This window comes from Tetrao urogallus, assembly GCF_951394365.1.
Source record: "Tetrao urogallus genome assembly, chromosome: 6".
Classification (NCBI taxonomy): Eukaryota; Metazoa; Chordata; class Aves; order Galliformes; family Phasianidae; genus Tetrao; species Tetrao urogallus.
Genome location: NC_136819.1, coordinates 45,522,673 through 45,594,761, shown reverse-complemented (window position 1 = coordinate 45,594,761; position 72,089 = coordinate 45,522,673). Strand labels below are relative to the sequence as shown.

The window sequence follows — 72,089 nt, the reverse complement described above, 5'->3', positions numbered from 1 at the left end:
TGCCTATTTAGAGGTAGAGAGAAGTAGGATCTTTCACCCGTGCATTTATCTCGCTAATGGGAATTATCTGAAAATGGGCACAAGCAACACTCATTTACCATGAAAAAAAGCAACCTGGAAAGTGTCAGAGACACACAGTGAATGAACTGCTCTTGCTAATAGCTGACTGGCCTTGTTATTAATAAAGATATAATGATGTTAAGCTTCTCTATTAACTCAGCAGACCGTGGCTATTGGTTACATTTCATTTCTAAGAAACAGACTCATTTTTCAATTACGTTGTAATTCACAGTGTCTTTAAGTGCCTGGAAAATGCAAAGAGTCTGAGAGCATCTTATACTGAGGATGCTGTAGAGTTTTATTCAAACAAAAATTCAGTACAGAAAGATATTTGCTGGTTTGTAATTCAGTTCTTTCCTGTGCTCAGATGAAAAGAAGGGTGTATATCCTTGCACACTAGAAACCAAAGTTCATAACAGACAGAACTCCTTTCTTTCCACACCCTTGTATTCATCCATTTGATTTCATGATGTTTTGATATCTGGGAGCTGGGAGTCCCGAGGATGCTGCCTTCTCTCAGCTGGAAGCATCATGCAAATGAGATGGTTAATGGCTGCCCAGAAGGATGAAGCACGAAAGCAGCAGGAGCAGTTGGCTCCAACTACAGCAGCAAAGACAAATGTAACAGTGGTTGGCAAGAGGAGAGGGTTTCCCTTGCCAGCACCCTGCCTCTGCCAGTGCTCAGGGACATTAGACCACACATGATGCCTTGCTGGGCCTCCTCAGTCCTCTGGGAGATGAGCATTACCAGGGCATTGAGGGATGCCTCCTCTCACTGATGGAGGAACCTGTCCCAGACAGTTATTATCTTACTCCTACTTCATTTCAACAGCAGTATCTTTTCACACATTCTTTTCTTTGAGAAAACCACCTGGGTGGCTTTGCTGTTCCCAGCATCTAGGACCATGACCAGAAAAGACTCATGGCTCCTCTGACCCATTTCATACTCATTGCACTCTCCCCTCATGAAGTGATAACCTATTCTGCTGCCTTTTAGCTGTTCCAGAAACTTTCATCTCTGTCCCTGGAGATGTCTAAGACCAGGTTGGAGGGGACCCTGGGCAACCTGGTCTAGTAACAGATCTGGAGGCTGGTGGTCTTGCCTGTGGCAGGGGGGCTGGAACTTAATGATCCTTGGGGTCCCTTCCAAGCCAAGTCATTCTGTGATTCCATGATTCACCTGGCAGAGGTAACTCACTTATAAGAGTGTCCTGGCCACAGATCTACATATTCTCAGGCATGAGATCCATGTTATCTGGTTATCACAAGTTGCCCAGCTCAGGTCAGGCTAAAGAAAGACAAATGAAGTAATTTATTCACAACCTCAAATTACAGCAGCGCCACTGTGAACTGACACATCCACCAGCAGCACATCCAGGGCAGCCACTCTGCAGACCAAGCAGAAGATTTCAGGACACCTTACAGGTTTCCACAGCTTAAGATTTACGTTTTAACATTTACATTTTGACTAAGGTGCATCCCACGCTGGTTGCACAAGCTGTCTTTACCACTGTGCTTTACTTTCATCTCTCCAGAACAACCATGTATTTTCTAAAGTCATAGTCATTCCCCCCCACAGAAAAAGGCAAGAAGTTGAATGAGAAAATATTGGACAAGCCTGAATTTTAAACTTGAAGTTGATCCATTTGGACATCATATCTGCCAAGTACTTATTCTATACAAATATTCATTACAAGTAGAGAATGCTCTGAAACACAAGGGAGACTCAAGTGGAGGTCTTCATCAATGCTTGACTGTGAACAGTTTAACCTCTCTGACTCTTGCTAACTTTGTACTGCTTCATTGAGGCAGCTCCTGTCAGCATAGCAGGAGCAGAAGTGATTACTGCTCAGTGTTGGTAGGGACAGAACTTGAGGTAGGTCCCTTATACCCACCTCTCTTGGATTTTCTTCTCCAGATCTGTACCGCACTGCAGACATGAGCAGGTCTTTGGTGTTCAGCTCATGGGAATTCTTGTATTAGACTAGCCTCACTTTGGGGTATGCATTATGCCACTAAGCATCTTGGATACCTCCAAAGCAAAGCACTAGCTATAGAGAACAGCCTGTGACATTTTGTCTCCCTGATAAGGGGGAAGCAGCCTTTTGAATTTGAATGACTGATATTCATTACCTTTTCCTCCTAGAAATGAAGGACTGTCTTTAAAATGTATATCAGCTGCACCTGTGCAGTGAGCTGAGCTGCTCTTAAAAACAGGACTTGAAAGGACTTTTCAGGAACTTGGTCTGGGAAGAAGAATTTGTCCTGCAAAGGGAGAGAGGTTGGGGGTGTGCACATTCAGTGTCAGAAATTATGTGAGGGATCATGGGAAAGCAGTAGTGCTTTCCATCTTGCTTGGCTGTGAGGAGAGAGAGCTGTATGCCTGAGCAGTAGGGCACCCTGCAGCCCAGGCTGGTATTTGCAGGAAGAATACTGGCTGGAGGAGATCAGCTGGGCCTGCGTGTGGGTCCCACCACACTTCTGAAGCTTGAACATCTCTACCTCTTTGTTTGGTTTTTCACATTGTCTTTCTACCTTGGTGCATGGAGATAGCATACCTTATCTAACTTCTCAGCTATGATAAGGGAGCATACCCAACAAGACTGGGTTCTGATTCTGGTTCCTTTCCAAGATTGTTGCTGGCAGCCTTGTCAAGATCATAGCAAGATAAAACTCTCTTTTAAATGTGATCCAAAAACATATGCAGATATAAAAAGTAAAATAAAACCAAGGAGTCGGACATGATGATCATAGCAATCTTATGATCATAGTGAAACATTTAAACTTCAAAATTATGCTCTATAAAGTTCATTTTCCATGCAACATAAGAATATCTGCAAGAATATAGCATTTTATTATTATAATCCTTATCACCAGTAAGCCCTATGCCATGGTATGGTTTATTTCCTATGTCTATAGAGTGAATGGGAAGCCTTGAGAATTGCAGGCCCGCAGCTGAGAGTTAAATTAGGTTAAGGATATTTTTACAGCTTTTGGTTTCCTTTAACGTACCTCCTTTTTCCTGGCCGAATGCAACAAACTGGAGCTCTGCAGCTCTAAGTAGGCACTGTGCAAAATCCAGAGAAATTTTCTTAAGTACACGCATTAGAAAGCAGTTCTGAGGCACACTCGAGGCTGCAGTACCTACTTAGGCAGTGTTTGAAGAGCTTTCAGATCATAATGAATTCATTCATCCTCTTTCATTTAAATGCATGGAGAAATCATTTTTCTGTGCATAATCCTGAGCTCTCCTGTTTCATTTTGCATATCAGACAGGAGGTGGCTGGGATAGTCTGGTCCTACTAACACTACCCTTATGCAGGGCTTTTCCCCACCAGCCCAACTCCAGCTGGCTCCGCAGCCCCATCCTGGCAACAGGAGGCTGTGAGCTGCATCTAGGACTCTTTGTTCATCCATCCACCAACCTTATACAAACTGAGATATGAAAACAAACAGACAATTTTACATAGATAATGAAGGGCTCTTTTTCAGAAGATTGGGAAAAGCAATAACTTTTTCAAGCCTGAAAGGTTGTATGTATGTTGATAAATGCAAGTTGCCAAGTTTCGCTACATCTCCCCAACCACAGGATGTTTTGTGCGCCCTGCTTGAAGCACAGGGCTCTCTGTGTTATAGAGCTTGTCTCCCTGTTGCAGCCTGTAAAGGCTGAATGGACTTTCCCCATATGTCAGTGGCAGAGTCTCACCATTATTTCATATCTTCTTTGACACTCCAGCACACCTCAGCCCCTTCTCTCCAGGGCCCCATTTCCAACACGCTAGCTCTGCTCCCACCTCAGCTAGTGCTTGCCAGCCACTGCCCTAGGAGCACAAGTTCCCTTCTGGGATGCTTCAGAAAAGAGAAAATCATCCACGCAAGATGTACCTGAGCAGGCCCAGTAGGGCTGATCAGCTCCACTGGCACTTCAACAGCTTTTTTGTGACTGTCTTCACACAGCAACTAATCCAGTGTAGATAATGCTGTTGTGCTCTCTGCTGTGCTGGGGACATCATACTGGGAACTGACAGAAACATCACTAGAGCAGCATCAGCAGGGCCTGTGCACACTGCTGTCAGCAAGGACATTTCCAGTCACGTACAGCTTCCAGCTGTTTTGCTAGAGTAAGCACAATGGATGCAGCATGGAGCATGAATCACAGAACATGCCTTCCTCTCTAATTTTATCAGCTGTAAATTGTGAGTCACAGCCAGGAGTGCTAAGTGTTGAGCTCTGTGCAAGTCCACACCTGGGAGACTCTGACTTCAGAACATTTTGAGCAATCTAAGCCATGTTATCTGTAGCTTGATCTTTTCCCTTAACAACAATCTGCTCAAAAATGTCATTTAAAGAACAGCAGGTCTCCCTCCCCACGTGCCCTACTGATCTTCTTCCAAACCAGCAGTATCCAAGCCTTTACAGCGACTTTTCCAAATCCTTGTCCTATCAGCAATATAGAGGACGGAAAGAAGGGAGTGCTGTTTTTGTGTAAGTTAAAAAGAACATGCACATTTCTCAGCAACAGACAGACTGAAGTTACCATGCACATCAGGCACCACAGTCTACTTCACAGGTGGATGGATCCAGACAATAGCTTTCCTGCATGGCAGAGACTGACACCTGCCCTGTGCTGAAGAGAGTAAGGCTGGGAGGTCTGCAACAGCAGCACCAGGACCTGGAAAAACAGCAGCATAACTGGCTTGCACACACATCCATGCATGCAGGCAGATATTTCTCATATGAGGGTTGAAGTCACCTTGAGTACCCCTACAGAACAAGATAGGCAGTGGGGTGGGTATGCTGGGACTCTTTGCCTCTTCTGGATGATCAGTGACTCCATTTTGACCCTCAGTCCATGCCATGGTTGCCTCGTATTCAAAATAGGAAGTCTCACAACCTGCCTCTCTCCCTGCCACCTCCCCTTTGTTATAATTAAAATGAGGGCTAATGGAATATGGCATGATGGTAAGTGCTTGTAAAATTTATCTTAGTATCTTCATTTAAGACATTTTATTATCCACTGGCACTTTCTAGCCACAACAGTAATTTATTTAGATGATTTATGTGGAAGAACAAGACCTTGCTCAATACCTCTAAGACAGCTCTGGGAGAGTGGCTGTGGCAAGTAACACTGGCTCTGAGAGTCCCAGGTATTCATCTACACCTTGTACTCTGCATCTCTGTGGGAGACTGATTATTCTCCGACAACAAAACCCCTTACCGAGGACTTAAAGCATTTCTGCTTGAACAAGTACAAAGCTGCATGGAATAATTTCCAATGCAAAGTGCACAGAAATGACATGGGAAACAATTATTCCATTGTTTAACTCTGCAAAATGATATCAGGAAAAAAACAAATGTAAAGCCAGGAAAGGATTTTCCCAGACTAAAACCAAAACATACGTAGGAACTTTAGAATAAAATGTGCAGGGGCCCGATTAATCCATAGGAGCAGTGAGACGCTGCCACTGCCACATTACAGATCTCAGAAACATTGACTGAGAACAGCTGCAGTCTGTACATTTTTTGTTCCATAAAACAGCGGAAAGCCACTTCACAAAAACAACCAACCAATTTAGAGGATCGCCATTGCCTCTAGGGCTGCCTGGCTTATGCATTTGCAGAGAAATATGCAAGGTGTTTAATGCTGGCCTGCACTGAACCCGGGTCAATTATTCCATTTTTGAAGCCCTGAAGCTGTGCTGCAAACGTTTGGTATGTGTCTCCCCCCAGGACCTACTTGCATTTCTATGTCTCTCAGAAATTTAAGCAAAACCAGTAGCTGTGGCCTTTCCAGGCCATACCCATTTCTCTAGTATGAATGTTTGAAGGAAACAAAGTTAAACAATCTTCCATACATGCTAGAGACTCTGCCTCCAAAGCACTCAGGCATTTGTTTTCATTACATTCAGTAACATATTCCACCAGTGAAGGTTTCCTCCAAAGCAGTAAATTTTCATCAGATTTCTTGTTTTGATGATGTGTTTTTTCTTGTTAAAAAATTAAGTAAACCAACATAGAAATAGCTATTAGTCATTTAATGGAACAGCAACTACAACTTCAGTGCTGTCTTGTCCCAAGCCAACACTCGAACCAAAGTGGTGGATATGGGGGAGAATAAATAATGAATAAATCAATTTGTTTCCCTCTATGGTTCCACAAATTGCTGAACCTCTGGGCTCACAATGCTGCTTCAGCTCATTGCAAACATCCATTTAGCTCTGTCACTTTTCAATGAAATGATCTGGTGAGTGAGATAAATTTTGTCACCAGAGCAAGTCAGTGCATATTCCTGGTGACTAAAAAAGCCACACCCAGGTAAACCTATTGTAGTCCAACGTGTGTTACCTTTACTTGCTCTTGCAAGAAAGAAAAGCTCTGAACATACTCTAAAATCCTTTACACAGACCTGGAACTGCAGTCAAGCTGCAATGTTATTTGAGACAAGTTAGCAAAGAACTATCAAAGCACATGAGATGAAGCACTAAGATAGCAGAGGGACCTGACATTTCACAGGAGCACTCAGCTGATAATGTCTCAGCGTACACCATAGGCATGAATAAGCAAGAAGCCTCAATAACTTATATCTTAAACCCATCCCAAGTTCAAATTGCAAGATTTATCTGTGATTTATCTGCATGTTATCAAACTATGATAGTAAAAGACAGTATCTACCTCTAGGTACTGATTTTATGTTACTTTCTCTGCATGAATTATTATTCCTGATCTAGAAACGGGGAGGATGAGCAGCATGAGGTGAACAAGTCATCTTAAAAAATGAAAACTACAGTTTTGTTTGCAGAATGTTGTGTTATTCATCAGTACAGGAAGAGGCCCAGAGAACAGAAGATATTTCCCTTTGTGGAGAAGGCTTCCAGTGGAACCATAGGAGAAAACTGCTAGGTTGGTCAGAGATCACACATAAAACTGTACCTGGGCTCATATAGCATTGCAGCAGAGTTGGACAGCCCCTGGTCCCAGTTTCCTTTAGCTTCTAATATTTTAAGAGGTGGGACCAAGATATTGATACACATGGCTGAGAGCCATTAATAAAATAAAAGAAACTATAGAACACACAAATTTTTGTCAACCAAAAATGACACCATCATACTGTATGTAGTACCTTATCCCTCTCAAGAAAATCCACTTAGTGGTCTCTTTCTCTCTGGAGTGCCTTTCTCTCTGGAGACTGATTTTCCTCTCATTCACACAGCTATAAATCCAGATTGATTTTTATCAAGTCATAATAATAATAAGTCAAAAACACATGAAGTAAGAGAAGAATTGGTCTCTGTATGAATATAGACTCCCTATATGGCCAGATTCTGCTCCTGTTGATTTAGTGGGTGCTTCCCATTAACCAATGCAAATCACTAGTAATAAGATATCATTAGGCCTCCGGGTAAAATTTTGAGAGCTGATAGGCAGTTTGGAATATTAATTTATACAATTAAAATGTAAAGCATACTTAGAGGGATTGTTCAAGAGACAACTCTGGTCTGGCCAGGCATAGAACAAAGTCAATAAAGAAGTGCCAGATGGGTACCACTCAGAAAAGGCAATTGGACTCGTTATTAACAAAGTATGTTGGTTCAGATGCAGTAAAAAAAAGTTAATATCAAGAAGCCAGATAAAAATCTTAAGACCTGAAAGAATTATCATAGGTATGAGAAGGGTTTCTTGATTTCTCTAAGCTTCATAGCAACTTATAAAATCTATTACCTTTAAATTGCTATTTTTTAAACAAACACAAAAGCATTTTTATTTCTTTAAAGGGAATTAATCTTTTGTCTTTAAAGACTAATAGCTGATGGAAACCTCAGTGATCTTTTATAAATTTTCTGAAATATGGTGAAGGTGCAGAGTTTAAATCCAAAAAACATGATTTATGGAAGTGAAAATGCTGTGTTTTGTTCTTCTGTGTGACTGCATGGCAGCAAGTGACTTTATCTTACTTTAACACACAACAGCCTTCAAGACATAGCAGAGTGAAAGGAAAAGGCTATCTCCCATGCATACATAATAGAAGAAATGATGGCTCTTCTGACATGACACATTGAGATATTGGCAAAATGGACAGAAAGTTAGTAACAGAACCAGCCAGCGTGTCTGTTCTGGAGTGTAAGGTGACCTGACCACTGAAGGGAAAACCAACTAGAAGTCATCTGGTAATCTGAAACCCACAAAAAAACCATCATAAAATAACAGCAGTACTGCTACGTTGTCCAGTCTGGAAGAAAACCCCACCATCCAGAGATTTGATTGAGCTTCTGCTGGTAAATCACAGTAATCATCACCTTCAGTAAATGGGTCTGTTGTCTGTAAGGCAGAAGTAAATAGCTCAGGCTAGCTTTGAACAGTTCAATTACTCTTGTTTGCAAAGAGTTTTCTGAGGGAGTATTTTATTGTTTTCCTTCCCTTCGTAACAGTTGAGAGAGTGTTTTGACTGTAACAGGTCTTTTGACTTGCTGAGTTCAGGAAGTTGCCCTTTCCAAACAGTGGGTGCAGGGCTTATTGTATCACACATATTTGCAAGGGACTTTGGGAGCACATCAGCAGAGGATCAACCTGAAAAGTGGTGGCAAAGACCTGCAGGGCGTCATTGACTTTAGCTGTTTGGTCATCATATCTTGAACAACGCAGAACTTGCCTTTAATATTCTTTTGTTTTTTCTCATATCAAAGGGCTAAATTATGAACCCTAGTAAGTGTAGGAGGCTTTTCAGTTATCTTTCTGATGCAAATTATGTCATTTTGCATTATCCAGTCATTATCTGCAATTTGAAAAGTACAGCAGATGTTATGAAAAGCTTATACGTCAAATCTCTCCTCCTCTGAGAACAGAATCAAAGTAAGCAAAATTTAAACATCCCCATGGTGACTTCATGTTTAGCTGCAGCTCAAGGGTGAAATCAGTCTGGGCTTTCAGAAATCTGTCAGGTATTTAGGTTCAAATGAAGCTGCGATTAATGGCCCGAGTATGCCAAGCTGAGCACCTGGAAATATATGTGCTCTTTTCTAATGCATACATTCTTTCTCTCTGCTAAATGCCTACATTGAAAGCAGTGTCATTACATTCAACAAGTGTTTCTCATCCATTTAGAAGACAGCCCAGTAGGAGATCTGCCCTCAGCTCTCATTGCATAATATGGAGCAAGTTGGATTTGATTGTGGCAACGAACCGACAATGCCAAAGTTAATGAATTAAAGATGTTTGAAAAAGTATCCTTAATGAAGTTATGAGAGATTGTTTTACAAGGTGGCATTTAGCATTGATAATAATAATTATAAAGTACCTTCTCTACCAACCTCTATCCGGGACTTGTAGAGGTGCGGTGCATCACATTTGGGAACACAGTTGATTTAAGAAAATGCAAACATTCAAAAGACCTGCAAAGCATCATCAGTTAAATGCAGTATTATTTACTGTCTTTAAGGACAGTGATAGAAATGTAAGGAGGGAAAGAAGGAAGAATGTTACGACTTCTTATCTTGTAAATGTTATCCTAAAGAGGGCATACCATCATTCCCTCAATTTTCACCTGTGTTGAATCTTAGCAAACCAGCTCCTTTGCCAGTTCGAGGTTTTCCATGTCTATAGAATAGCCTAGTACTACAGTCCGCAATTATGGACTTTAGTCCATAGTTACTTCTGGACCAAATCCAGAAAGGAATGAGAAGGTCCTTTTCACCTAATCCCATCTATACCTTTGAATGTCTGAAGGCTTGTTCTTAACTCACAGAAGTTAGGGAAGACACAGCTCTACAGACCTCTTGTTCTTCTCCCTACACTGAACAATCTGCAAGATTGTAACGGGATCACAACTTACAATCATAGAATCACCAGGGTTGAAAGAGACCACTAGGATCATCTAGTCCAACCATCACCAGCATCCCACCACACATTGATTTAGAGATAGGCCTTGATCATGCAGATCATGAAAGGTAGCTTTGGCAAACAGACTATTGATTCCCTGTGCTTTCTTTTGTAACTTGGCTGACAGGTTTGTAGGACAGCAAGAATACCAACAGCAGTGCTGCGTCATCCAGTTGTTCTTAACAACCTTGCCAAGGAAGAAACATTCATACACAGGCACTTAAAGCAAGAGGTTTTTGTCTTTTGTGTGCGTCTGTGTGTTGGGGGCATTGTTGCTTTTTTTGTTGTTGTTTTTTGTTGTTGTTTAACATAAGCATATTTCTCAGGGCAATTTGCTCATGCACTGGTAAGACCATTCTTCTCCACAGGATTGCAAGAATACAGTCTGTCTAGAATGTTTGTTAGGTATGAGGTGATAGATGCAGGTGGAGTGAGAGAGGCTATACATAGATCTTGTTGCTTTGCACATTCCATCACGCAGGAGCAGCTGTGCAATAGCTTGGGCTCTTAAATCATGACTTTCTAGGCTGAGGACTAACCCACACCCTTTTGAAGTTAATTATAAAACTCTTATTGAGCTACAGAGGAGTTACATGTTCACTACAGTCAAGGTTTAGCCTTCAGTATGTCCTTGCTCCCTAAAGCCATCAACCTGTTTCATTGTTATTACCCTGTGGACATATTCTTCAAAATTAATAAAAAGGTCCTTCCAAGCAACCTCTGTGCCTTGTTGAGTATTTAAACTTGTGACCTGTTTCATCTACACTACAAAATCTGGCACAGCACAACGGAAAATAAAGGGAATACAATAAAAAAATTAGAATTAAGGTGATAAGACGGATGATAGAATATACAAAGAAAAAATAAGTCGTGCTGAATATGGGATAGTGCTGATTTACTATTCTTTCAAACTGTACCTTAAATACTCTCTGCCTTCAGTAACACTGTAATTTTTTTTATATCTTGCTTTAATGCAATCCCTTATATCCTGTATAAGTGTTCACCCTCCGGCCTCCAGAGAAATACAAATCAACACAAAGCACATCCAGGCTGATAGTTTGGGTTTTAGAAAGCTTTTAGGGAACTGTAAAGAAGGTATCAAGACAAAGTGATCTGATATCTAGATAGTGTTTGTACTTGAGTGTGACAATGCCACAAGACATAGAGGCTCATCAGGATTTGCCCATCAAAAAGAAACAGAGAAGCATGAGTCCTTTCGTTTTGTTCTGTTTTGCTTCTGTTTTTCTGCAACTCACAGTAAAATGCATGGGTTATTTTGATCCTTAAGTCTCAGATATGCAACTTACAAGACTTCTGAGAACCAAAAACCCCTCTCTGCTTCTCTAGAGCATATATCCAATAGTGGAACATTAAGCCACCATCCTTGACACTAAAACATCCTAATCATTGTCAAAAACTTGTTCCCACTTGAATTCTGGAATTGCACTGAGTGGGGAGTGAACTTCTACCTCTAAGACCATAAAGTATGCCCTGTAACTTTAGGTGCCAGCAAAAGGAAGTCTCATGGAGACCCAGAACTGTAAGGAGAACTCAATCACTATGGTGTTTCCAGGCTGAAATACATTCACAGAATGTGCTGACAGGTTTCCCACAAGCAGGAACCAATTAAAAAGAAAGGCCATTTTTTTCCTGCAAGTGCAAATCTTATTTCTCGATATTCTCCTTTATATACAATATAGAAATTATCCTACCTTAAGAGACAGATGTATCCTAAATTGCACCTGAACTTCATAGTACTAAGCAATTATTTTCCCCTTTTTCTTACCCAAAAGCCTTAGGCCAGCATATTAAAAATAACAATATCTTTCTAAAAGATTTGACTGCCACTTTCCTGAACGGTGATTTCTAGCTAATAGGACATAGTTCATAGTCAACCTTAAGAGCCCTTTGGTAGAAGCTATTAAACTTACCAATTAGGAATGAGATGGAGCAGCCACCAGGAGACCTTTGTTCACTGATGTTCTCACTGCCACTGGAAGAATAAATAAGCAGAAAGCCTGTCATCCTAGCTAGTAATTCCCAGAGATAAAGGTTACAATTACGCAATGGGAATTAACCCATTTTTCAAAAACATTTTCATAGTAAATTTACCTCCCTGAAAGTCTTTTTGTGACTGCAAAAGAAGCAGGAGACTCAAAGCATATGGCCCAGTAGGCTGGGTTTCACAAGGGCCAGCACTGATCAACCTCAGAAAAAATGTTTATTTAGACTGGACCAGTACCTTTCCTGAGGTGGGGAATATAAATCACAAACAACCAGCTCATAGGGGTACAGGTGTTCCTAGACCAAGCAATGCCCTGGATAGCACAAGGCTCTCCAAAGGGCCATCAGGCCCCCAGTAACAACAGCAAGGAGAAGCCAGTGCCAGGACAAGGGTTTTGTAGTACTGTGCCCTGTGGTGACAAGCCTCACATGGGGTGCTTGAACCCATCCTCCTTCCACTAGGATGTTCTTTGAGGAAGCCTCGTTCTGTTCCATTTTCAATCACTGCTTTATGAACAATCATATGTGCAAACAAAAATAAATCTCTAGATCACTGTTTTAAAAGAAGCTAGATTTTGTATATATTTTACCAGAAGATAAGGCGTATCAATTTAGCATCAGAGAGACAGAATGCCTTAGGTAGAAATTTTGCTGATGGAAAGTGAAGAAAGGGAATCACAACCAGAGCCTGCAAGGCTGGGAAGGGCAACATTACAAATGTTTAATACTTATACATACAACCCTCAAAAGTATGAATCAAAGTTAATGAAGAAGGCAACCCATGGTAAAGTTCTTAGTGCCAATCACAATTTCGAAGAGTTAAGAAACAGCATCAGAAATGAATGATTTGGAGCCGTTCCAAATATATATATATATATATAAATATGGTAACATGAATGAGCCAGCCACAACAGTGGCAAAAGCAGCCAGCATGTTGGGTATATTGGGAGGTTAGTTTTTGCAGGAATGGAGAAACTCTGGCTTTCTCATATTTAGATTCTCTACCTCCACAATGACTTCTATTAACTTTCAAGTTTAAAAAAAAAAAAAAAAAAAGCTGAATATTTCTGCATGTATCTAGCTGCAGCAGAAATAAACAGGATGGCTACTTTATAGAGTGCAGGAGTCCTCACCAGCTGCCCTTTGTGGGCAGACTTATAATCTCTTCAAAAAACAGAAGCAACCAAGAAACACCAGATCTAGGGACCTGACTTCTGTTAGGAAAGAGATGATAATTAAGAATTATTTAAGTGAAGTTAAAACACTTTTCTGGCACCTTCTCCATTTGCAGGCTTCAAAGCACTTTGCAAACCTTAACTTAAAGCAATACCCAGAAGACCTAAATTACTTTTCCTCTTTTCTCTGCTTTACAGGTGAAAAAACAAGGTGAAATGTCGTCCTCAAGGTCACATAGAGCCTCCCTTGGAACTAGCAGCTTCTATTTTCCTGTTCATGCCAGCAGACTGTACTGCCTAGTTGTGTTTGTTCCAGTGTTAAATGGTCTCCTGGGAATGAAGTGTGTAACCTGTAAAATATACCACCTTCTTACATTTTGCTTACCTTTAAAGTACATCCTTCAATTATATGTTTTCAGTGAGCAACTTAAATTTTTCATAATTTATAACATTAATCATGGCAAGGTGCATTTCTGAAGTCAAATCTAATGCAATGACTTGCTTCAAACAAGAACTTGAACCTGTGATTCACTGAAGGGTTTGATTTGCAGTTATATGTATTAAAAAAATTGATCTACTTACACATGTACTACAGTAGTTGAAGTTTTCAAGGTTATAAATTGAGGTCCCAAGCTTGTGGTAAGTAGCACCGATTTTATGATGACAATATTAAGAGTAATCTTTCTTGCACTGAAATGCATTTCCCCTGAAACCTGCATCTTTTACACAAAGACTTGCCTTTGGTTTAGAGATCATAGAGAAACAGTACAGAGTCTTCTGTTCTTCAGCTACTTATGGCCTTTAAAATCATTTTAAGGGCAAGGCATGTAATGCTTCCTTCTTTGTTTACATATCTCTTCCAGAAGCAGCGGAAATGCCAGCCCAGCATATTCAAAATGGATTGGGTTTCAGGTTATTTCCATCATGAGGTGTCTGAACAGAGACTGATTCAAAAGGTGCATTATTATTAGTTTTACAGAGGATTGTGTATATTCACACATGCAGTGTATTCACTCACGTATCAGGTGCTCTGAGTGTGCAAATCTGGTTTCTGCTGTGAAAGTCCCCCATCACCATTGCATGGAATCAAAGTCCAAGATCCCAAATCCTGTGTTTTGGTGAAGTGAAAGCTCAGGCCTCCCATCTCACCTGGCTGTCACAGTGTCCAGCATCACCAGGTCACCTCCCAGGCCACAGATTCTCCTGCTCAGAAGAATCTGCACCATCCTCTGTGGAAGCTGAAATTTTTCTTTAGCTGTAAAGCCCTCCCAGTCTTTTATCTCCTAACTGTTCATCACAGTTGGATCTATTTTTACAGCGTTTTTTTCCTATGATATATAATCAGCACTCACCTGACAGGAGAGTGTACTCAAGACTTACGAAAAAGCTGCTTTAAGACCACATGATAATAAATTCTCCTTAATTCCAAATATATATGAGACACAGAGCAGGGCCCACAACAAGTTTTATAGAGAGCATTAATGTCAGCAGTTTAAAGAGAATTAAAAGAAAAAAATAACATTTCATCCCTGAGAAAAAAAAAAAAAATCCAAGTAGTGCATAAGGCTAAAAGGAGCATTTCCTTAGGGAACTGCTTATGAAAGAGCTTTCAGTTCAAAATAAGGAAATCACTAGGCACTGCAGAAGGATTATATTGATCAAAAATAGTTTTCTGAAATATCAGGATCCAAAGAAAGTCTCAAGTAAGAAACCCAAATGAAACAAGTCAGCAAGCTGAAACACACAAGTCCCATGTTTCATTTGCAGCAAGGATTTCTTGTGATCTGACTCCTGAATAAGACATGGTACATATGGTTGGGAACGTTTGGAAACTGACTTATAGCTCTGACCCAGACATTAGATTGATTGACCACCTACTGTGGAACCAGACAAGTTCTTTTTTTTTTTTTCCTGCAACATCTCAGCCTGCCTTTTGTGAAGCATCTTCTCTATCCTTTCTGCAGTTTCCTAGATGTGATTAACCAGGAGGCCAGTGCTGCTCCATTGCTGCACACCCACCAATCAGTGCAATGCTAATAAGATGCCAGGTGAGACTGCTGAGCTCCCATTGAGCTACTCAAAATAAAAATATTTAGACAGACTTGTTTGATTTCTCCACATGTTGTCATCTATAATTTATCATTTCAGCTCCTACTTGTTCTGCTCTCTTCTCTGTTTTACTGGGGAGGGAGGGGGGGGGGTTTCTCTTCCAGCTTTTACTGTAAGCACATCAGAGATTTGGATGTATGATGCTTACCAGAGCACTTCAGTCCCTGTGTTTAGTTATTCGTCACGTCTGGTAAAGCAGCAGACTTTTCCGCTGAGCACAGAGAATGAAGTGATATATTCCTCAAATGTGTATGTACTGAGCAATGATGTTACAGTATCCTCTTCTTCGCAAGCATTTTTGATGTCTGTAAATACCCAAAAGATGAGAACAGGTGCTGGGATAAGCAGAGATTAAAATAAAACAACTATCTTCTGCATAAAAGTATGTCACAATCAGTACAGACTGAAAAGCTCAAAAGCCAAATACACACATGAGCACACAGCTAAGGGATGAAGCTGCTACTGTGAATGGGCCTGAAGGCAGCACCAACTGGCTTCTCATGCTATTACCTGTCCTGTGCATGGTTTATTGCGCTTCTATAGCCCAGGAATTAATCTCAGGTAGAGATAAGGGAATTATTTAAGAGTTTAAGCAAACTTAATGAGTTCATAGCAAGATATGGAACATTTTCTTTCAAAAATAGTTCATCTTCCCTATGTGTCTGGAGCAATAAATACCTAGCAAATGAATACCATGCTTGCACAAAATAAGAATTGAGATTAATCTCAACTATCAAAGACAACAATAAATTGAATGGAAGTGCAACAGGGTAAAGCAGATTCGGAATCAGCAGCCCCTTCACAAGTGACACAGCCCTTGGCAGAATACACTGCTGTTTCAGAATTTTGGAGTTACTGTTTTTAATGTATTATGAAATGCAGAACCTAAAGTTTTCTTCACCCAAATAAATACATTCCTTAAGACTCCTTTTTCAAAGGATACCTCTCCATTTGCCTTGCAACACATTGCCTCCTAAGTCCTATAGATGATACACTCATTCCCTGTTGCATATATATGCATTTAGCCACCACTATCAGATTTGCAGCACTCAGATATTCTGTGCTCCAAATTAGCTATGAGCAAATCCCATTCCTGCAGTTCATTCATTTTTCTATTACAGCTAATCCAATTACCCCAGACTCTTATCTTCCTACCAGTGAGCACATATGTCATTTTCTCATGCAAGTCATCCTGTAGAAAAGTTATTGAGCATATTTATGTGAGAGAAGTCATGGACCAAAGTGTTTATGGGCAGAGTTTATTACATTTGTAGTATGCAAGGCAACAGATTGATGGATATGACAGACGAGTGCAATTTAAACAAAGGAAAAAGCAGCATGAATGGGTAGCTGAAAAATGCTAACAGAAGCATTCTTGAAAGCAAATGGTAAGTGCCCTGGGGAAAGCTTTGGGGCACAAATAACCAAACCAAATCTAAAATTTGCCTAAAAATTTGTTCTGCCTGAAACTGGCTCTGAGGTTAGGGGAATAGATTTTTTTGCACTCAAGCTATCTGCAGAAACATGCCTGAACTGAGGCACAGGGAGATGTTGGCAGAGGTGGGAGTGCCCACTACCTCTGCTTGCTGCAGACAGTGCACCTCTAAAATCCACCTAGGGAGCCTGACAGCACTGAGCAAGAAAAACAGTCAGTTGCAATTATTCTCTTTCTGCATCTGTGTGGTTGCTAGTTTTCCAATCTGGCAGCGTGAGTTCAGCTACCAGATTCAAACAGTGAAATAGGATCCAATAAGAACTCATAAAAGGTACATGGGAAGGAGCCTGATGACTGAGTTACATTTGAGAAGATGAGGAGGGTGAGACTTTGATTAGCTGAGACCTAATCCTGTTCCAGTGCTGTAAAATAGGAGAGAAACACTCTGAGTAGTGCATCCAAAGTACACCAGAAACAGTGCAGAAAATGCCCTGTGGCTTCAGAGTCACACCTCAGTGGGTGCCTTGGCACCAAGCAGGGCAGAGGGGATGTCAGCAGGGGGTTATAAGATAGGATGAAGAAGGAGGAAAAAAAGTGAAAGAGAACCAGCCCATTTGCTCTGGGACCCAAAACAGCTCTTAGCAGCTCTAAATAGCTCTGTGTGGGATTGTCATTGTAGCTGATACCGGATTATTCCAGCAAAAATGATCATTATGAGAATAAACCTTAGTGCAAGATAGGGATGGGGCAAACCAGCATCTGATAAAACAGCTTTGTTTTGAGGCAATTCTTTTACTCACTTATAAACATTTGTTCTGTCAAGCAAGAAACCTCTCAAACTGATATTTCCCACAACAGAAGGAACTGAAGGATATACCATCTTCAGGAGTCTGTTTTGTCTCTGTTAGGAGGACTGCTGCAAAGACCTTCTAAAGGACAGAGACTCTGTATTATGGAAAGCAGCATGGAAAAGCACAATGCTTCTCTTGGCCAGGAAGGTTCAATGAAGGCAGCAGGCTCCTGCCTGCAATATCCAGTGTACAACAGCAGAACTTCATTCCTGTACATGTGGGACAGTGTGTAGATCTGTGTCCTGGATCCAGTTCACCAGACAGTGCTTGAGAGCACGCACACGGGTACTTGGGTTCCTCACCCTCACCTGGGATTTTTTTGGGGCTGCCACTCTCCCCTGGCCAGTTTATTGAGGAGAAAACCAAACCATAGTAGCAAAGGAGCTGAACACATAAAGAGCATAGTGCTCCCAAGGAGAATTAAGCTGTCTTTTACAAAAGCAAATACTTCAAAGAAAGAATTGCTTATCACTTCTCCCTCAAGTCTTGCATTTGATACCCAGTACCTGTTTCATTCCATAAGCCCACATAAGAGCACTGGGGCAGCACTGTCTGTCTCCCAGCATTTGCCCATGGGATCATTCAGTGAAGCCCCAACACAAGCACATCCCTCAGTGCTACAGTAATGAACATAAGGAAATAGTATTCAGACTAGACAGATACATAAATAGCTACTATAGCTTTGAGTATAAAGAAAGCAAAATGCTTGCACTTGTTCGTAAACAGAGAAACGCTTCCTCTGATAGGAGTTTCCACCCTACTCGTTACAAACAATTGTCAACTATTGCAGCCTACAGGTGTACCAAGCTTACACATCACCAGCTTTACAGCAAGGTGATCCACAGCAGCTTCTGTAATTCAGGCTAAAAGTTATTACAGCAGCACAAGGCAGAAGGAGAATATGTTGAACGCAGAAGAATATTATATGCAAATTGTGATAATTCATGACTGAGTCACATAAAGTATGTATTCAAAATCTGTCATGATTTACAGTTTTAACAATACAGCGCTTTGCATTTATGTAATGACTTTCAGTGGAGAATCTTGAAGTGCTTGAAGGCACTGAGATGAATACAAAATAAAAGGAGCCTAACAGAGGGACTTCGGATGCATTTCTTTTCAAATTAAGAGCTGCTGGGAGATGATGCAATCTGGAGCCAAAGGACATGGGAAGTGTCATTAGAGTGTCATAACAGTAAAAGGAGACTGGACTTTCAAACAGGAAGAGAGAACAAAGTGGGGGGGGGGCAGAAATCATCAACATAGGAAGCACCATATGTCAGTGTGTTTGATTATATCACAGTGCCTACAAGAAAATATCAAGCAAATATGTTGCAAACAGTAAAACATACTGCAGAATTTCCTCATTAGGTAAGTATCATTAGTGTCAGTGAAAACATCATGGGTCTTGTCATCATAAGAAAAAAAAGTCTCCCCCCAAAAAGTGCACAGTAATCTTACAGCATTTTAATTTATGCCTTTTGATATAGGCTGCACAAAGATGAGGGGAAGCTGTGACTCTTGAAGGTAAAAGTGACTAGACCTTTATTGGACATGAACCATCTCTGGAGTTAGAGCAAGAAAGAGCACAGGCAAGCATGCATGGAGTGGAGTGGAGTGCTGACACCAGTGTTAGGAGATTTGGCAACAGGTGCCTTACCCGCCATCTTCCTGAGACATCCTGAGAGCTCTCACAGTTTAGTGAGCCACAACAGTCCACAAGCAGGCTCTAAAGTGGATACTCTCCAGCTGAAATAGCTACAGACTACCAGACCCCAGAGAGCTTTTGTCTTCTACCTAAGACACACGTGATTTGACTTAGATTCTATCAGAGCAATAAATTGGAGTTATATTGATACCTGTGATGTAAAAGAACTTACAGGCACTGTAATTTGTGTTCAGCTTTATGAAGACAGCCACAACAGGGGCTAAAGATAAAGTATTTCAAAACATATTTCTTTTTCTTAGAGTTGCTATTTTCTAAAGGCCTTTTTCTTTATGTCAAGATAAGGCCCTTCCTTTATGTCAAGATAAGAAAGTTATTTGAAATATTTATGCCACCAGACCTACTGTAATGGTATCATGTGATGAAAAATGTAGCAATGACAGCAGGGTGGCAGAGTCCCAGGTTGCAGCAAGAAAGGATAAGCCCAAGTGCAGCAGCCACAGAAGAAGAAGAAACAAGCAAGCAAAAAACTGCTTACCTTCAAAACAGTCCAGGTAGACAGGGAGCTCCAGTGAGATATCCTCACTTCCACTGCCAACCTTTAAATGAAGTCTGGGAGAGGGTGGATCCTGACTCTACCCCTTCTGGTCACTCAGCTGCATTGCGTGCACCTGAGCTCCCCTGTGTTGGCCCTGCCTTCCCACCAAGTGATCAATTACTGGTTCAAGCCAGGACTCAGCATTTCTGCTACACCTGCAGCTGTAGTGGGCCTTGCTCCCAGGAAAATGTCTTCTCATCCTAGAAAATAGTCAGAGTGGGCAATGGTAACCCACTGGCCACTGTCTGCTTTAGCAACATAAACATGGTTGGTGCTGAGGAAAGTAAAATGCTTCGTACTACCTTAGTTCCTAAAACTTTTATAACATAAACTGATGAACTTCCACAGTAATTTTCATCTGTGGTCTTCAAAGGCCAAGCAAGGATTGCTACAGTAGACAGTTCTGAAAGACCTGTATGTTCGGCTCTCTGCAGCACAGGAAAGTGGCAAGGTCTTTCAGGCAGTGTGTGTGTCTAGCTTTTTGATAGCCAGTCCAGGTCCCAAAGAGCCATGCCCCCAGGCAATTCAGGCCAGCCCAGTCAAAGACATAACAGCATCTGATCAGGCATGCAGGTAATCTATCCCTGTGGACATCACAGATTTCAATATACTTTCTGCATTCCAGAATGCACAGGCACCTGCTCAGGTATCTTTTGTCTCACAGCAGTGGCCAAACGTGCAGTCCTCATGGTGACTTCAGATTCAAGATGTGAAAGACTTGCAGTGGCTTACACCCATAAAAGCTTAGAAACCACTCACAAACTGATGCATCTTCCTCCCCAGATGCAGAAAAAGCAGTTATTTTTCAGGAGAGTACAGATGTACTGGTTTTGAATTAATACCTGTACAAAGACTGGTATTACACACTAAACAGAGACTGGGTGGGAGAAGTGGCTGCTGTCACTGTGACCTGCCAGTTTTTGTCCAAGGGCAGAGGTTTATTCTCAGCATGCAGATGCTGGAGAGAAGCTCTCCTGTTAGCCCTAGTGCTATCCAGCTGCAGCAGGTCTCAGTGGTGAGTTCTGATGCCAGTATTGTCTTTGTGATAGCCCGCTACCAGCTATGACTAATAACCAGATCAATAGCCATTGTTGTGAGACAGATGGGCCCATTACAATCAGAGACATTCAGAGTCTGGCTTTTAACTCCTAACCTTGGTCAGTATAAAATATTCACCAAAATTCTGTGTTAGACATTGGCACAACCCTGTTTTTCTTTCCCTGACATTAACAAATGTCAGGCTGCAGGACTGTACACCACATCAATCTCACAACAATAGATGCCACATTTGCTGGATGTATTACTAAAGGAACAGCATAATTGATCTTTACAAAAATCCACTGTGGAGCTTATGGGTAAGTGAAGAAAAACAAAAATAATGGGATGTGTTTCTATCAGTGTTTTGCTCCTGCCCATGTCCATCCACAGGCCGTTGCTCTTAGACCCCCCTGCACTACCAGTTAATTTACAGGTAAGAGAATTTTCCAGCACAACTGGCATTGGATTTTCACAGTCAGTCTCCTCTCTGACAAGATATGAGCCTGTTGTGCAGTGGCAGGAGAACTCTGGGAGGCAAAGCACCAAGAAAAATTTCCATCCTTTCCTTTACACAGCAACTTGTTGCTCAGCTCCCCACTGAATGCATTTGGTCCCTCCCTCCATCTCCTCATATTAACTGCTTCCTGGTGAAGTCATCTGCTTGGCTTCCTGTAGCAGATTTCTGTTCTTTCTACTCGCTTGTAAAAGAAGTAGAAATTGTCTGACAGTGAATGAATCCCTCATATCCATGTCTCCCTATACAAATACAAGGAGAGATGCTAAATCAAAATGGAGGGACCAATCCCACCAACGAAAATAATAAGCAGAAAGAAAACAATGTTGAGAAACTATTTACAAATGCATTTTTCAGTTGAGTGTTGCTGATGACTTTTATGAATTATTGAATAACGTCATGCATTATTCAAGCTTTTTTGTGCAGTTTATATTATCATGCAGACCCCTTAGGGCCTGGAATCAGCCAGCTAGCACGTTGTGCCCTTGCTTTCTGTGTGAGCAGTATGCTTATAAATAGAGAGAACTGCTGGGCTCCAGGGCTTTACTCTGTTGACTGCTACCTTGTGTCTGGAGCAATCCTGCCCGAGAAGCTCTCCTTGGACTATTTCCAGTTGCACTCCAGATCTCACACAGCAGCACAATTAAGGCACAGCTGGTAGGAACCAGCTCTCCTCAACTGTCTTGCACCTCTTCTGCTCTGAGGATTTTGCACTGTGTTCCTCAGCCTCTCACCTGAGTGCTCAGATCAAGGCATCCTCGTAGTTTGGTATCCAGACATGAATCCAGATGGTTTGAGTGGCCACAGCCACGAAGGCTGGAAGAACCACATCTGAGATGTGAAAGCTCTTCAGAATCTGGCTTGCAATTCTTCAGACTGAGTATCATGTTTGTTAGAAATAGAGTTAAGAGGCGAGAGAGTCGGGGCAGAAGAAAAAACAGTGTTCTGGGAAGTGGAACATCTTTCAAGCACTTTTAGATGAAACATCTCCAGTGTACATACAGATAATAATTTTAATTACCAGAGCAATTCAACCACACTTCTCTACCAAACAGATGGTAGATAAAAACCCTTGGACTTATAGTTTTGGGGAAGATTGGGGGTTCACTCAGACTGTCAAAATAAGTCAAAATAACACTTCGGTTTTCTTTTAATTTAGTCAGTCAGAAATAATAATTAGACAACAATAAAATGATTAGAATGAAAGGTGTGCAGATTTCTACTTACAGGGGCAATTAAAAAAAAAAAAAAGAAAGAAAGAATCTGAGTGAATTGATAGGGATTTTTCCTTAAAAACTGTGATTCGCTGGCTTGATCTTCAGCTGAAACTACTTATACTTTTTTATGCTCTCTCAGTCTCATCGTTGTTCCCCATGCATTTTCACAACAGTCTATGTCATGATGGTGCTCTTTTTATTTCATTCTTTATCCATAACTACCTCATGGATAGTTGAGAAACACATCTGTTGTACTAGCATGGAGTCAACAAAGAGGTGTTTTGCCATGGGTTAGTAAGGTTTGATGACATTTAGCATCCAGCCAGGCATTTTCTAGAGGAGCAGCTACAGACCGCAATGTATTAGGCAGCTACACTGGATTTCTGCAGTATAGTGGATGAGGAATTCCTCCTGGAAATGTCTAACAAATGCTGCCATTTACATTGGATCCACAAAGGAACCAAATGGAGTCCAAAGCTAAATGGGAAGGCAGAGCTTTCATGCTATCTTTTACACATTCAAATAACGAGTATTTAATCTTCTGAAAAAATAGATGAAACCTAAGCTGCAATGAATATTAAGTGTAAATCCGAAATAGCACTTAAATGATTTCTGCAACCTGCAGTTCACTCAGGATGTAGAGATTTCATTATAATAGCCACAATGGACTAAGAATGTAATATCAGTAATAAGAAGTAATGGGACTGATATAGCTGGAAAAAGAACCAGACATGTTTGGGAGCGCACAAGCTCTTCCTCAATCTGAGATTTCCCAGGACACTTCTAATAACTTTTCACACACATTTTACCTTTACATTTATTAACAAAGAACATCTATGCTGCTAAGCACATCTTTTGCTGAAGAGAATAAATTGTGACCAGCTACCAAAAGCGAGGAAGCAAGAGGCTTGTTTAACACCGAATGCAGCACTTCAGAGCTAGAAAACTGAAAAAAGCAAGCTCTTGTAGTATATATATACTTATATATATAGTCATAGCAGGGGGTTTTTTGATCATGGACGCAGTTCTGTGGTACCCTATAATTTAAGGTCTTACAGCATAAGTTGAAGATTACTTGATGCTGTTTTCCATATTGATCTTATTCATCCCTCACTTAAACTGACATGGAAACATTGATTTTGTTGAAGATATTCCTGTACTATACCAACCTGTATTTTTCTAGGAAAAAAAAAGCATGACTTGAAAGTCTGTTACCTTTAACTTTTAAAAACCACTTCTAGTATTTCGTTAACTTTTAATTATATACACCAAAAAATATCTTAAACATTGACTCTAGATGTGCTCAAATTTGGAAATTCATTCTCACAAATAGGAATTGTTGAACAACTGAAATATTTTCTGAAAATCAATTCTGTTATTTGTATGTGTAAATGAAACTAGAGGGCTTCTAATGACTATGTTTTTTTCCTGCATTCTTTAAAATAATTGAGATCATTAGGAACAATCCCCTCTGCTCCCAAAAAGTTGATGGCGGTGCCTGGAGAACTGTGAATCCCTCCACTGTTTTCACCCTTGTGACCTTTCTTAATATGTCAACTCCTAAAAACTTTTCAATCGGTGTGGATTTCTATTTCGAGACTTCAAATCCACAAACAACACATTTGTTTTCCACTGCTAAAAGCACTGCTTTAGATATACGCAGCGATAAAATTTTTCTTAAAAGGAATAGAAACAAAAACATTTTTATTATGATATAGCATTCAAAGTATATTGATGCTGTGCATTTAGTGTCCTGTTCATGGTATTCAAGACTCAAAACTAAGAATTAGTCAGAGAGAGACAGTGCTTTCAGGTAGCAGGAGACCTTGAGATACCAGTGCTGAGATGTTTTCTGATTATGTTCTTGCTAGTGTTTCCCCAGGTCTGAAACTCTTCTTGAGTACATTGATTTGCATCCAGAAATGTCATTAGCAAACAAAACAAAATTAAAACATAAAAGAATTCTTCTCAGCCTGACTGATCACAAAGCCCTGTCTTGAGAAGTGGTCACCTTCACTTCTTCTGCCTCTGGCTCCAGCAAAAATCCATCCCAATGTGTCTGAAGGCATAGGAACAAGTCCTACCAGAACTCAGATAGGTAAATGTCTGTTGATTTTGATGAAGTTTTGATGAGTCAAAAGAGCCTTGTCCTGTGCCCTCTAAACACATGAATACATGTTGTAAACTGAATCTGTACTGACAAAATAAACAGCCTCTTAGAGTCAATTATAACCATTACGGCTACTTAGATGAAAGGAGTGCTATAATGTGTTTGTACAGCTAATCAGTGTTGCAGCCCTTACTAATGTTTCCTGAGTAGCTACCATATTGCAGTGCTAATCATGATTGTTCTGATGATCAGGAATTGTTCTTAAAAAAAAAAATAATAATAAAGCAAACAGGAGAAATACTTTGTTCTAATAATCAAACCAAAGCTGAAAGGACAAAGCATAATGGCAATCATAGTGCCAACTGTTAATGTTTTCCTGAATTTTTTGAGAGATTGCTTGAATCTGTCTGTATGGTCTTTTTTCCTGAAAACAAAATAATATATTTCAAACAGCTGAAATCTGCATTTTGAGCCATGACTCTTGTAAGGTACTTTTCATCTCTCAGACCTGTGCTGATCCCACCAGCAAAGACCTGGCCTTGTTCTTGGTTTCTGTGCTCTGCACATCCCATTCCTGGCTTAGCCAGCAAACGCACCACTGCCTCCATCCAGCTGGATTTGGACATGCTGCTAAGGCAGACAGGGAACCTGGTGTAGATAATGCTAAAAATGTGTTCAAGGTATCAGCAGTCATGGCTAGCAGTAGGATCACAACTCAAGAAATGCAGGTTTTGGCTCTGAGTTTGTACCCACAGCCAATACCCATCTCCACACTAGAGCAGTGTGGCTGCTGCAGGCCAGTCACCATATTTTTCCTTGCACCACACCCAGTGACACAAAACACTTGTTTATTAAGGAAAACATATTTCAAGCCTGTTGTTGATCCAAAGCCTGCAGTCTTACAAGCACTATGTCATTTATATTCCTTCTAAGTGGGAAAAATTCCTGGATGGTATTTTTTCTCCATAGAAACTACAGAAAGGAACTAAATGAAATTAATAAAAAGCACTAGTACGAGTGAGCAAGAACAAGGCACATACTCAGCTCTTTCTTCAGGCATCCAGTCTAATGGGAAATATGCCATGTGGTGATTGCATGATGGGAGCCAAAGCTTGAACTTCACCTAAAGCAGACCAATAGTTCTGATTAAAGAGCTGTTAACTGCTAGCAGAAAGGGGAAAGATGCTGAGTGCCTGGGCCAGAAATTTTTGTGTGGGAACAACCTCTGTGGCAACATCCACTTCTGTGCAAATGAGGGCAGAGCACGGCCCCACGTCCTCAGTCCCCAGAGCTGTCTATGGGCAGAAGGAACACTTAGGGATGGGCACTTGGGCAATTGCTAATGGCAGGAAAATCCACAGTTCTCTGACATTAAGGCATTGTAAACACTGAAAGAAAAGAAATCTGTGTTGTGGTTTTTTTTGGCATACAACGCCTGAAGCCTTATCTCTCATTCTGTCAAGAACCAAGGAGTATGTATACAGATGATGCAATTTATTATGTTCTGTACTGTGACCAAGTGCTGAAATACCTTCAGGAAATCACCAGAAAGCCTGAAAAGCTTTGCTGCCTCTTGTGACTCCAGCTCAGTAAGACTATAATTGAATGAGCACAGTATATTAAGCACTCCATGTTACACAGTAGACTTACAGAAAAAGGATGCCATCTTTTTTCAGAATCATTACAGAAAACATATTTGCCGCACAGTTACTGCATGCACCCAATATCATGTCAGTCTGGCCATACTTGGCCCTTACAAACATATGAGAAGGGGATTTTCAAATAACTGGCCAGCCACGATGGACTGAGTTCAAGTCAGGTATCACTCTGTTGAATTTCATTGTGTTTTTGTCATTTGTAGGATGTTGCTGAGCCCTGGCATTGAAACCGGTGTCTTTTGGGATTGAAATGAATGGGGATTTGCTGGCATGGAGAGACTTTTACCCATATATTAGCATATTTTCATTCTTGCTTTACTGAGCAGATTTTAATGAAATAATTTATGAAACTCTGACCAGTGGGTGCAAGAAATAGAGGGGAAAAAATAAAGTCCAAATCCTAAAGCCCATTCATCTCCAAGTATGAAACATAAACCTTGAGCTCAACACTTTATTTGAGCCCACTTGTTTTAGCTCATAGCACCGAAAACAGGACTGTGCCACCAACCCAATAGCAGACACTTATGAACATCTTAGTGCACGCCAAGCCCAACCAGCTGCCACAACCATCAATCATTGAGGTTTTAATTGCTTCAGTGCAAGCAAAACCTTCTTCATCTTTGATTATGTGGCCTGCTTCCTCCCTGCAGAGCCATGATATCGGGGGGCTCCTTACCCACATCCTCACAAGTGCTGTTATTTCCGCGCGTTGCATTATCGGATAGAAACATCAGCACTGGAAAGAGTCCTCCTTGTGACATCCCACGGACACCAGGCTGGGGACACCAAGCTGACAACAGGACAATCCCTAGCATCGCTCTAGGACAATATAGAAATAAAATGAGAAATAAAGAAAAAAAGAAAAGAAAAAAAAAAGATAATTATTTAAATTTTTTTATTAAAAGAAAGAGAGAGGAAAATAAATAGATTAAAAAACCCCACCACACACGGGTGCAGATGGGTCTGTGGCAGCCCGCGTGCATCCGCTCGCAGACCCGCGGAGCCGCGCGGAGCGGAGCCCGGCCGCCGACGGGAGGAGCGCTGGCGCGGAACAGCGCGGCAGGCGCCGGGCGCACAGGGACCGTTCCGTGGGATTGAAAAATCGCTGCAGCAGCAGCGCCGTCGGGCAGGGGGTCGGTGCCATCCCCGCGCCGCGCCGCTCCCCCGCCTCTCTCCGCCGTCTCCGGCCCCTCCGTCCTGCAAACTTTTTCCTCCCAAGCGGCGGCCACGGAGCGCCCCGGTGGGGGGAGCGGAGGGGGCGGGCACGGAACGGCGGGCGGGGCGGGCGGAGGCCGGGGGGAGCCGCGTCTGGCAGGGCGCCGGGCTTTCCCGACCACCCCTTCCTCTCCCCACCCGCCCACCTCCTGCCTCCCTCCCTCCTTTCCTCCCTCCCTCTTTCCCTCCCTCTCCTCCAGAATTAAAGTTGGGACAGTCGCGCTCCGGGGATGGGTGCGAGCCAACGCCTGTGCCGCCGGCTCGCTCTGCTCCGTCCCCAGAACGCCCGGAGCCCGCGCCTCCGCCCGCCCAGGAGGGATGCTGCTCCGGGAGCTGCTGGGACTGCTCCGCTGCTGCTGGCCCTCCCTGCTGCTGCACTGTGCCCTCCACCCGCTCTGGGGCTCCGTCCAGGTAGGGCCTCGCTCAGGGGGCCGGGTGCGGTGGGCAGAGTTCCGGGCGGCGCCGCGGAGGCTGCGGGCGACGGTCCCCGGGCTGGGGAATCCGCGGCTCTGCTGGGCACGGCACGGCTCGGGCTGCGGGACCGAGCGGGTGAGGGAGCTGCTGGGCCCGCCTCGAGCCCCGGGAGCGCCCAACTTGCTGCGGCCGGAGCGAGGCGGAGAGGAGTTTCTTGAGCGAGAGCGTTTCGGTGGCGACATGCACGGAAGATGCGGTGCTCCGGCGGGCTTATTTTTGGGAGTGTTCCGCCGTGACATTTTGGTGTTGGTAGCGATCTGAAGGCTGTTTGCTTAAACCTCAAAACGGGGTTTTCCAACTCCTCGCCGCGTGTCGGTGGGTGACCTTGGTGGTGGTGTGGGGTGAGCTGGAAGGTGCCCAATGAACAGGAGTGTGTCGGGAGGGAGAGTGCCCGTCCAGCTTGGGGAGGGGAGCAGCGGCACAGCTTGACTCAAATGCGTCACTTGGGTATTTTAAAGTTTATTTATAATATATGTCTTCAGCCGAGTGACTGATGAGGCAGCTGAGTGCTGTTCAAGAACAGCACAATTGCAGTTTCTTGGAGAAAACACGGTGGAGACTCCGCATCTTTCACTCCTTGTTCTAAACTTAGTGACTCCCAAGAGATTAAACAGAGATATTTCAGCATCTCGTGTCTGCCTGTGAGTGACAAAGAAGATCAGTGCATCTTACAGATTAAAATGAGCAGAAACAATGGCAAAAACAACATCTTTCAAACTAATTCCTTCATCATAAAAATCTCAGCCAGCACTACCCTGCTGCTGTCCTGCTCAGGTGTGTAGATGCTGGCTGTAAGGCAAAGCTGTAGGGAAATGCAATTGTGCAAGAAAAGATTGCCTCCCAAAATCCCTCTCCTGTAATCAGTCTATCAGTCAAGCAGACAAAAAATAAATAAATAAAATATCTTGCATAAACATCTTAATGGTAAACTGCTTAAGTGACCTAGGACAATCTTTCAATAGTAGTTACATTTATAACAATTGAAACAGTCTCTGAGAACTGCAAAAACCAAGGGCTCCAGACTTCCCTTGCAAAGCTTTGTTGTTACATTCTTCATCTATGTTTGTGCTATTGCCTGCTGCTCTGTGTAAGGGCAGTCAATAATACTTTTGCTTTTTGCCCAAATGCACATGCAACCCAGGACACTCTGGCAGGTACCAGAGGGAAGGATGGTGCAGAATGCTCACCAATGCGCCAACATGCTGGGATTGGAGCTCACTCCTCTTTGAATCTCTCCCATGGCTTCCTTCTCCATGTCGAGTTGTAACCATTGCTCATATCATCAAAGTCTTCCTCTGAGGATGACTGACCCAGGGGTCCCATTGTATCCCTACTCTATCTACAGCAGCCATTGCAGTTTCTCACTTCTCCCAGCCCTTCTCTACCTATTAGCCGTGCTCTGACCTGTGTGTGGCATGGCCTCCTTCACCACATCTTGGTGCTGCTTCCTTGAGCCTTGCCTTGAGGCACTTAATGGAATCAGTCAGATACAAATCAGAGGAGCAGCATTATTCAAATACTTATGTATGCATATATATGTTTTTCTTAGCCTAATAGCCAACACAACAGGAAAGAAGGCATGATTCTGTCTGAAGTTTTTGACATAATTTAAAAAGTGTATCAGTATGTGCAGTGATAAATGGTAGTGTCACGTCTTTTCTGGTTTTATAAACATAGATTTGGATTAACTGTGATGTGAATTATGCAGAGCCGCTGTGGGATTTACATGGAGTTGTTGAGATCTCATCTCTGTAGACTGGTTCCAAGAGGCAAAGCTCTCACCAACTCAGCAGGATCTTAGTGGTCTCAGTGGCACTTCTCTTATCAAGCTTTCCTCCCTTTGCCTGGTTTGCAGTCACCAGAGGGCCATGGTCAGGAGACTGTACCGATCCACTCTTTCCATCCCACTCTAGAGCATGTCCATGGACTGCTGCAGCCCTGCAGGACTCTACTGGAGTACTGAGCTCCTCTGGCCACACAGATTGGTTTTCCCATCCTGCACAAAGCAGAACCGGGCCTACTGCTTCTGCAGAAAGTCTTGGATTAAGCAGAAATGTGACAGATATGGACCTTTACTGAGAAACTTCAAAAAGAAACCAATGTTTTCCACTTTTTGCTTGCTTTTCCCTGGGCATTTGTGGATCAGATTTTCATTGCCATGAATATTTAAAAACATTTGCCTTTTTGCAAAGCATATTCATATCAAAGGTATACAAGCTCTCTCCTTATTTTCAGAGCAGGAAAAAAAATTGTACCCCCTTGAAGGCCAGGCAGCACATGCACCCAAGCTGACAAATGGCCAGACAAGCAGCCAGGTGCCAAGGAGACATGTCCATAGTGCTTATAGCACTCCAGCACCAGGGCTGGAGAGCGTGGCAAGAGAGCAGGGAGTGTGCCCAGGGTCCAGAACCAACCCCTCTTCAGGGCTCTGAGTGGGCACTTATTAGCAGGGCAGGCCAGAGTGGGATGGGGTTCTCTCAGCAGATCTGTTTTTCTCCTGCCAGCTCCTGTAAAAGCAGCTTACCTTGAATTACAGACAAAAAGAAATGGAGTAATTTATTTCATCGTCCTCCAGGAGGATGGAATTTTTCCCCAAAGTATATTTCCCAGTGATTTGTTCTGCTTATGTTTACAAGATATAAGTAATATTCTTCATTCCTTTCATAAGAAGGCTAATAGACATCAATACCATGGGTTGTTTTTTTTCTTGAAAACAAGCCAAATGTCTTCTTTTTTTTCCTCAAATCTATCTTGCTACCATTAGTTAATCTTCTTGCAGCAATCCTTGACCATTTCTCTGCTCCTCAAGGCTACAGCCTCAATTTATATCTTTCCTTTTCCTGATGGATTTCAGCTAACTTACAATATCCTTGTTCTTTACCAACCCTTGGAGGCAAAATCTATGTTCCTGTAGATATCTTCTGTCAACTGGACATTGTATCAAGTGAAAAGAGAAGAGAACCAAATAAGTGTCAAAACCAACGCTCTCAAAATTCAGTTCTTTCCCAAGCATTCAGAATCACTGTGAGGAATCTCAGTATATGATTCAGAGTGAGATATGTGGATATTTCTTTTTTTCAGAAATGTTATCAGAAAAGTATACAGAGAGCAGTTGGACATGCATAGGGTTAATCTTGTCTGCAAAGTAATTGAGAAAAATACACACTAGTTTCTGAGGACACTCTATTATCAGTCTAAGGTAGAAAAGCCTCCAGGGATTTAAAAGCAATCAATAGTCTAAAAAAAGATCGAGCAAGTCTTTTGGTTCTGGTTGATATTAAAGTTAGAGCAATAATTCAGTGTATCATACCACACCAGCACTATGTTCAGACTCATATACACAAAGCTACTTCTGGTCTGCGTATGAGGTTGGCTCCAAGATTGCTGAATGGTATTCTACCCTGGCTCTGTTTTCTCCCACTTTACTGGCTCCCGCAAGACTGCAGGGAGCCATAGGGTTTATCAATCAGAGAATTAAGAAGGGAGTGATCATTAAAGCTGGGGGTTGATATTGCTGCCTGATCAGCAGTTGATGCTGGCAGAGTAATGCTGCCCCACCTGCTGTGTGAGTGGTGCAGGTGCTGCCCCATGGGTCCCACCTCAGAGTGCCCCGTTTGCCTTTCTTCTGGGTGAGCTGCTGGCACCCTGGCCCAGTGCACAGACAGCCCCATGGGAGCCAAAGTGGTACAGAGGGAATATTCTGCTGCCTGTGATCACTTATGATGTTAAAAATAAATGCACCTACTTAGCAGACAGATTTATTACCAGCTCTGAGGGATTATGAAGCCAAGTCACTTTGATTCATTAGAGTGTTCAGAGAGTTTGTGTAAGTTCCTAGAAGCTGTCTGGGATGGTCTCTAACCAGCCTCGTACTGTTACCTGGCTGTGAAGGGAAAGTTGGAAAGCACTCGTGCTGAATTTGTCTCTCCCTATGTTTGGTAATAGATGTTGACGTGCTGTTTAAACAACTGATCCTCCTGACTTGTGCCTCAGCTACGCATAGCTCTTTCTATTCTTTTCTTCCCTCTCTGTAACATTTAATCAACAAAGACCTACCTCTATTTCCCCGAGGCCAGAGCAATGCATCTTTCTGCATTTAGAAACCTCCTACACATGTGAACATGTCCTTGGTGCAGTGATGTTGTTTTAATTGCCCATCTCTCTTTTTTTTTTTTTCCAGAAATACATGCAGGGCCTGTGTGCTTCCTGCAGTGGAGAGTAGATGGGCTCTGTCCCAAAGCTGTCTGAGAAAGGGAGGCGAAGCCTGGGTGGGAGGGAGTAGAAGGCAAGCTGGGGAGGGAAGGGGGGTTGGAAGGAGATAATTGCTAAAGGTCCCTTCCAACCCAAATTGTTATGTGGTTCTGTGAGCCCCAAGTGACCGTGGAGACAGGCAACAGGGCAGAAGGGGCTATCTGAAACAGGCCAGAGAGGCTGGAGTGAGACATTCCCTGCATGATGACCATCATGCCATGGAAGAGAGCTGAGTAAGGAGGATGATATTAGGGAAAAACTATTAGGATTATAACCCTCCCAAGACCGAGTTTACAAGGCAACAGCTGAATGTTCCTGTGATTTTCTTTAGCTTCAGTGAGTATCCCATATTTCAGGTTGCCCAAGGAGATTGTGGATTCCTCATCCCTAGAGGCATTCAAGACCAGGCTGGATGTAGCTCTGGACAGCCTGGTCTTCTGGTTGGTGACCTTGCACATAGCAGGGGGGGTTGAAACTTGATGATCATTGTGGTCCTTTTTTACTCAGTCCATTCTATGATTCTATGATTTTCCATTTCAGATCGAAGCCTTTCAAAAAAAGGTTAACTTAGAGACCACTGAGGGCTTTCCCCCAGAGTCTTAGCCTCCTCCAGTATTGCACAGATTCCCTTTTCATTATGAACATACTCCTTTTCATTAACATTACATTAGGAATTTTACAGTTACTGAATATCTTTATTTACATGTTCCTAGACATATAAATATTATTTCTGGTAAGAAAAATATGTATTAACATGTTCTTTGTCATGACTAGATTACAGTGCTGAATGTATGCATTCTGGCTAAATCATTGGCCAGTGCCAAGCCATGCCTACATGCCTTCAGCAGTGGTTACACTTGAGTTCTGCAGCGTCTCCTCTTCAGCTTCATTGATCACCAGCAGGAAGCTGCAAGGCACAGGCTGGGGCATTTCCATTTTGACCAGGTCTTCTATGCAGTCTGCAGATGAGTAGGTAGGGCTGTACCTCACCATGGTGGGAAGTGAAACGTGTCTCCAAACATGAAAGGGAAGCTGGCAAAACAGGAGAGATCTCTGGCTCTTGGTTCTGCCATGAGGAAAATGAGAATAATCCTTATCCTAAATGTCTTGCAATTTTTATTAGCTCTCTTTGGCTTGCAGCAACAACCCTGTGAATAATGCATGCTATTAGACGGCTTTCCTAAGGAAAGAAGGCTTACGCAACCACATTGTCTGCCACTACCCGCCTGCACTCTACCCCATAATAATGCAGAAACCAGCCAGCCACAGTCAGAAGTATCTTGAAGATACTATGTTAAGTAGAACATAAAGCTGAGACATCATAAGAAAGCGACCTTGTTTCCTCAGTGACGAACAGCAGTGGCAAGAGCTCAGTTCTCTCCAGGGGCTGAGGTGCCCATTGGGAACTCAAGTTCAAGCAGCATGCTCATGGAAAATCAGTTTTCCCTTTTTCTACTGCTCGTGCCATGACTTGTTTCTCCACAGATCACTCAGGGTGAACCCCAGAAGTCATGCTCCAAGCCTGTAGCAGATGAAATCCCGGAGAGCTGCCAGCAGATCTGCCAATGCAGGCCTCCACCACCGCCACCACCACCTCCTCCGCCCCCGCCGCCCCCCAGGCTGCTGGTGGTGCCAGGTAAGTGGGCAGAGGGACAGGGATGCCTGGGCAGATGGGAGAGGGAAGAATGTGGAAGAGGGCACAGCGAGCCCATCCGTCGTTTTCCACTTAGCAAATGCATGAAAAAATGTTCTCAGTGGAGATGGAGATGTGGTTGCTGATCAATGAATGATACTTGGCTTTTAGAGGAAAGCCAGAGAAATTCCCTCCTTTTATTGTATTATATATGATTCCCTGGCTTTAAATGGTTCACTAATGTCCTAGCCCTGACAAATTCTTTCCTATGCAGACTAAGCACTGTACTTCTCCTGGATTTACATCACCTCATGTTTCACCACATATGCAGCCTGGAGGTCCGAGACCCATTAATTTACAAACAGGCAAAAATTCCAACATACTGTCCACCAATTTGGGTGGAAAGGGTGGCATGCACAAGTTCCCAAGCAGTGAGCTGACCCTCTGGCACTGCCTGTGTTGACTCAGTGCCAGGGCATGGTCTGAGCCCTGCGCAGACACCTTTAGGTGCTTGCTATGTCAGCAGAACTCCTTAGCACTGTGATATTTTTGCATATTTGTCTCTCCCTGAAAGGCTGTCTATTAATTCTTCTCCCCGCTTAGATAAAGTCCCTTGGGAACAGTGTTGCAAAGTATATCTATTATCCTTCTCAGCACTTCCCCTGAGGGAAAAGAAATCATTAGCAGCATCATTTGACTGTTTGTCTCTATCATCTCCATCCTCAGATGTGTGCAAGACATGAGGAAGGCTCGCACATAGTTTTCAGCCTGGCAGAGAACAGGCAGAATTTTGCAGTTTTCTGCCAGCAGCAAGCTTCGTATCTGTGCCAGGCTGCAGAAATGTAAGGCGAAGGCAGAAAAAAAGCAGTAATTTGAAACATTTGGGAAAGGAAAAACAAAGACAGCTTGAAAAGCAGAGATGAATGTTTTCAATAGCAGGAGAAATCTCCTTCAGTTTACAGAAAAAAATGTTGTGGACAGTAATAGTGAAAATTGCCTTTGTCTTATAGTCAGAAAATAATGTGTTTTATCACTGTTTTCTTGCACCTGGGCTACTCATTGCCCCGAGGACACCACTCTTACCCATATGCAGATCAGTGTCAGCATTGGTCCTGGGCACAGTGCTCAGTGGGAGGAGGTCTCTGCTCTGCTCTGCCTGGGAGGTAGCTGCTTTGCATGTATAGGAACTATCTGCTGTGAGTGGGAAGGAAATCATCCCAGAAAAAAAATCAGTCTGTCACATGCTGTAAAAAGAGGAAACAGAAAATCAAACGGGCCTGCGACTGGGATAGCCTCATGCTTACTCAGGCTGGATTGCCAGGTGCTAGCCCAGCTCTAAAAATGAGCTATATAAATCCAGATGACTAATATTTAAACAAGCTCTTTCATTTCAAATGCAATAAAAAAAAAGATAATGCATTCCTTTCACCAGTGAGCTTCAGAATAGCAATCAAGTGCCTCATCTTGAAAGAGGCTTTAATTGTTATCGGCTGTCTAGGCGCTGTGATTTAGCTCATGTGTACAGCAAATCCCATTCTTGTGAGGATGAGTGAGCCTTGTGGTTAAATATTGATGTTATGGACACCACTTTTAAGCAGCATTCAGATAAAGCAGTAAAGGGACAAGACAAACCATTAAGTACTTGATGCTAGGTTTGCACTCTGCATTCTTTTAGTAATTCAGGTATTGAAAAGGCCTCAGAAAGATGAAGCAGTGGCCCAGGAGCCACAAGTCTGTTACTTTGTAAAAGTACGTCTGCACCCTGAGGTAGTTTGAGAAGATGCTGCCATTGCCCTTAGAGCTTTGTCAGCCACAAAAGGCTGCAGTATCCTAGGCACAGCCCTTAGCTGCTATTTTTTTCAATTTCACTGAAAGTTGTTGGAGGTTTATATCATCTCTACATGTCGAGGTGTGAGTCTAATGGTGAAAGCCAGTAAGTATGTATCTCTCACCCGTCCCCTTACTGCACACATTGACAGCCATCTCTGCTTGTTCTGGCTGGTCTCCACCTGTTGCGGTGAAAAGCACAGAGCACTCTTTCTGTGTTCTCCATCAATCCCACTTCAGCAAACACTACTGAGATGTGCAGGACAACACTGTATGTGAGCAGCTGAATCCATCCCTGACAGGATTTTGCTGCGCTTGAGAAAAAATCAGGACTTTGGGGAACAACTACATTGCATTTAGTATCTTTTTAGACATTTCAATATTGACTGGTCCATCCAGTGACAAGTTATCCACTCTACCTCCTCCAGATATATTTATACAAAATTCGTTAAATATTATGAATTCCAGAATTCATGTATAGTTGCTGATAAATTCTGTGTTTATTCTGATGTATAGTAAGCTAATTCCTTCCACAGAAAATAAACAGAATCAGATGTAACTCAGCAGTCAGTCTAAATAAATGAGAAGTGGCAGAAACATCAGCTTACTTGTATGAAATGTATGAGTTGTGTTTCGTTGCGCTCTGAGGAGACATATCACTCATGTAGCAATATGAGTATGGGAAATTAAATTAGATCATTTGGTCCATATATTTCCCAGCACGCATAACTGAATTACAGACTGGTGAATTCAGATAATGACTCTGCCACCCAGACTGCAGGTCCCAGGAAAGAAAACACAAACTGTTTTTGTCTTCTCTCAACCTCAATCAGGGGCTTCCTTTTCCTATGTTTCTAACTGCTTCATACAAGCCACTGACATCTCTGATGTCCCTTCCAAACCCTGTTCTTGCTTTCACTGTACCTGCACTGCAGCTCCCATGGGACATTCCCCATGCCCTGCAGCAGCTTATCCATGTTAAGCAAAGGAATCCTGGTCTGCTGCAGTGAATACTTCTGCTTTATAGTACTTAACTGAAGGCTGAGATTGGCCACACTTGTCTCTGTGGATGCTGGTTCTTTCACTACCACTAGGCTGGGGTTTGGTATCTCTTTCCATATACTGGGACACATGGGTCTTCACCACGAGTCTTTAACTTTTGAGTTTCCTATGTTTCATCCCATGTGCTGTTTATTGTGTCCCACTGAGATACTACTGCTTTGTTCAGTATATACAAGTGTTTCTTCCTGAGAGTTTTCAAGCTGAGGAGCCCTAGCCTGTATTAGAAGTAGCTAGGATGCTGGAGGCTTTGCGAAAAAAGTGAGGACTATTGGAGAGTTGAGCCAATTACAGTTCCTCCAAGCAATGTGACATCCTTATGTTTCTGCAGTCTTTCTCCTTATGCAAGCAGCAGCCTGCTCTTTAACCCATACCCAAGTGAAGGAAAAGCTCATGTGGCTGTGAGGAGCCTAAGGACAACCAAGATTCTCAGAACCTGGCTTTTAATTAACTGTTTCTTATTTCTCCTCATCTGCTTTCTTCCTGGTTCCTGGCTTTCAGCCAAGGCTAAGGCGAGGTGGATGGAGTACTTGTTTAGGCAGAATTTCTAACCCAGCTTCACAGACCCATGAGATGAAGCTAGTTCAAATGAAGTTGACCCTTCAAAATCTAAAACACTGCAGATGTCAACCTTTAAATACTTTGTGAGCATGCGGGATTCTCCAGGGCCACTGCAAAGAAGAAAGGACTTCATTTGAAAGTAGAAGCCAGACTTTCAAAGGAAGAGAGGATTGACGGTAGACATCCAAGTAGAGACAAATTCTGCAGTCGGTATAAGTTTTAGACTGTGTAAGTTTTGAGGAAAGAAACATTTCAGAAGTGATTTGTTAAAAATGAACCAAGGAAGGAAAAGAAGTTCAGCACAAACACCACACTTGTTGGTTGGCAACATTTGCTGTGTCTGCCCATCTCCTTCTCTGGGTGGAGGCATCCGTGGTACTGCCATCTCCTCCTTGGGTGATAGGAATACCAGACCAAATATTGCTGCAGTTGAAATTTAGTGGAGGAAATGTGAGTAGAACTAGCACAACCAAATCTGGATATGAACCAGCCTTTGACTCGCTGGACGTACAAATACATACACAGATCCTGAACTCAGTGAAAGTCCTAAGCTCTCAATTGAGATAAAGCATGATCAAGCTGCACTGCAAAGCCAAAGTGAATTATATCATTGCAGAGGACTCTAATCTCCAGGCTGTAACTGTACAATTTAGTTTTTCAAGGTGAGATATTTCATCTTGAAGATAATGCATCTAATTAATTAATTATTTGGACTGTTAAAAATGCCAAAACAAAAATGACCAACTGTAGTCAGAAAGCAACCTTTTGGCAACTATACAAGCAGAAATGTATAGCTTAATTTCAAAAAATGTGCAGTGTCCCTTCAGGGCAAGTAGGAAAGCCAAAGACATTTGGATCTTTAAGGGACAGATGATCGCAATGTGTGTAATGGGGAGAAATCTGGAGGACAGGAACGCTCTGGAACTTCTCAAACTTTGAGTAGGTTTTAAAGCAACTAGTCTTAAAAGATTTCACTTGCTGACCACTAGCAACGTGGCCTTTCACAGCAGGAACTTCTTATAAAAATGAAAATCATATGCTACTGGGACATAATAAATGGAATAAGAAATGGCTTTACCTTAGGCTTTTCTATGATCTAAGATTCTAAATTTTGGTGATGGAATGGGCAGAGTGGCCCACTGTGGGTCAAAAAAATGACTTTAAACCTCAAACTAAGCACTCTCTTCAAATGAATGTTCAAAAAGGGTAGCATAGTCCTGGTTCTCACTACATTGCTTCTTATACTACATGAGCAGACACAGACAGGGTTGCCTATGCAATGCTGAAATGACCTCTCGCTTTGTCAGACATCTGTGATTGTCCTCCAGGAGTTGAGGGGAAGTCATGATTGCAAAAGCTTCATTGAAATCCTTCTGGAGGCCATGTCATGGCTTAAAACATGAGGTGCCAAAGAATTTGCTCAGGTATTTGGGTGCAACTCTTGCATCCCAGAGAGCTCTGACTTGAGGTTTCCTTCTGTGTAAGCCTTTTGTCTCAGGAGTGCTTTGCACTTTTGCGGAGAGCAGCTGTAAATATAATTGTGGCCAAAGAAATTTGTTTTCCTTACAGGAGAAAGATGCTTTCTTCTATAATTCATACAACATATGTATTAGCAAAACTGAGCAATAATGGAAGAAAACTACAGTAACACCAAAAGTAGAGAGGTGCACAGACTCCTACATCAAAAAAATTGAAGCAATGATAGCTACTATGAGAGAACATTCTTCTAGTATAATTGGTCTAGATTGTGATTTTAAAATGCAAGCAGGATGCTGAAACAGGAAAGCCCTTTCAGTTTTGGTAACACAGCTGTTACACTGTGAATTACACTCCTGTGTGAGAGCTTTGCTTATAATTTACAGTGCAAAACCAAATTCAATTCTTGTCTTCTCCCAGATACACTTTCAGTTTTCTGAAGGGTTGTGATTCTAAGAACTTGCGGTAGGATTTTGAGGCTTTCAAATCTAGATTGACATCCAGTCATGCAACCTGAAGACACAGATGATGGCACATGTCAATTCAAGTCCAGGTTCACATCATCTTGACTTCACATTGCAGACTCTGCCTTCCCAAGAAGTGCAAACAAGTGCAAGAAGCGAGAACAAAATGATTAAGCTACTAAGGTGGAATTTAGTAGAATTCACACACCTAAACCAGAAATGTTGAGGTTTAACACTGTAAGCAACTCAGTACCACATAGCTATTTGCTCACTCCCTGCTCCCAATGGGATGTGAGAGAGAACTGAGGGGAAAAGAAAGGAAAAAAAAAAACAATAGTAAAAATAATTATATTTATATACATATTTACAAAATAAGTCATGCACGATGCAGTTGCTTACCACTTGCTGACCAGTGCCAAGCCAGTTTGTCCCCTCAGTTTTATAGTTGATGCCATAAGGTATGAAATATTCCTTTGGCCAGTTTAGGTCAGCTATGCTAGTTCTGTCCTCTCCCAGATTCACGTCTTGCCCTCAGCCCCTTGCTGGCAGGACAGTATGAGAAGCCAAAATGTCCTTGGCTCTGTGCAGCACTGCTCAGCAACAACTAAAACATCAGTGTGTCATCAACCTTATTCTTTTCCCAAAACCAAAACATAATATCATACCACATACTGTGGAGAAAATCAACTCTGTCACAGCTGAAACCAGAACACCTGCTTAGCAGTGCAGGTATTGGTAATTAAAATACCGAAGACCCAAAGATTTCAGGATCGTGGTATCTTTTTGCCTGTAGCTCAGTTATTTCTAGTGTAAAAATAAAGATAAGAAAAAATAAATATAAAATAATAAAATAAAAGTCAGAAGTTGTATCTGAGTCAAAATGAGAAAAACTTTCAGGGTGAGCAAATTTCTTAAGCAGCACTGAAATATGATGTTTGAAATAGCATATATCCCAGATGCCCAGACTAAGTCTGAAGTGACTAGAAAGCAGGTAAGACTGGAAGAGTCATGCTAATAATTGATAGAATTCTGCTGTTAATTGTGTACATAACATCTCATATCGGGCTGTTGTAAACTCTCTGTATCTCTTTATAAAATACTGGTTGGATCACGCTGTTATTTCCAGCTTCCGTTGCCTTCCCAACTCAGAGTTTTTTCACCACAATAAATTCTGAAATGTTTTGTCAAGGCTAATTTTTATTTAGGCAAGTGATGAATCTTCCTGCTGCTCTGAGACCTTGCAGATTTGTTTTGAATTTTTCATGCAGTAATAAATCCATGTTATGGAAAAATCCACTCTCTCGAAAACGTACTCGTTCATACATCTTCCAGTATTTAAAACTAAAAGCTTCAGGCCAGATTTTGCAGTGCAGAAATCAGCAAGAGTTCTGTTATCTATAAGTTAGAAGCATTGTCTAATTTAGAAACAAGAAACAGTAGATATTAAACTCATTCTGCAGAAGAGCAATCCCTTCTGCTTTGAGATGTGTACTCCAAAAGCCTAATTTTATTTTATTTTTAAAGCAAAAGGACTTGGCAAAACTGAAGATGTTAATTCCTTGTGTGGATGGCAGCCCATTTGTACATGACTACCATTTCATTGATTAAGAAGATAACAAATCTTCAGTGAAGTTACTGATGAGTCAGAGGCTGTTGAGATACAAATAATTGTAAGTTCCCATGCCCGTGGCAGTCTGGAGTTGTACCTCATCTTGACAAGCCAGAAGTAAACTCTTAATTGGCACAAGCTGTGCTGGCAGCAAAGGCTAAGCAGCTGACCTTGGTAAAGCAGACCCACAGAAGAGTATGTTCTCATAATGTTTTCGTGCATTATCTTAGTTATCAATTTAGTAAATAAGTGTTGTGCTGCTTATTAAGTCACAACTTATGAATGATTTTTAAGTCAGGATAGCAGATCAAGAAAACAGTGGTCTAAATGTTTGAGTTCTTATCCCGAATCGAGTACATAGTGTCCATTAATGTAATAAAAATGTCAGTTGATAACTGATACCACTGCCAAAAATTATCATTAATGATTAGGAGATTGTTTAACACTCGCACTAATAAATCATGTTACATATAAATACTAGCAAATTGTGAATACCTAATTGTTATTAAAATGAATCATTTTTTCATTTTGAAGAATGCCTTTTAAACAGGGCTGATATTTCATCAGTTCACTATCCAAAAATATTTTAAGCAAAGGTTTGTTCTTTAGTGAATCAAATTGGACTTGTTGAAGGTAGCCAGTGGGACAAATTCTACTGAGTCATCACTGGACATTTTCACTTCCTTCTGGACGCAGGATATAATCTTATTTCACAGCCAGTGTCAGAGGAAGTTACTGTCAGTGTAGAAAAGGGGGGGTTTGGTTTAACCCTCAGTTTGATTTAGCAACCTGCAGGTGCTTTGTCTTCATTCTTCAGCACCAGCTGCCAAGTTCTACGTGCTTCATTTTGAAGTGATGGTCGGTAACATCTCTGCAAGAATTTGCCTGCTCATGCAGATCTAGATTTCTGTGTGAAGATAGAGGAAAGTGCAGGCAGTGACCAGTAACCAATTTGCTTGCATTTGTTACTGTGAGAAAGGCTGTGCCTTGTCTTTTGGCTCTCAGAGAGTTACAAATGTGCTCCATGTGGTCACAAAGGCCTTCCTGTTGGGCATTTGGCATGGTGAAAGGACCAATCTGTTAACAAGCTGTAAATGCAATTTTTACTATTTTGAATTTTACAGATACTGAGTGAGATGATAAATGGAATTTTATCTTACTAAGATTAAGCTTACTTCTGGTTTAGAAAGCACTTTTAGTTCCATTTTGCTCTGATCAAGTAATCAGTTTTAGCTATATTTCCCTTAAGTGAAACGCAAACACACTTTGGATAAGGAATCCAAGTGCACTAGGTGTGGAAATAACTGGTCTCCTCAAAGAAAAATGCTAGGTGATAATTGTAATTATCAATTACAATTTCAGTAATAACCGAGCCACTGAAGTGATAAAAGGAATTAACTGTTAAGTCTAATAGGAGGTCTACGCTTATATAAGTGGCGTACACAACAGAAGTATCTACTACATAGTCAACCAGCCATTCTCTTAAACTCAGACATATGACTTGCAATGTCTTTCATTTTAAAATGAACTCTTTAAAGCCATCTGTAGTCATAAATCTAAAGTGTACGTCAAGTATAGCCACTCTCCATATAGTGTCTGAACACCCTACACACAACCCATTAATTTTTTAGAGATAGATACAAACCAGTGCCTTAGAAACTGCTGCTACTAATACACAAGGGAAATATCCTGAGCATTTCCAAGTCTTCAACAATCTGTGCTAGGAAATTCAGCCTGCAGATGGCTGAAGGTGGTTTTCTGTTTGCCTTCCCTGAAGGCATAAATGTTGAGATTGCATCAGTTCCAAGCTATAAGGTTTGTCCAATCTTTGCTGTTGTCTGGGAATTCCTGAGCTCTTTAAAAAGACAGTATCTGTGAGATAATATCTTCATAACAGTGGTACTGAATTCTGTTTGTATTTTATGGCCTTGGTGCCTTTGATGGCACCACTCAAGTGAATACTGCTTGGCTGAAGAATTTGTGCAGATCTTGTCCTTAATTTGATCTGTACGTGTAGAAGATTACACAAAGAAAATCTATCATTTTCATGTGGGATTGAATCTGCCTGTCCTGAAGTACCTCCTTAATCATTGTCTGGCAAAAGGCTGGTCATCAATGCAGGGGCTTAGACTTTTAAAATCATGTTTCAGCTGTTTGGATTTCAGTGTACAGCATCCCTCCTTTGAAGGTCTGTTCACTGCAGGAACTGAAGGATGAAGACTTCAGGGTGATGTATTGTGATTCCTGCAAAAGAAGTGTCCTGCCTCCCTGCAGGAAACATCAACAAGAGAGTCCTGAGCACTGCTCTCCCTTCACCTCCAACCTGCTGGTTGGATCTCAGGAACAAACACTCAGAGCTATCACGTGTGAAACTTCTGTAAACTTTGGATTTGAGATGGATATCAAGCACTGAATATTATTATTTTTACATGTCTGTATGGCTGTTGAGCACTGATGTGGAAGTCTGCTAATACAGTTTCAGGTATCAGAGCACTGCAGCAGCAAAGGCAGACTCAGCATGAGGGTTAAGTGTTTTCAGGCCTCTTTCCTGAACGTAAGCGGATCACACAGTTTGCTTGGGCAAGCAGGTGTTCACAGGCACTGATTTTCCCTTCTGAAGCATAGCTCATGCTTTCTGCACATCACTTGCCACTGGAGAGCTGGGCTATGTGTTTGTGCAATGAAGTGGATGGTACAGCATTTGCTTATGTCTGTGCCTTTCAGCAGTGCCTCTGTTCTAAAGAACTGAGAATCACTGTCTTCAGGTCATGGCTGTGCCATTGTTGTTCTGCCCTAAACCACTGCTTCACTGCTGTTCTTGCTTGAATATGCGAAGAGATCGAGGAAATGCAGATGGTTGAGGGAAGTATAGTACCTCTAAGGGTAAAATTATTTACCCCATTACAGAATTGGAAAAGGAATAACTGTGCAAACATACTATTTATTCCTATAACTTGGAACACTACAGAAAACTTAGACTACTGTGCCTGGAGGAGAATCAGAGGATGGGGTAAAGATCTTGAGGGAAAAAAAAAAAAAAAAAAAAAAAAAAAAAAAAAAAAAAAAAAAAAAATCACTGAACAAGGAAAGAGCTGAGGCTGGGTTCCTTCTTTAGAGGGATTTCTGTTCCCATGGGGTAATACCTCAGAAAAGAGGTATAATAAAATGCAAAAGGTTGAACTGGAGCTTGCATATCTATATTCAGGCACCCAAGTTAAAGCATCTGAGTGCTCAGAACCTGCAGAAATCAGGTCACCTTCTGAAATAAATTTCAGAATACTAATTTAACAAAAAATGTTCAGGCATTTGTGACCTGTTTCTTGGAGGCAGTAGATACCCACTAATCTGATCAACTCCTGCATTTCAAAAAGCAGGCCATACAATACAGGAACATCTGCCTGAATGATGGCTGTTATGCACTAGGACTCTATAAAGGTGCCATCCTGCTCTGTGCTACTCAGCCTGGTGCTGGTTCAGGTCATGGACAGCAGGGAAATAAGATGGTACACACGAGGCTTTCCAGAATAAGTGTACTGTTGCAAGGAGACTGCCTTGCAAACCATAGGCTTCAATTCTAATTTGCTTAGGACAGAAACTGATAGTGTGATTTATCAGGCTAAAAACAATTCTGTCCATTCACTGAGGGAGAAGGAGAAGCAGCATTTCATCAGGAGATGGCTGGTTAGAAAAACATGTGACAGAGGGCAGTAGCTGACGTGAGTGCCCATTGTAAAGATAAATGCCAGAGCAGAGCGTTAACACAGAAAGTAGCTATGATGTAATCGCCTTAAAAGCTTTTTTTCCACAAGGCCTTTAAATGCAACTGCTTCTCCAGATCATGCTTTAGAAAACAGACTCTTCTTCCACACTCACTAACCCTACTCTCCTCTAAAGGACCTTGGCATCTGAAACCATGTTCAGCTCCTATTTGTGGAGTCATGCCTCAGTTCTGGTGGGGCTCATCAGAGGTGGGGCTGAATAGGATAGCTGGCAGATCTGGTTCTCAGCTTGTTGATTGCTTGGTGCACAGACTTTCACTCCTTAGTCTATTTTTTTTTTTTTTTTTTTTTTTTTTTTTTTTTTCCAAAAACATTCTTCTGATTGCTCTGCACTGTGCATCATTGTATTTCCATAAGCATGTAGGACTCTAACCTGAAGAGCCATTCTTCCACTACAGTGATGTTAAAACCAATAGAAGCTTTCTACAGGATTAGCATGAGCCCTTCCTGAATAACCTACTGGATGCCCACAGGTCTCTGCCGCACAGAAGTCCTGGGCATGGCATCAGTGTGGGGCAGAGATCTGACTGTTTCCACCATGGAAATGCAGTTATGACTAAATCCAGTGTTTCCATCTGACTCCCAGAGAGGAGTCCAGAGTGTAGGACTGGCCAGGAGTCAAAAGACATTCTGTTTTCTGGCTTTTCCACTAAGCTGTAGCAACTCTGGACAAGCTGCTTCATCTCAATGTGCTTCACTTATGCCTGAGTAACCGGTACATTCATCTCCTATTATTTTTATTTTAGTAAAAATGACAAGTTCATTTTTCAAAAGATTCTTAAATCTGCCAGAATAAAAAAGCAGGAGAACGTGAGGTCACTGAAGACAGCATAGTACACCAGACTTCAGTGAAATCTACTAGAAAACTCAAACGAATCCACATTAAATGACCTCTAAAGCTCAGGTATCAAGCACCACACTTGGAAGTCCAGTACAGTACCTCTCTTTTTCCCTTTTTACATTCACGCTCAGCTTTTATCCACCCAAAGTTACAGTCCTACTTGCAATGAGCCGTGTACCCCTCTATCACCCATGACCTCCATGAAGCTTCTGCAGAACTGCTCTTTTCTTCCATTTCTTCAAGTCTCATCCTCCAGATCTGAGCACAATACTCGCATGATTCTTGTTTCAGATGGAAATTATTTTTAGAAAGGAGGAGAGAACTAAACAAAGAGGTGAACTGAGAGTGCAGAGAAACAGCGTCTGCAGTGTGAAAGCTGCAGGGAAGGGAATTTCTCCAGCATTATCCCACACATGTTTTTATTATAGCAGAAGTTCCCACTGCACAGGGATAACAGTACCCCCTTTAAAACTGTAGTAGGGACATATGCACAGAGCAGCTGTGTGATATAAAGTTGTCTGCAACATAATGTGATAAACAGAAGAATCATCTGCTCCAGGAATAGCTAATTTCCACCAGTGTTATTTAACCTAACTACTTGAGGGAGGCAGTAAATCAAGACAGGCTTTCTGCTGAGCACACTACTATTGCCTAGTAGCAGTTTTTTACCTGACTGGCTCATAGCCCTCTGGAAATAGCCCTCAGTTTACAAGCAGCAGGAAAAGCACAGGACTACAAAGAACTGAAGAAGTAGGAAAAAAAGATTTTGTGGCATTTTTGTGTACATCAAAATCTACTGCAAATTAGGGGGCTCTTATTTTGTTTAAGCCAGTCTACTCATATTGTATATAGTTGCAGCCATAATCCAGGGATGAGGATGCTGGGGCAGGACACTGCTGGTGTAAAGGAGTTCTTCAGTCTTTCCTTACCAGGCAGCATCTCAGAAAACAGATACAACATAGCAGCTTCTTAAGTCAGTGCTCTTTGAGTACTGAAATAATCCAAATCCATTCTGTGATGTTTGGATTTACTGAAGATGAACTTGTCCCAAGTTAACTTTGTTATTGAAGTTGTCATCCATTCCTGCTTCACGTTCCTGTTGTGTTGGCCCAGTCTCTCAAATTAATGACAGCTGCTAAAGGATCTGGCTTTCTGTGCTGACCATCTTGCACAAAGTTTACCTCTCCAACCAGACAACAGCACATCTCTCAACTTGAGGAGAAAAGCCCTGAGAACTCGTGGCTGGAAATTTTGTATTTTTGTGCACTTGCTGGATTTAATTTGCTGTTTTGGGTACTGATTTAAGTACTTTAGCGTAGTGCTCTTTTGGAGCTTGCTGTTTCTATCGAAGAGAATCAAGGGAGAAGCAGTGGCAGAGCTGGAGCCACATCTTGAATGTTGTGCCCATCAACATTCATGTTGGATGTTTAAGAGTCCATGTACCATCTTGTTCCCTTAAGACAGTCTGCTTGCAATATCTTCTCTGTGCCATTTCATTACACCTGTAGGATACCTGCTTTAGCAGGGGATTGGACTAGATGATCTCCAGAGGTCCCATCCAATCCTTACAATGCTGTGATTTCTCCAGGAGATTGTAGTGCCTTGGGGCACTGGGGTGGGGAAGACAGTCCATGGCTAAAGCTCTTCAGCCACCAGCTAGATTGATTTGTTTACAAACATGAGGCAAAAGAGCAGCATTATGGCTGATGTGGCCAAATCCAGGTTGTCTTTCTGCTGAGCAGTCTGGAGGTAGAGGAGGCAAAGGTTGTTTTACAGGCTGTCCCCAAGGCCACATCCAGCAAGCTGTGAAGGGCCTGGCCCAGCCTGTAGACCTGCATTGATCCTAGCAGTGCCACTGGCCTGTGGTTTGATGTACTCCCTCACCTGCCCTCTGGCAACTCAGGCATTGCCTGTTAGCATTTGTAGGTAATAACTGTGAAGGGAGGTCAGTGAGATGATATCTGGACCTGCCAAGGAGACAGTGAAGTGCATCCATTCATATCTTACAGCTTCTGAATCTTCAAAATGAATCATTTCAGACACGTGGTTTGCTTTGACATGTTCAGATTGTGCAAGGAATCTCAAGTGCAGGGCAGAGGGAATAGGAGTAACAGCAGAAGACCCACTGCAATGCACAAGTGCTTTTTGCTCTGAGGAGGGAGCACCAGGGCCCTCATCTTCTGGTCAGGCTCATTTGTCTCATCTTCCCAGGAAGGGTTCTCCCTCAAATCCAGGAATTTCATTGGATAAAGCCCAAACAGGACAGAACCTACTCATGTTCCTGAAATCCATTTTAAGAATAACAGCTGAAGATCTACATTTGTATCAAAGTCTAATAGTACACAAATTTAATTAGATGGCTCTTTGTGAAAGATTTGCTGGCTGCCTTTCCCTGTTAGCAGCCCTGAGTGCACATAGTGTATTCCTATCATACAGGCTATCCAAACACATCTGTAACTGCTCCTTCGTGACAAAATGCAGTAACCAAGCCAGAGACACTTGAGCTTACACTGACTCACAGATCTCTCCACAATGCCCTAGGCTAGGTAACAAACCCTTCATCCAGAGAACCCAGAGCTGCCAGAGATGCTCTGCATCCTAGTGCAATAATGGGCGTAGGAACTAGTAGCTTCTCCTTGTCTTATAAACAGAGATGCCAAAGCACAGATTAGTGAGTTTATCAAAATAAGAAGGCAAATAAAAGTGAAGTTGAGGCTAGAACTTAATCCTGACTAAGCTAGCAGATCAACAGGTCCCTAACATACGTGACATAACGCATGGGTCAGCAGAAACACACTGCTTGCATCCTCAGTTCCTTTCAATTTCCAACTAAGATTGATAAAACATTTGAGACCCTTGGAACACGAGCCTACTTTCAAAACACAATCCAGTGTGCTTCCAGGACAGCAAAGTAGAAGAACACGGCTGATTGAGACAGCCTTGCAAGAGCGAGAGAAATGCTGCAGGCATAAAGATGGCTAGGCTTAGCCTGTGGTGAATATACAATATTAAAAATGGGCAGGTGTCTCATAAAGATGATTACACCAGCACTCTTGACCTTTCCGCAGGAACAGAAATAAAAAGCAGGAAGAAAAACAATAAGCAGTTTTGATTTATCTTGAAAGCACTCTTCCTTTTTTAGACATGAAGTCACTGTTGCTGTAGGGAGGTGAGGAGGTCACCGTCACTCTTCCACATCATGTCAGCATGCACTCACCAGCTGCCTGGGACTGAGTCTGTAGCAGGCTGACACAATCAGACGCCAGCCAGAGACACTTCTCTGGGACTGCACGTGGGAGATGGGTCACTGCTCCCTTGTCTATTTGTTGTCTCATCCCTGTTTTGTTCAGCTGAGTGGCAGTGATGGCCAGGGTAGGAGGGATGACTGCTGCCTCCCTCCTCTCACTCACTGGTTCTGTGGAGGGCTGAAGCGCAGCATGATCCCTGTAGTCAAAAGCACCCTTTATTTTGTTTTAAGCAGATGAGGGCAATTTTGAGAGTGACCTACTCTAAGATTTGCAAAAAAGAAAACAGATATATTTCTTCATAATTTCATGGAAGCTTTATTTCCATTTTCCTCCCAGTATTTTTGTGTCTGGACATTCAGAGAAGCCCTGTAAAGCTGAGCTAATCCTTCCTAGTGTAATGCTATAACAGGACAGAAAGGACCACAATAAGAGCAGGATGACAAAGCCTCTGGCTACAGCAAATGAGAACAAGCCCACACACAACGTAAGAAGAAATGAAGGAAAAGAGCTGCTTACCTTTAGAAGACCTCAGGTAGGCAGGGATCTCCAGCAAAAGTCACCCTCACCTCCACTGCCAACCCTTAAATGACATCTGGGAAGATGAGGATTCTGCTTCATCCCTTCCGGTCACTCAGCTGCATTGCATGCACCTGAGCTCCCCTGGGTTGGCCCTGCCTTCCCACCAGGTGCCCAGTCGCTGTTTCAGGCTGTGACTTAGCATTTCCACTACACCTGGGATGCCCATTGCTAGCTAGACCTCTGTGCATACAAATTCTTGCTATCTTAGCATTAGAGTTGAAGCTGCCTTAATGTTGAGACTTGGAAACAAATTTAGTCAAACAAAGTTAGCATGTGAGATTTTTCTTGTGCTTGAAGGGTTTGCAGGATGCCTTTACTCTCAGTGTACATTTTCATTAGTTTGTTATCTCAAAGTTGGTTCAAGCCACCCATAGTTGGTCTGAAATGGGACTGTTGATTCATTGCGTTGATGCTGTCTTTATTTAGTCTTTGGTACTGTTTGGAATAAGGGAAAGCACTGTCCCTCTAAAAGTAAACCTAACTGAAATTTGTACTTCCTGACTTTTAAGGCCAGAAGGAAAAAAGGCATTGTGCTCGTGAGGGCTTCCCAGAGGCAGAGCGTTTTCTTGACTTGATTGTTATTTTAAATAAATCTCTGCAGCAGGATTTGGACTTCTTTTAGGAGAAATGAACAGTCTACCTTAAACTAAATTTTTCAGTGAAATATTTCACCAGAGTTGATAGAGTTTTGTAGCAGATAATTACCCCTAATGATAATAATTATCCTGTTTCTAATCTAAATATGCTTATCTCCACTTGTAGTGGAGTACATTCCTGAATGATTTACAAACTGTACCAGTATCTATTCCTATATTTTGGGGATAAAAAAAAAAAGAGTTGCTAAAAAACAAATTATCTCAGTAGCATATACAGTTAGATTTTGGGGCATACCAGACCCCTGACTTTTAGCTTAATTCGTATGTTCCAAGCATACTGTATAGCTTTATAGTTTCATAGCCTCAACATCAAATGTCATTCCAAAGTCTAAGGTTATCATACCAGCTGTAATACATGTATTTACCAAAGCAGTACTCTCCTCAGAAAATATCTGGCTAGTTTGACAATATGTGTTTTCTTAAATCTTTGCTGTTTAGCATCAGTGACTTATTTTAGTACTTTATTAATTGAATGAAATGTTCAGTGTTTTAACAAGACTTCTGTCAGGATGACAGCCTGCAGTCGCTTTGTTCAGGTTGCTTATCTTCAGAACGTCACAACTTTCCAACTACTTTCTACCCAGTGGTTTGTTCAGGGTGCAGAACAGCACCTTAGGGCCTAGGAGAAAACGAACATTTTCCTCAGGTTGCTTTGAAAATCACTTTCTCTGTTCAGCTGATCTTGAGACCAATGAAGAGCAGACAGGAATTAGTCAAATCAGGAGGTTTTTGTGCTCTGAGCAGCTGAAGTCAATCATGTGAGACCAGCACCGGATGCCAAGGAAGCAGATGTCAGCTCTTGGTAACCCCATAGTGATGATGCAGGAACTACCTTCACCCAGGGATGTCCTCCTTTCCTGAAACAGTACTGTGAATGACAGCAGCACATGGTTCATTGTTTCTTTATCAAATAAGGGAAAAGATACAATTTAGTTCTGGAACAATATGCCTTTTCTGTTTTATAATAGATTTAGAAGAGGATGCACAAAGATGGAGGCCGTGAGGGAGCAGTTCAGAGCCATGCACTCAGTGATGGAGACATCAGTGTCTTCCTAACACTGACAGCTGAGTGTGGGCCTCTCCAAGGGGCACTTCTCTGTGCCTCATACCTGATATATGGGGCATCCAGGTGGGCCAAGCTCTGGTTTCCCATACGTTCAAGAGGATTAAAGCAGTTCTGCTCTTCCTCAGAGGGTAATTATGGAAAGAAATGCATTAAAGATGAATATATCACAGTAATGAGGGCAGTATAAATGCACACTGAGGAAGGTAAAAGCAACCACACAACCAGAAGCTTACTGGGAATAGTGGACATTTCTAAGGTTACTTAGCATTGCAATAATAAGCATAGAAATATAACATAATTTTTAAAGCTGTATAAAATCACCAGCAACTAATAAACAGGCTTTGATGACTTCCGGAGTTGTTTCTCATGTTTTTCTGAGTGCCTGGTCTGGACCAGTGAGGAAAGGAATGGAGCTGGGTGAATTAAGGGTCATCTCCACATTTGCAATTCTTATTTCCTGTCTTTAATAGCTACATTTAAGTTGTCAGGTGTCATTTTCACTATTCCGTTCCAAATGTATCTGTTTATTCTCCATGTAAAAATACTGTGATAAAGCACCAAGGAGCACGTGCTACTCAAGCAGGTAACAGGTGTTGCTGTAGGCCCTTTCTTTGCCATTTGTTACTCTCATTTATTGTACAGAAGAACAACCCAACCTGGTTTCACAATCTTGGTTTACTCTATGACTAGGTTGGTTAATCCTGCCATGGAAGAAGAATAGGAACTAGGTACGAAGGACCCTACCAGTCCTATTCTGTATGATTGTATCATATGCATATACATTTCATTTGATTTCAGTGGAACCATTTCTGTTCCTTGGGGCAATATCAGGGGGGTAGATTTGGCCCTGAGTATGTATGCTCCTGCATGCCAGCATATTCTTATCTTTGAAATGCTCTCTGTTCTGGAATGTTAAAAAGATAACAATATTTAAATCATTCATAAAATATCAGGTCATATCAGAATACAATACATAATTCCATCCCCCCCAGTGGAAACTAACTCTGCAGCGTCACAGTAAGAAAGTAAAAATTTATTTGCTGAAATGGTTTGGAAGTAGACTGTAAGAAGTGGAACCAGGAACCGTTAGTTCTACAACTTACTTGATTTCTCAGCTTCCTTTTGCTATATTTGGTTATTTCCTCTACTTAACTGAAAATGCAGATTTAGTCATTCCCATTAACTGAATCATTTTTGAACTTCCTTTAGAAGGACCCAGCATCTCATGATAGTTATGTGGTTGAGTATACTGAGGAACGGGTCTCTTCCCCCTTTGCAATAACAAGTGTTGCTCATGGCATTGTCTACTGCTCACCATCCTTCAAGGAACAGGTGTCCCAGAAAGTATGGGAAAAAGAATTTGGCCCTGGGGAAAAAGATTTGAGCTAAGTGCCACCAGTTGTACTTCCGATTCAAAGTGTTGCTTGTCTTGAGTAGCATTAAACACACAATTCTATCCCTAAATTGAATAAGAAAAATGTAATAACAATTGCTTGCTTTCATGAGTTAGCATTTGTTATTGTAAACATTTCTTAACATTTGGGATGCATAACAGGGAAGAAGTTTGGCAGCCACAGTCCTCTATGAGCAATTAATAAATGCAATGAAATTCCTGTTTTTTTAAAACCTATTCCCCTTCCTTTCTCCAAGGTTACAATGATAGCAGCTGCGATACTGATTGGTACACACTGCTACTGCTCCCTTATAAACCTCCCCTAATGTGATTTGAAAGCCTGTCCTTATCAGCATGACGTCTGCTGCTGATGTACAGAAGATGACAATCTTGGAGGAGGGGAGAGGTTTCCTGCAGGTAGAGGTTTCTCCTCCGTGCTGAACACTGTGGATAGCAACGACACACAAGAACTTGGTCATCTGGAAACCATGACAGAAATATCTTGTACCAAACAGGGGGATTGACTGGGAGAAAAATATAAACTGTCCTAAATGTGAGGCAGCCTCTTTGTATGAATCTGTGGCCCTGGCATTGTGCTACTGTATGAGTAACTAAAATGGATCTGACTATATTCAGCTTATGCGAGAGAATTCATGTGTTTTTCCACACTCTTTATTACAGCTCCCAAGTCTACTTTCTGCCCCACTGAAGAGACCTGGTGGCCAGGCCTGATTATTATCATTGCAGTATGCTGTGCCACACTAGTGTTCCTCTTTGTAGTTGTCATCATTTGCTACAAAGCCATAAAAAGGTAAGGCTACAGATGCTTTTAATGTGCTTAGAGCAGTGTAATCCTACAAAAGCTGACCCAAGACTTGGCTTGGTTTTCTTCAAATGCATCCTAATGGCAAAATGCAGACTGAGGTACTCTATGGTCAATGTGTGTTTTTATTGGAAAATTAATTTATGTACTGTCTGTGTAAAGGATGAAGTTCAATTCACAGCCATGGGCTTGAGAAGAGGAAAAGTTAGAAATGGGACAAAATCACAATGCTTGGGTTAATGTCAGCTTCCCCAAAGTTAAAATGCTGCAGGATGCTGAATAATGTCAATAAGCTTTCAATTCAAAATGTATATGTGGGATGTGAGATTTTTGGCCCAGACCCATTGCTAAGTGCAACATTTCAAATTGATACAAGCTCCTATAACCTAAACTATAGGGTAATTTGTGTAATTTTTCATTTGGAGACTCAACTTCTGACTTATTCTTGATTATTCTTTTTTTTTTTTTCTTGCTTCAATCTACATAATCAAAATCAAAATTTACTTCTTTTAATTTAAAAGCCCATGTGAAGCCTATGTACAATACTGTGTGTAGTAACCATCTCAGCTCCTCTGCCACTGGCTCTGTGACAGATGTGTGCTTGTTGAGACTCCAGGCAGTTAGATAGCTTTACCATCAGTTACACAGAAAAATGGGATGGGAGATCAACTCTTTAAAAAGAATTTCAACTTTCCAAAGTTGGAAAAAAGTCAAAACTTGAAAGTTTCTATATGAAAGCACTGACTGTGAGTCCAATACGTGGATTTAGAAAAGAAAGTGCCTTCTGGGAAACTGCATTCCCACAGTGGATGGAGTTTCTTTGAGGACGCCTCACGGTTGGGTTTTCATCGTGTCACTATTTCGTAATGTAGGTGTCTCAGGCAGGAACTGTACTGCAGCTGGGTCATTCGGCTCACCACAGAGAATACAATAATCATAACTCTCATGAGATGCTGCAGTGACATCTGAATCACAATTTGGAAAAGTGATGTTTTTTCCAGCTTTGGAATGTTTGGAATGTTTGAGGGATCTTTCTAAGGTGTGAAAAAAAACAGGAAAACAAAATAATTTTCATGAAAAAGTTATTTGTGTGCAAGGCAACTGCAAGACATTCGATGAGCCCCAGCAGGGATATCACAATGGTAGAGTATTGCATGTACTTTCTGGTTGCCTGAAAAATTTATGCAGGATTTGGATGATGGTATATCCAAGAGTACCAAAAAGGGAGAATTCAGACAAGAAAACAGAAATCTGTATCTACTACCTTATTAAATTGACATCTTTGCTATTCTAGTATAGCTTAAATGAATGGTTATTAGTTTTGAGGAGCTAGAAAGCTTTCACTCTGTCTACTGCACTTTAAAAAAAATCATCCGTGGAGGACTGAAACCAGAGTCCAGTTGGATGGGTAACCCAGCAAAATTTCTTGCTTGTAGTTCATAATCTATGTTGGTCTGTTCACAGGGGACAAGTTCAACTCCCTATGGAAAGTTGTATTTTTTTCAACAGCTATTGCATTTGTCTGCTTAATGTCAAATTATGAATGATTTCTGTCAAGGCTGCAAAATATGCCGATGGAAGCAGTAACTCTCCAGGACAATGTGAGCTTAGCAAAAAAAATGCTCTTCAGATCTGCTCTCTGCTGCTGCTAGATGGAAAATAAAGAAAAGAAATTTAATCAGACAAATTTAGAGCTGCCTGGAAAAGGCTATGGGAGTTCACATAAACAACTCTCTTGTGTCTCATGTCAGTGAAGGGTAACGGAGATGCTTGATGAAGACACCAGTTATTTGTCAGTGGTGAGAATATTAACATACAAGTCTGCAGCTTGAACTGGCATTAGGCTCAGAGAAAAGTGAAAATTCCTCTTTTGTCTTACTGTTGACATTTACAGTGTTGACAAATGCTTAGCTGAAAACTGCTCAGCTGTGGGATGGATGGCTATAAAGAAAAATCTTATTAATTATATTTTTTACAGAGTAACTAGAGCATTGCTTTTCATCAATGAGTCCTTTCTTAAACAACTGTTAAACAGATGCCTTGAAGTGCCTGGCAGCAATCCCTCAGTAGCTCAACTTCCTTGATCTATTGTAAAGGCTATCTATTGATAAGTCCTGAGAAATAAGATAAGTCACTACACAAGAGAAGTATCTCTGCCTTCAACACAGAGTATTATCACATATCGTTGAGCTGAATTGGTTTTAGATAGTGTGAGAAATCCTTCACTCTATTTTTTTGCTGGGAGGTAGAGCTGGCTAAGGAAGGAAGGAGGATATTAATCTGAGTGACACTGAAGCTGAATCCCTTCAGTGTGCTCCATCATGCTCTGTACCTGTGCTTTGCCCCATCCTTTCTTACAAGTCCATCACATCAGCTCTCACATTCAATCCCCCCAGACCCTTATTTCTTTGCAGTTCCAGGAAGTGCGATGTTTGTCATTGCAGTGTCTCTGACAGATATGGCTCCCACTGCTCCCAGGGCAGCATGTTGTCTGTTTGCTTATCATACTCTCATCTCCTTCAAATGTGATCCCTTTCAGACTCTCCTCCTTCAACTGTATCTAGGTTGGGGTATAGACATGACATGGCATAACCCTTGCTGTCCGAGGAAAGGCCCACACAGTTTCTCTCTATGTAAAAACAAGAAACCAGACGAAAGATCCCACCCTTGCCTATGCTGAATCTTTCTTAGCTCAGGATGAGGATAATATAGTGGGTCACCACTGAATAGCATCCCTTCCTTCTTTGTGCCACATCAGGCATGTCTGCAAGTTATGAAGTTGGCAAAGCTTCATTTCGCTGCCACCATTTAGCTGATGGTTGAGGCAGCAGCAAGGGGGACCAGGAGAATGGCAAAGCTTGCTAGGAAGGAACTATTTACAATGCCCATCATGAGCTGACTCTTGAGACCGTTTCCTGCTTAGTTTCCTCACTCTGAGACAGATATCAAACCATTTGCCTACATCTCAAGGACATCAGCTAGGTTCAACACCTGCTGTCTGACTATCAGTGTAAATGCAAAAGTGGCAAGGATTATTATCCAAATACATGCTCTGAAAAACATTGTGTATCACCTTCCAGAATTCTTAGACAGGAATTTTCTACCTCTTCCTGGAAGAGCTGGGAAAGGTCCACATCTTCATGTTTGGAAACTCTCTCTGATGGGAGCCTGAGGTGCAGCAGAAACTGAAAGCACCAGTAAGCATGAAAACTGGCTTGCCAGCAAGCAGCAGATGGTTCAAAATCTTTTTTGGAGCCTACAGAAGCTACATGTAAAATTCTCACAAGCTGATCAGCTAAAAGAGAAATAAACTGAAATAATAATACCAAGAAGATACTGAACACAAGCTGCTTATAAAGTACATTTACCCATGGGCAAAACTCACACTATCAGCCAATCTGAATTAAACTACAGTAAACATATATGGTGTGTATCTCTCAGTGACAAATCCTTAAGTATTATGTATTATGTACTGCAAGGAGCATAACCGAACTAACTTGATAGCTTGATTCCATATTTCTCTGCTTAATAGTCTTCCAAATGAAGTGGGATTTATTGCTTGGCCATCAACAATATCTGTATCCTACTTAGCCTAAAGCATGAGGCTCATCTTAATTAGCAATATAAGCACTAAAGAGATGCTGAAGAGTGAAATAATAACAAGTATCTGATTGTAGGGTATAGCAAGTGTTTAATGTCTTAGCAGAAGAGTACAGGCAGAGATTTATTTGCACGGAGCTTGATTCTGTTGTACTAAACCCTCACTTTCAGAAGAATCAAATTTAAAGTGGAAAGAAAAAGTAGAAAAATGCTATTGCACTGAAGTTAAAATCTACAGTTTCAAAGGGCCAGACCCAATCCAATTCTCTTGTATCTGCTTTTCTGCTACAAGAAGACAGGGAGTACCTGTTCCTAAGGTATCATAACTCAGCTCTATTTTTATTTGCTCTGTATAAAATATTTCACCTGAGTTTTCCTTTCAGTAAGCTAGAGTTTGGCTTATCAAAAGTTTTTGGCACTTAGCCATTTTTGTCATGAAATACAACCTAGTGAATTGTTGCTTATTTGTATGAAATAACTAGTGAAACCAAGCCAGCCTGTTGTTATCTCCATCCCCACATCTCTCTGGAAATATTAAATTCTCTCATATGAAATGCTCATAAGAAATGCTGAAATCCACTCCTTTGTTTTCTGGTGCAGAAGGGAACTAATACCAAAATATTTAGATCAGCTTTAATACTCAGAGCACTGCCAGATATATTAAACTCTTGGGAAGATACCTATGGAGCAGTTCTAGATTTCTGCAGCTGCACAGATGACCTTTGTCAATCATTTGAAGAGACTGTGTTGTGCTACTGTGTGGTTGTATGCTTGACGATGGCAACCCCAGTTTTGCAGTAGAGGAACAGCTATTCTCTTTGGTTACAATGACAGAAGGATATTTCCTCTTTTAAAAAAAAAAAAAAATCTGAATTTTCTCTTAAGAAACTTTCACAAAGAATATTAGAAAGGAATCTAAGAATTGGCTGGATGTGTTGCACTTTGTTCAGGCAGTCATCAGTGTCTGTGACACCTTTTGTCTGCAGATTTCTAGAATAGGCATAACCACAAGGCAGAACTCAGACTCATTTAGGTAGTAGGAATTCTCATTTCAGAGGGTAAAGATAGCACTCTCAAAGTCAGGGATTTCTGTAACACTTTGCATGTCTGAATGAGTAACCAAATATGTAGTTCCAAATCTGGACTACCTCCAGGTGTTTCTCCAGCATTTTATCCCTCTAAAAACCTGATGCCCTTTCCCTTTCCCTGGAGCATACTCACCAAGAAGTAAAACCAGGAGGTCCACAGACAATTAGCACAGGCTGGAGGGAGCAAGGCCATCTCAGTATTACATGGTTTCTTGACTGGTCTTGGGCAATGCACCATGAATACAAGCAGCTCTATCAAATCTTAATCTGGCTTAAATCAGTGCAGCTTCAAAAAACAATCAGTGGAGCTCTCTTTCTCTTAATCAGCTCTGGAGGTGGCTGCCTCCTGAGCTTTTCTCAACATATCCTTACCATGTAAGTACCTGAAGCATGGTAAGACAGTAAGACTGAACTGAAGTGGGAAGTAAACACAGCAAAGAAGATTAATGAGAGAATTTTTGTAAATAAACAGCTGAAATGGAGGAGAAAGGGATCAGCATTTTGTAATCCTGTTTCTGCAGCTCAGTGGTGTGTCAATGCCTTACTATGAGGCATTTATATAAAAGGGGAAAACAAATCTCTGGTTGTCTATATAAAATTATGATACTGAGCCATCTCTCCAGTCTCAAAGCAGAGAGCAAAGCTGAGCACCCAAGTCTCTGTGCTAGCTGATGCATAGGCCTTGTAACCTGGCAGGAGATGTTTAGAATCTTTTTCAATACATGAAAAGCCTGTACTTAGTTTCCCCAGAACATCCATATCATCTGAGATGGCCTGTGAGCTTCTTATTGTGCCTAGGGATATGACTCATTGGTTCTGCAGAATTCTAGGACAAATACCTCTGTGCTCATTGTACCACAGGTTTTGCTGACAAAGAGCCCTCTTGCTAAGTCAGCAAAGAAAACAGCCTGATGATAGCAAAGTCTAACATAATATACCTTCTACTCAATACTCGAACTTTGTCAAGCCTCAACAGGTTTGTATGTGTCTTGTAGCCTGAGAGAATGGTACCATAAATGCCTACACATGCAATTCCTTACATAGGTAGTGAGTTCACCTTCAAATAATAATTAAATAGGAGAAAACATTGTACTGAAATAAAATGACGGGTCATATTTACACTGTTTTAAAATTCACTGCTCAGGTGTTTTCTAGAGTACTCAGCATTGCCCTGTGATTTATGGACCCTGTGTACTGCAAGGTCTAGTTTCAGTAGTTGGAACAGGCTTCAGGAGGTTGACTTTTAACAAAATGAGGCAGGTGCTTGCAAAGGGAAAACACCAAGCAGAGGCAGGAGCTATAGTGAGCCACTGTGTGTGTTTCCTACTGGACAGATCACAGCCCTCTGTTTCTCAATTTGTACTGCTTGCACTCCCAAAAAGAAGGCACTATATAGTCCCTTCTTCTATAGCTATATGGCTGTCTCTTATGAGAAGTACTGAGATAAACCAGTCTAGTCCAAAATCATTATTAATTGCAACAAAACAGTGTTTTTCAATATGACAAGACAGAAGAATGGTCTAATCTACATGGTTGCTATAACGTGGATATCTACAGCATGACTGATGACCTGCCATTTTTCTGTTTTCTGCTGCAGATTAGGCTAGCACATCAAATGGGCAGAAATCCTGCACCAGGTGAAAGTATTTTACCGTTACTGCCTCAGCACAACTCAGCTACATGTGGATTTCACCTGTGTGATGCTCATGTTAATCTAGTTGTACTAGCTGAAATATTGCCAAAATGTACCCAGCACAAGTCAAAGATACAGTCAGATGCTGGAGGTCTAGAATGGAAGATTTGCCAATTTGAATGATTTTTAAATGATTTTTTATTATATGTCATTTTTCTTGAAGCTGCAGCTTCTGAAGTAATATGTATAAATATGAGATTAGGGTTTAAGATGGGATTTTCATCTTTCACCCACTCTTTTCACCTATAATTCTTAAAATGGACTTTAAATTCAAGACTCCCACATATTCAAAACTCCACAAGGCAAAGAAATAAATTTCTATTCCTTAGAAATTCATTTGATTTTTAAACTTCTGCAAGCTGACATGAGGGCTCTTGTGGTTGACCCTGCAGATGAAAAATCACAGCTGTGTCTGAGATGTGTCTGGTACAGTGTGCTGGTACACCTATGGAAAGTTTTTGTTTGGGTTATCTAGGGTACTTGTGGTTCTGTGTTTGTTACAGCCTGCAAAAACCCAGCAGTAGCACACTGGGATGCCCAGAACAATCTGTTTTATGAAGCAGAGGAAACTGTACCCCTGGCGCTAGGATAGGAATCAGTTACTCCATCACTGTACCACACAGAAATTCCCTCTACACTCAGAGAATCCCCTGGAAACCTGCTGTGTGCATTTATCATTCCCTGTCCCTTTCCACAGAGGATTTGCAGTGCATCTGGAGTCAGAGCAGTGGAGCCTGATTTCTCCAGTGTAGGAACAGCTGCAGGTCCCTGTGGGCTCAGCAGACAGAGAGGATTTGCAGGACTTCTAAAACCCAATAATTTAGAAAGAGAAAGCCAGAGAAGCATGGGCCTGATTCATCACTGTCAGCCTGTGTTTCTTTCCAGCTATTTCTACTGAATTTCAAGTCATATCTAGTTGTCTCTAGCCAAATTCTTGGTTTTTGCCCTCACTGCTGGTACTCACCCTCTTGCCACAGCATGAAAAGAGCCAAAACAGCCAGGATTGAACCCAGTCACATGCATGAGTACCCTGCTTCCAGCAGTTCCTCTGCGAGTCCAGCGCTGTCCCTGGTAGGTTTTGTCTGGACCTGATTTGTTCTGCACTGGAGCTACCACATGCTAGTCCTGCCCATGGAGGAGGAAGGCACCAGTTCTTCCCATCACTTTCATCCAAGCTGTTGACTCCCTTAGGAGCATTAAGGCTTCACAGAAGGATCTTGACAAGTTACAGGCTGGGCAGTCACCAAGTGCATGAAGTCTAATCAACATAGAATTGCTTGGGCAATTGATGTTAAAGATCTTCAAGTCCAACCACAGCCTAACCATACTACCCTAACTCTAACAACTCTTTGCTAAATCATGTCCCTGAGCACCACATCTAAATGGTTTTTAAGCACATTCAGGGTCTCAACTCAACTACCACAACTACCACCCACCAGCCTACTCCAGTGCCTAACAACCCTTTCTGTAAAGAAGTTTTTCCTGATATCCAACCTAAATTTACCCTGCAACTTGAGGCCATACAAGAGGCCATACAACTTGAGGCATAGCAAGAGCCAGTGCCAGATTCTGCACCTAATCTGATTTCTGCTCAACTATCCTTTCTTCTCTGCACCCCAGTACTACATATTTATAAAGCTCCTGGGTTGCTAAGCAGCACTCAGCTCCCACTTTGAGAGAGCCTTGCTGAAAAGGCAAGATGTGCTGTAGGTCAGTGTGAGAGAAGATGACACTTGCTGGGTGGTCATGCTCAGCCACATGTTTGCCTCATTCCTCAATTGTTTCATCAGTCAGCGGGTGTGTGATTATCCCCTTCAGTACCATCAGGCTGGAGAACATGCTTCCAGATTGTCTGGCTTTGAGAGTTGTTGGCTAAATATCTATGTTAGAAGGCATTTTTGAAGATGGCCTGTTCTAGGAGTATCCCTGCATCTCTTACCCTAACTAAAGCCGGGTAGTGAAGTGCAAACAGAGAGGAATGAAGGGTCTGGTCTCATCTGTTTACAAGTCAATAATAGGAAAATAAGGTGGTTCCTTTTCTTGCCTTTGCCTTAAAACATTCTTGCAAAGAGGCTCCAGATGGAGAAATTATGCAGTGCCTTCTCGGGTGTCTTCTTTCTGAGGCTGTGGCACAAAACATTGTGAAAGACGTTAATACTCCCAAGCAGTGATAAGTGTGTGCTAATCTGGCTCTTCCCTTCAGTTGCTCTTAACGCTGAGAGCCCTGTGGTCTTCTGAACATGGAGACAGGCTGAATTGAATCCTTCCTTAGTTGCAATTAGCTGAACCTACTTAGCTCCCAAACTACATAAATCCAAATCTTTGTGCATACATCAAGGTGCACTGGACTTGCTGCTTGCTCTGCCTCCGTACAGACTTGCCCAGTTGCACACCTGGAGCGTGGGAAAGATGGGACCACTGTGTAGAGTCAGCTCATGGCAGGTGTGCATTTTTCTTGCAAAGAGAAGGATCTGGCTTTGCAGAGTTTTCTCTGTGACTGGAGAAATTCAGGAGCAGCTGCTTGGAAATCAGTGGTTTTACTCTAACTGGTAACAGAGACAGATTGCCTCAAATGCAAAGTGATACAGAAAGCTGCAGGTCTGTTTATTTTACAAATTTTAGCTTTCTTCTCATCTCCTTGCATTTATTTGTCCTATAGATAGTCTTCTGTTAGAGACATTTCTGTACTAGAAAATAGGCAGAGAATTTTGTTTCACCTGCACAGAATGCATCTGTTTAAATAATTATGTGAAACTCTACTCAAATGATTAGTTGAAATAGCAGTGGCCTTGCTCTTCTGTCTGCTTGCTGCCTATCTTTTCAAGGGATCAAATAGCGCGTAACTATATGCAGATAACCATCTGCATTCAGCAAAAAATCTGGGCACAAAGTAGCATGGATCAACTTTGTTTTGGGGGTGGAAAAGTCCAGTGCCTAGAATGGCAATATCTATAATTGACTGGGTGGTGAGAGACATAATGTCCTTCAGAGATTGTGAGAGAGCAATGGAGAGTAGCTGTTGCTCCCTCTTCCACCTTACTATTCCAACCCCACATTTTTTCCCATATTTATAGTCCAATTGGCCTGGCGTACCAACTACCAGCCAGTTTGCAGACATGGGATGCAGTTCCTGCAGCTTTCCCTCCTCCATTTCCCATATAAATATCCTTTTTAGTAAGGACAACTTCTACCTCGGAGCTCAGCTAAGTAATAGTTTAGAACTGATTTTACTGGCCAGCATAGCTGAGTAAATCAATTAAGCCATCCTCATGTTTTGTTCGACATATTTGTTTAGATGTCTATATAAAACAAGCTAGGTTTTAATCAGGATTGATACAGTGGGCATTTAAATAGCACATTTCTTCAGATTTTCTTAATGTTTGTTAAGCACTTTGAGGACTGAAAGTACACAATAGTGATCAATGTTGTTCAATCTGTACTAGAAGGACTGGAAAGCATTGGGGGACTAAAAGAAGATCTCAAGTTTAGGCTAGCACTGATGGTTCTGTATTACCAGCACGTAGCAGATGATCAGAGCAAGGTTTGCTGCTTCACATCCTCACCCATGGGAATGTGCATGGCTTATTTTTGTGCACAAAGAGCTCTCACACACATACAGAAATGAAGGACCAAACCTGTAAGGAGACATTGCATTGACAGCAGAGCATCAGTCGGCAGGCAGTTGTATTGTTAGCTGGGCGGTGGGTGGTAAGTTCATACATCATCACATTTTTTTCCATTTTACTTCTCTGTGTTAGTACTTTTTATCTTCAACCAACAATTTCTGTTTTGTTTCCAATTCTCTTCTTGGGAGGGAGGGAGGGAGGGAGGGAGTGAATAGCTCTGTGGTGCTTAGCTGCCTGCTGTGTTAAACCATAACAAATTCCTACCATACACATATCAGCCTCCTTCTTGAACCTGTGTCACTTTCACTCATTCCTTGCTTCCTCCTCCAGCAGTCCCAATTCAAACCTCCGTTCTTCTGAGGACAGCAAAATTATTCGCATATCCATGTTAAATTTGCCCCTCTCTCCTTCGTATTTCTTCTTTTAAACAGCTTTTTTCTGGTATTCCCTGAAATGATTCCCATCCCCTCTTTTTTTTTTTCATTAGATTAAATTGTTCAAGCATGTTTATTGTCTTCCGTAAGAGGTTAGGACAGAAATTTGAGCTGGCTTCTCTCTTTAATTATAGACTTGCTAAGGCAGATCCTGCCTAAAACAACAGTTACCTACAATCTCAGTTAGCAGGGCACTACATATGTACTGGCAATGCCAGACAATTTCTGTGTTGCTTGGTTGTGGCCTTGGCCATACTCCAGACGTTTTTTGGCTTTGTTAAAAGTAAGGTGCCTTTATTTCATGCTTTAAATGTCTCTTCCTTTTTTTTATTTTCTTTTTTTCCATTTAGTGGCTTTTTGCCAAGCTGAAAGGTCAGCCACATGAGCTCATTGTTTCACATTAGGCCCATTCATTTTATTTCCTTTTGTCATCAAAACACATCGATTATGTCTTTCACAGTGAGAATACCCAATGGATAACATCAGCTGTCATATCTCACTAGTCAATAAAACCTTTTAAAGATCATTATAATGAGTGCAAAGAGTGGGGTGTAACACGAGGAGTCACTGAAAGTACTTTCATCAGTTACCTCAGTTAATAGTCCAGTAATAAATATGCTTCTTAAGATAGGTTTTGTGTGAGTGATAAGTAAGGAACATTAATTCTGAAGTTGGTTTAACTGAAAGCTGAGTAGAAAAGGCAATTGCATCACCTTAGGCTCCCAGAGCCAGATCCTCCTTTGGTACATCAGAACAAATCCTGCTCAAGTCCACCAAAGCCTGTGGAATTACTCCTGACTTTGTCCTGGTGAGAATAAATGAAGGCTAAACTCCAGTTCTTAAATTTCATGTGTGGCTCGTCAATCTACTGCATTTACTTGTGGTCTGAAGAGGCCAAATTCTCCTACCAGATGCATACCCTATGTCTCCAGTAGGCTGGGGTAGGTGCACTTCTGCAGCAGGAGCCCTGCCCACTGCATTTTGCTTTTTTGTCCAAGAGCTCAGGGGGCCTCTAAGTGCTGATGAATGGCTGCAGAGAGAGCTCCATATGGAAATATTTTTCACTGAGAGAAGCAGTCAGCAAAGACTAGACATTCAATCTGTGCACAGCAAGGGGGATTTGACTGTCGCAGGGGAGTGTGAAACACCCCAAAGTGGAAATTGCCCACATGCCTGCAGATCTTGCTTAAATATACTCCAGACATCAGTCAGCTAAATGTGGCTGTGAGGGAGAGCCATAAATTACAGAATTGAAAATTCTCATATGAACACCCAGAAAAGAAGAAATTTTGCTTGGGAGACGGTATCTTAAGGCTAGATCAAAGCCTATTGATGCATCATGATTTGCAGTGCTGTGAAAGAGACTTCCATTTTGCAAATGCACAGATCTAGCAAATGCACTTGCACAGATCTTCTCTCTGTCTCCATGTAGGAGATTAACTGAGTAACTTGTCCAGATGGAGCTGTTTTTTATTATATTTGTAAATCATTTGCTTTGTACATGGGAAGTAGTTGAGCCAGTAACCTCTTCCTACAAGTAACAGTGTGCTGTTTGTTTAGTGGACAGACTGATGGTCAATATACGACTAATTGAATTGAGAAAATCTAAAGTTTCAAATATTTTTCTTCTTTAGGAGTTCTTTGGTTTCTACCTTTACAATGTCAAATAAATAATATCCAGACTGAACTTTTCTGACCTCTCCAAGGCATCAGAGGAAGTTGGAATATGACTCCCTTTCTATGGGCTTAAAAACCATCTCAGAGAAGTGACCTTCCTTTTCAATTCAAAGCATGTGTGTCTGGTCCATTGCACCAGGCTGGCCAGCCCAGATTGGTTGTAAGGCAGGGCTCCTGGTGAGCAGCTGTGCACAAGCTTCTAGATTTGACAGCTGTCTCTCATAAAGCAACTTCCTTCAGTGCACTGCGCCTCTCTAGCAGGGGTTCTGCTCATAAACCTGTCTTAGAAAGCAAGCTTGCTTCTCCCAGCAGTTGCTATTATGGGAACAGATTCATTTCTGGTGGCTGATGCCCAGCATGAATCAAGCTGCTGTTTGATGAACACCTACAGTGCTGAGATGTAAACACCCTTCATTCACATTCTTTGCATTCTTATAAAAATGCTGGCTATTGAGATGGTCCAGTAACTGAATAAAAAACTGTAAAATTTATTCTTCCACGTCCAGATCTGCTAAATGAGAATGTTTCTGAAGAATGATGGTAGCCCACATCTTGTCTGGGCTTCCAGCAGCAAAGTCTAGCTGCCACAGGAGCCGCTAACAGTGCAGCATGGGAGGCTTGACTGTGTGAAAATACACATATCGGATATCTACCCTATTTCTTACAAAAGTTTGTAACCCAGAAGGTTGCTGCTGCCAATGGGTCACTGCATATACCTAGACAGCATGGGTATTTCCACTATACACATGAGGATAGACCAATCCTATAAAGCAAAAGAGTGTGTTGTATGATATTCAATTTTACAGAAAAACATTAATTTTTATGTGTTAATATCTAATGAAATATTCATCCTTGTGGATAGCAGCTTTGAATTTATTGCAAATACAAGCACAGGAAGGGCTCTGGAGTCATTGTGGGGCTTGTGGTAGACCAGGTCTGCAGCTATTTATCTTTCCTTGTTGTACATTCTAAGTACAATTTACAATTTTGTACCACTGTTCAGGAAAGAACAGACTTGCACTGTGGTCATCTGGGCGTTGAGCATCTCTGCAAACAGTGTACAGCTGGGAAGGCATAGTGTCTGACTGCATTTTTAAAGAGAAAATTCATTCTCTATTCCCATTTTGTAGGAAGCAGAATAGGCATTTCCTTCAGTAAATCTCAAGTGAAGGCAGGTATCTCCTGGCAGTCCTGAGCTGAATATCAGAGCTCCAGCAGAAGGTGCATTTATCAATTTTTTAAAATCTATTAGTCATATATTTTATCTTTTTAATGTTTAAGAATAAGAAAAATAAAGAGAAACCCTCCCATACTACTCTACCAGCAGTAGTGCATTACAAACATAGACTTACATCTATGCTAAATTTACCTCAGTAGTAAAAGCTGGCAGGAGGGTGTTGTTTGAACACACCAGCTGAGTTCTGTGATTAGACATGATCATGTGCCCAGAAGTGTTTTCCTGTCCTGGTTTCAGCTGAGATAGATTTAATTTTCTTTATAAAGGCTGGTATGTTCTGGATTTGGTATGCTGTGTTTTGGATTTAGAATGAGAGTAATGTTGATAACACACCACCGTTTCAGTTGTGGTGAGCATTGTTTACTCAAAGTGAAGGATATTTCAATTCCTCAAAGAGCCCAGCCAGCAAAGGGGCTGGAAGAACACAAGAACTGGGACAGCTGACCCAAACTGGCCCTACGGATATTCCATACTATATGGTAAAATGATGAACAATAAAACAGGGAGGAGATGACCATGGAGAGTTGGCTGCTGTTATTCAGGGACTGGCTGGGCATCAGTCAGCAGGCTGTGAGCAGTTGTGTTGTACATCACTTGTTCTGTATTTTGTTATTATTACTGTTATCCTTTCCTTTTCTTTCCTACCAAACTGCATTTATCTTAGCCCACATTTTTTTACCTTTTTCCAATTCTCTCCCCAATCCACTGAGGGTGATCTTTTCTAAAGTCAGAACATACAAATCCTGTTTGAATGTTATATTGACCTTTACACAGAACTCTGCTGAGTGCTGGCATAAGCCAATATGCATTTTTTTTCTTTTTTTGCAAACAAAGTTTATCATGTTATGTTACCAGAATCTCATCAGAAACTGAAGTCTAGCACGTGAAATGCTCTAGTAAATACCTGTTTGATGATATCTTGATTTTAGGACTCTTGCAAATTAATGCATATGTGGTGGAGAGGTCATTATGGACTGATGCATCATTTCAGGCGTGTATTGCAGAGTTGAAGTTATCTTTCATTCACGGTTGTTTTGCATGAAGAGTGCAACAATTTTCTTGCTAAAGCACAATGTGTAGCAAATCACACTGCAAAGCACAGCAAGGCAAAGCACGTAGCAAACAGCCTGTTTCTCCTGACACCAAGTGTGTATGTCAGGTATGAATAGTTCCCTGCTTTTTCCCTTCACTAATTTGACTCATCCGTCCATACCAGTGAAGAGCAACCCTGGAATGGAAATGGAAAACTACAGGGCCACAGCATTTCAAATGAAGGGGAGCTTGAAGTGTTACATGTAGGAAGATCATGTACAGTTTTACTTATCAGGCAGAAAATAGGGTAATAGGGTTCTCCTTGGTGTGTAAAAGAACTTGTATATTTGGATCAGTAAAACTTTAGGGGAAAAAGAAATAGTGACACAGAGTTAGACACAAAAAGAGCTAGTACCCTAATGTAAAAAGGCAGTTTAAAATTTGCAATATATTAAAAAGTCTTTGGTTATCTAAATGCATGAGTCAATTTTAATCAATGTGATAAATGCATAAAGTAGTGTCAAGCCCATGATTTAAATGGTATAACTGAGGCAAGTGGGACACCAAATCTATATCTGTCATGCATTTGGAAATAAATTAAGGGAGTTAAGCAGAGCATTCTGCAAGCCTGAGCTTTGGTTCTGCCAAAAATAAGTGACTCAAATTGCCATTTCATTGAGCCCCAAGGTAGTTGCTGTGTTTCACTCACACCAATCCTGAGCAGCTGATAAGGCAGAGGAGGATGTGGGAGCTACAGAGAGCCAGCAGAACCCTGATAAAATCTCCATTCCACTGTTTTCACTCTCTGAACAAATAATTTCCAGTGCATTCCATTGCAGGCGGTACAATATCAAGGGTAGCTTCTCCAGCAGGCTCCTCAGACAGGTCTTGCTGTCAGAGGGGAGTCTCTGAATCACTCAGCTCCATGCTGGGAAGTGAAAGAGCAAACAGCTGCTCCTGGACAAGAAAAACAAAGCTAGAAGAGGGTAGAAGGGGGAAAGGGCAATTTCAGGAGGACTGAAGAATTTGTTCCTGAAATCACCTCTAGGAAAAAAAGAAAAAAAAAGGAAAAAAAAAAAAAAAAAAGAAAGAAAAATGGAGATAAACATGAGTGGAAGATAATTCCTGAAGAAAGAAATCTAGGCAGGAAAAGCAAACGGAGCTGGAAAGTTGCAGAAACACTTAAGACAACAAAATAAAGAAAGAAGGCAACAGAGCTGATAGTGGCCAAAATGTCTTCATTGTTTGACTGTTCATAAAGCCAATTTTCATGTTTGGAAGGGGAAAATAAAAGAAATTTTGAAAACAAAAGAGAAGTTTAAAAAGAGCCACAACATTTTGCCTGTCCATGAGGAAATGAGGAAGGTGCTGCCATCAGATTCTCCATTTCTCTTCGGTGGGGTGGAAGCTGCTTTGTAATGGCATGATAGGTAGAGCCATAGGAGGTGTTTCCAAAAGCAGGCAAGCACAGCATGTTAACAGCTGAAATGGACTTCAACAAAATTCTTAGGTTCCTCTTCTCTTCCATTTTCATTCTCTAACAACTGGATTGACAGCTAATTTTAACAAGCCCTAACCCTCACCAGCTAAAGAGGGGAGTAAAACATTGCAGTCAAATATATTTTCTGCAAGATTACAAGAGAAACAAACTTACCTTCCTGTAATCATTCTCTATATACCTTTCACTAATGCTTTTATCTGCTAAAATTAAATATTGTTAACTTTTTTTTTATCAATTGTTGTTTGCTTTGTTAAATGATGTTAAGAATAATAGCAGGAAATGTATTTTATGTATTTATGTATCTGTCTTTTTGCCCTTACAAGCACTTTATGCTCAAGGCGCAAACGTGTGCTGAGATATCTTTTTGGAAAGCACATGCTTTTGCCTCTTGCTATGTGTGAGGCTTTGGCTTTAAATAAAGGTCGCTCCACTTCTGAGGAGAAAAATTGTAGGGGAAATATTTACATGAAGTAACATTGTTTGTTACGGGACTTTTGCTCTGGTCTTCCCCTCCAGAGTCTCTTTAAAATCCCAAAGATGCTTTTGCTCAGTGATTCACAGATTCTTGCTAGTTTTCTGTATTTGCTGGGCATTTTCTGAATTACTATCAGTTTTGTTGGACCTGGACTGTGTTACGAAAATGGTGCCAATGGCCAGTAGCTTCAACACCTACATGAAGTTCTCTGAACTAGTAAACTATGTTTCCTTCACAGGCAGTGCAGAGAAACAGGGATGCCTTGGGCACAAAGTATCTGGCTAATTTTAGACATCCACTGCAGCTGATCTTAATCTTGTTTTAAAATTACCTCTTTCTATTCACTGACAGTGAAGGAAGTCTGGGGTGATCACCACAGATGTGCGTATCTACATCTACTCACAGGAGTCCTCTCCTGAACATGGAGTTTTTATTATGACTGTTGAGTGGCTGAACTGGCGAGTGATTTGGGTCCTCAGTGGACACAACTGGCCATCAGCATAGTTTGAATGGTGTAGCACTTCAAGGAGAAAGGCCAATGGCTGGCCAAACGCAGAGCCTCAGACTGTGCCTCCATTCCAGGAATGAAGATAGTGAAGAGCTGGGAGGTTGCCAGGGGGAGACAATCTGCCTGCATGCGGCTTAGGAGCAGACCCCTCACCTTCCAGGTGAATCATCAGGCTTGACAAAATTTAACTGCTGATTTGACCTCTGTTCAGAAAGGGAAAATAGAAAGGAAAAAGCCAGTTTTAACACACCTTTTAATGTCCTTGCTTTTTTGTATTGACAAATAAGATGTTTATCACTGTCCTTTCTTTTTCTCTCACCCTACCTACACATCACCGAATCTGGGATCACATAAGGAAACCCATGAGAAAAGAAGAGAATGGAACCAGTCGGGCTGAGTATGCAATGACCTCCTCCCAAAACAACAAAACAGTTGATAACAATGCCGTCGTATAATCCCTGAGATCCTACTGACTCTCAGGAGGTGGTAAACTTTTAAAGCACAGCATGGAATGTGCAAGGTGGGTGGAAAAAGGCAACAAAAGGAGCTCTGTGGCCAAGGACTTCATTTCAGAAATAGCGCACGTATCAGTGATTCAGAAGAGAAAAGCAGACTGCTCTTCAGGCTTGCTGCTTCTCCAAGGGAGGATAATCCCCTTCTCCAAGGGATGTAGATCCAAGCTGCCCAGAGAAAAGGCATCACAAAGCATTGCATGCTGCATCTCGTGAAAGCAACATCATGATGCCTTCTGTTTCTTCTTCCCGCAGTTCTTAGTCTGAGTAGAGTGCTCCCAAAAAGCTCCTTAAATAGGGTCTTCAGAGGAAAAAGGGACCTGCTGGAGTGGCAGCAGCTTACTGTAAATGAGTCTGAGGGTGGAGCTGTTACCTACATACTTCTCCAGCCTGAGCAGTGTTTTCACCTAGGACCTCGCAGCTTTGTGTGCTTATACTTCATTCATTTTTATCATTCTTATTATTTCAATTAAAAAAAAAAAAAAAGAAGAAGAAGAAAAAAAAGGTAAAAAAAATCTGTTAAGCCATCAAGGAACCAAAAACTGCATGAAATTGTGACTTATCCCAGGAAATTTGTCTGTGGTCTGGGGACTATGCAATTTCCATGGCTGAAGACTTTTCAGGCAAAAGAAAAAACATTAATTTAGCCATTAGCTTTGCTAATGAAAGATATGATCAATAGGTGCTTTGAACATTATTACTTTGTAGTCACCCTACTTTTTTGCATCATGTTTCATTTTTTTTTACCTTTAAAAACTAATGTTTTTGTGAAAGTCTGCATATTTCTCTGTGTTTGCCTCATGCTGATTTGCCAGGGAAACCTCTACAGGAAAGTTTTTGTTTCCATCTTTGAGTATTTGTGTTGAAAGGATGAGCAGCCTTTTGAAGTTCACTGACAAGTGTTGCTTCCTGAAAGTGTTGAGTATCATGAACTGATCCACTGAGGATCTGGCTTCGAGGACCATTTCTTAGGGGCTGGTAAGCTGGCTATGCTCACATTAATTCAGTTTCTGCCTCTCCTGGCACAGACTGCCAATTGTGCCAAATTCAGTGTAATAGCTTAGTGTTGCACTTTCCATGGCATGGATTGCTGACTACTTAAAGCAAAGCTGAATCCATCCAAACTCATTTCATGTAGGATCTCAGGTTAGATTCAGTAAGCAACACTTAAGATAAAGGCGATCGAGCTGCTGGTCTTTCCCCATCTCCTGAAAACTTTCCTTTGTGTCCCATCACTACACATGTGACTTCATTTACCTCTGTGCTGAAGGTATCAACACAGTGGTTCTACTCTGCTTCTTGTCTGGACCTCTAGCACCGATTCCACTCAGTTTCCATGTGTGAATAACTCCCAGGCATCAACTCAGTCTTGCTCTGGGACATGGCTGTTTCCCAGCTGTCGCTTCTGTTGTTAATGCAACACACTGATACTTTCAGTTCAACA

At 41.6% G+C, this 72,089-nt stretch overlaps 1 protein-coding gene across 1 annotated transcript; it reads left to right on the top strand.

Moving 5' to 3' along the window:
* Positions 1–27,841: 27,841 nt before the first annotated feature.
* Positions 27,842–70,588, top strand: PRIMA1 (proline rich membrane anchor 1; the record flags this gene model as incomplete). The annotated part of the gene is made up of 4 exons (XM_079537399.1): positions 27,842–27,934; positions 33,734–33,884; positions 53,121–53,250; positions 70,489–70,588. The coding sequence occupies 4 exons, from the start codon at positions 27,842–27,844 to the stop codon at positions 70,586–70,588; spliced, it is 474 nt and encodes a 157-aa protein (XP_079393525.1).
* Positions 70,589–72,089: the final 1,501 nt, after the last annotated feature.